Genomic DNA, 72,089 nt, shown 5'->3' on the forward strand with positions numbered 1-72,089 from the left:
CGAGTGGATCACACTCCTAAGGAATATGTATATACAACAAACTGGAGTAGGTCTGTAACCTCTTGCTCATGTGTGGGGAATGCGCGTCGTACGTTTTTATTCTCACACACAGAGATTGCCCTCGGGTTTGATCCGGTCCGTGTGGACACAGAACTCACGTCCCGACTTGATATGCTTGATGGCATAAATGACATCGCTCACCCTTCTGATTACTCTATAGGGGCCTTGGTATAATGGCTGCAGTTTCTTTGACACCCCCTGTCTAGGTTTTGTGGTTACGTACACTCTATCACCAAGGGCGAGCTGCTTTACTCTAGCCCTGGGCCGTTTCGTGTGCCTGTCAATAGTGGCAGCCTCTATGAACTTTTGGCACCTATCGAAACATGCATTTGCTAACGCCATTGTTTCGGCTGCAAGGTTTTCGGCGTTGTACCAAGGGGCACTTGGCCTGGTGAACTCAGTTATAGGTAGGACAGGGTCTCTGTGAAAAAGGAGGAAATGAGGGGAATCTCTGAGGACTCTATGGTACGCGGAATTGTACGCCAACACCGCCAGAGGAAGCATCTGGTCCCAGCCGGTTTGATTATCCTGTACTAGGGACCGTAAGATCTTTATAATTGTACCATTTACCCTTTCAACTATGCCATTACTCGAGGGATGCATAGGGGTGATTTTGTGGTGGCTGATGTTTGCCATCGCCATCACCTCTTTGAACGTCTCGTTCATGAATTCACCACCGCCATCTGAGATTACCTGCCTTGGAGCGCCATGTATGGCCAGAACGTGTTGTAAAAAGGCACGGGCTACTGTCCTCGCTTCCTTTGAATTAATAGGTACAGCGACCAGGAAGCGGGTTAGTACATCGACTACGGTCAGGATGTACTTCGCACCATTTAGCGTGGTGGTTAGTGGACCAACGAGATCAACGTGTACTCTCTCAAATGGAGCTTTCACGTCAGGAAACTGTCTAAGTGGAGCTGGGAGGTCATAGGAAGGTTTGCAAGTAATGCAGATTTTGCATTTTTTTTTATAAAATCCTTCACATCCTCCGACATCTTAGGCCAAAAGGCAAACTTCTGTAGGCGTTCCAGAGTAACTTGGATTCCGCCATGGCCCGCCATCGGAAGGCAATGGGCGATACGTAACGCTGCCGCCTTTGCTCCATCAGGGCATACCAGGCGAAGCTCTTCCAACTGGTATGCATTCCTACGCGCATGATATAGGAGTCCGTCGGGGAGGAGTCGGAACTCCCCGATTGGCACTCTTAGGCGCGGGATCTTTGGCACTTCTGACGTCACTCCTTTGAGGTACTGTTTCACTCGACCCCAATCAGGGTGTGCATCCTGATCCTTTCGGATCTCAACCTGGTTCCAAGTGATGGTATCCTCATCAGTATTTGTGCATGAGTTCCCTCGGCCACCCGTGGTTACGGCCGAAACTATGAAGTCATCTATAGGGTGGTCAGCCCCCCGTATCCGAGAGAGTGCGTCCGCAACAATGTTCAGCCTCCCGGGTATGTACTCGACCTGGATGTCGAAGTCGGCGATGGCCATTTGCCACCGGAGGATCCTAGTGTTCGTGCCCTTAACAGTGAAGAGCCAGACCAATGGCCTGTGATCACTCACCAACCGGACAGGGTAGCCCATGATTAGTGGGCGGTTAACCGTGAGACCGTACACTGCCGCTAACGCTTCTCTCTCCACGGTGCTGTACCGTCTCTCATGCGTGTTCAGCGTGCGACTGAAGTACGAGAGTGGACGTCTCACACCTCTTTCGCCCTCTTGCTGAACTCGTAATGCCCTTCGGGAGTCGAGAATGCCGTTTTCTCGCAGCTGCTTTCCATCAGTGGGATCTGGAGATAGCCCTGCTTTAAGTCAAGCAGAGAGAAGATGACGCTGGAGCCGAGACCGCGCAGCAGGGAATTTATGTGGGGGAGAGGGAACCTATCATCAACCACGTGTCTATTTAGAGCACGAAAATCAAGACAAAGACGAAGGGTTTTGTCCTTCTTCACAACCGGAACAATAGGAGCATTGTAAGGAGAACGAGATGGGCGAATGATCCCCTTACTGAGCATATCCCCAATGAGGTCTCTAATCTCACCTCTATACTTCTCAGGGAAGGGATAAGATTTGCGGTAGACTGGCGGTCCAAATGTCCGAATCTCGTGTAGGAAGTGAGGCGTCACGGTAAGTGGATCCCCCGGTAAGGCAAAAACATCGGCATATTTGACCACTAAAGAGGTCAGAGCCATACTTTCCCTGCCATGCCTATTAGGGAAAATTTTCCCTACTTCCAATCGTAACTTGTGTTCGCGAGAGCCATCCACTACGTTAGACGCCTGGACCATTCCCACCGAGACGTTAGTTCCACCGTCTATCAGCGCAATCTCCCCTAAGAGGGAAATGTCTCCGACCACCTGGTCTTTACGAACCTCATGGGTGTCCGGGCCCAAGTTCAGGAATGGAACTTTACACCATGCCTTGCCATCTTCCATCCTGATCAGCTCTACTACTCCCTGGCCTAGCAGGCTGGCGCCTTCGGCATATGGGCGTGCTGTAAACAGCGCCGAGAAAGCCTGACCTGCGGGAGCGAGCTCGTTTGCCCTCTCGAGCATCAATCCTACGGTTCCCCCTGAGAACCCAGGCACCCACTGATGTTCGATTGACTTAACCGGGAAAGTGGGAGTTTCACTTTCCCGCTGGAAACTATGACGCTCCTCGCACACGGCGATGAATGGCGGTGAGTGCTGAGCCGTCCCCGCAAGGATTACGGGAATATCCTTGCCCTTAACTTGGAATGTTAAAGGACTGAACGTCAACGTCACTTTGTGCGCCGTGAGGAAATCAAACCCTAAGATAATGTTGGCCGGCAAACCTTCAGCAGGGAACGAAAAACCAGCTAGATCAAAAGGAACATCTACCTTGCCAAGATTTGGCATCTCCGAGCCGTCGGCCACTATGATTCTAGTGGTACCGACCTGGGAGCCTTCCATGGCGGTAGGCAAAATGCTCTTATGGATAAGAGACCAAGACTTGCAACACGTGGTAGGTCGACCGCGTGTACCTATAATAACACACATCAGTCGCGTGTCCTGCTTTCTTGCAATGGGTGCAGTATGGACGCCACCTATTGCGATTACCACGGCCCCGGGGACGCTTCCACGTGTTCCTTTGTCCCCCATGTCTGTGAGTCGAGTGCATGGCTTCCTCGTGAGGGCGCGTTGCGATCTCTCGCTCATGGCGAGGGCGCACCTCCACCTCTTGCGAATAGCGAGAGGGTGTCTCTGACTCTCGCAGATTGCGAGGAGAGGAAGAGCCTGGGACTCTGTGTACAGTGGAAATGTTATGTGATTTGAAGTTGAGTGGGAAAAGACGTCTGTGGCCGGGTATCGTATAGCAAAAAGTATCGGAACGCGAGGTTGAAAACATGCGTCCGCGGCCGTGTATCGTATAGCAGAAAGTATCGTATAGAAAAAAAAATGCCGACCCTATACCAGGCGAGCAGCGATCGCAGCATCGCCGGCTGTTTTCTGCTGAGTTACAGCAATCTTGGCCGCCACAGGGATCTCTGGGGACCACCTTTCAACTAACAGACATGGCTATGAAATAACCGGCCTAGCTCTAGCTAGCACTCCTGTATGTGCACTGAGTATTTGGAGAGTGTGGACTTTGTAATTTGTATGTATGTTCACTGAGTAATAGGAATGGGTACGTGTACACGAGTTAGTCAAACTCTAACCACCGCTTGCCACCACTATGGTAAGGTGTCCGAATGGTTAGGCTAAATGACTAAAACACGTAGAATGTGTTGGCTCTTTTATTATGTAGCACAGAATATGAAATGTGTATCGGAGGCTTAATGGGGGAGAGAACTAATCGGCACTGTGAATAGAATACCACACTTACTCTTTGTGTCCTGTAACCAGCACCCCGCTAGGCTCACGTCTGTCTAGTAGCGTAGTCAGAGAGAGTCTGACTATGTCCGGCCGCGGGCTAGTCGCCCTGCGGGTCAGCCTAGCGCGTCATCCAATCAGTTGCTAGCATCTGGGTCACGTGATGACGCGCCGCAGAACAATAGTCACTCTAGGTCGCGTCCCACGCCAACCTAACGCGGGAGCGCTACGAGCACACGTGACCTAGCGTGACGCTTGACAAAATAGTAACGCCACTCTCGGCGTTGCCTTACTCATGCCACAATATAAACATATATATATATAAACATATATATATATATATATATATATATATATTAGCCAAATTACCCGCGCGTTCCTGCGGGCAAATGATGATCATTTTAATTTTGATAGGATTTGTGGAGAAAAGTTACATGAATCAATATAACTCATTGGAAAATGTAACACATAAAATGTTAAGTAAAAAAAAAAAAAAAAAAAATCCATTCGAGGAGGGAGACGCCCTTTGGAAATAAACTATATTCGGCCGTAAGAGAAGAATATAACTATTTTATTATCTTTTAACTCTTTTTTTTTTTTAGGCTATCGACATATAAGGTATGAAGTTGTTCAGTTTCTACATTTTTTCGTTTGATATCTATATGTGTAAACTCATGTGTAATATCGCCCACAAAAAAGTAAAATAAAAATTACCAATATTTGAACATTTGGTAAAATTATACAATCATTTTACATTTATATGCTTTCTCCATACAAAGGCTATCACAGTTTGTGGCAACATTAATTTCACAAATATATATATTTATGAACACATACAATGGTTTGTTTAATAATAGTAATTTCTGTCACAAAATGTCTATCGTGTAAGGTGAAACTACAGTAGTGGCATGTTACCCCACCATACCCCTTTAACCCTTAACCCTAGCCAAAATATTTTTTCTTTAAATGAAATATAGTTATCAAAGTACCTGGAGTGATAGGGTATCAGAATATATATGGTTATGGGGGTCTATCTCCCAAACCCTAGGAGGAATTCGTGAACAAACAAACGAACAGAAAGACAGAAGCTACTACTTTATGTATATAAATATATATATATATATATACATCAATATACATATATATATATAAATATATATATATATATATACAGTATATATATATATACATATATATATATACATCAATATACATATATATATATAAATATATATATATATATATACAGTATATATATATATACATATATATATATACACATCAATATACATATATATATACATATATACACATACATATACATATATATATACATTTATATACATACATGCATATACCAGTATATACATATATACATATATATATAAATATACATATATATATATATAAATACATATATATATATATACATATATATATATATACATATATATATATATATATACATATATATATATATACATATATATATACATATTCTGTTAAAAACAACAGCAAAAGAATGATAAACCTTTTCCGTGAGCTCTCAAGCTTGCGAAAAGTAGATTTTTGGTAGGGGGAAAGGGAGTATGATAGGGGTTACTAGGCTAGAGTGACAAATGAAGAGGTGAGGAGGAGAACAGGGGTGGAAAGGGGGTTGGGAGATAGGGTTGATGAAAGGGTATTGGGATGGTTTGGACACATGGAAAGAATGAGTAAAGAAAGATTAGTAAAAGAGGTGTGGAAGGCAGAGGTGGAAGGAGTGAACATGAAGGGTGACCTAGGATGAGATGGATGGATTGGCTAAAAGGGTCATTGGGAAAGAGGGGAGTCTCTGTTGAGGAAGGATGGGAGAGGACAGAAGATAGGGGTGAATGGAAAAAGGTTGTGTATGGATGATGCTGTAATGCATGATGGGAGTGTGGGGGGGATGGGGGGTGAGGGAGTATGTATGAGAAATAAATTGATGCAGCCTGAAGGGATTTCTCCCCATCTTCTCCTTTTCTACATGATGGGATGGAGAGGGGAGGTCGCCGAATTAATGAAGCGGCCTTGCTGTGGATGTGCTGTCTTGTGACACTACTTCTGATCCAGATGAGTGGACAAGATGCAGGGATGACCCATCATCCAGGAGGTGCCAAGATAAGAGGGAGGCAAGAAGATAGAGGGGAGTGGAGTATGTAGGGGATGGAATGGGTGGGAATGGTTTCTATGCTTTTGGCTTTTGGCTACCTCCCGCATAAGGCTCTACATTTGTAAAAACTCAGCTACTCTTAACAGCCTTCCTCCAATCCTATATATCTGTAATACCTCCCACAGTGTCTTCCTTGCTACCCTGTCATAAGCCTTCTCCAAATCTATAAAGGCCCCTAAAAACATTCTTACCTTTTTCCAAAGCCTTCTCACAAATCCACCTTACCTAAACCCATACTGTTCCTCATCAATTACCCCATGAATCTACAACTATCATTATTCTTGTCCTGTGTGGCAGCTAGTATCAACGATGAACACAATCCCTGCCAAACAAGTGATAAGTATATGTGGAAGAAGACTGATTAGATGAATGAATAATGCAGCTCAAAAAGATATATTCTATGTCAGCTCTGTAGATGAAAGGATGAGGGGGAGGGGGATTGCCATGGAAGTAAACCAGTTTTGGCTGTCATGAGTTTTTCTGATGTGGATGTGAGGTTTGACTTGGCTATCCCACTTATGAGGGGGAGAAAGCCTTTGGTACATCCTTACATCATACATGATAATGATTGTTACTTCAAGTTTCACTAACTGGAAACCTGCAGCCTTGCAGTGGCTGGCAACATTCCTATAGTCCTAAAAAGATCTCCCTGGGAAGAAACAATGTAATATTATCTGTGTTGTATTTGTGTGGGAAGGATCACTGATGGCTATCTGCAAGTTGTGATACTGTGGGATCTACAATAGAGAGAATCCTCTCCCTACTGGAGGTCTTCAAAATCTATATACACCCTCAATTCCATCTAATGGTGCAGTACTAAGGAGTTGGCACTTGGTCTCAAAAAAGGGTGCAGGATTTCTCTCTAGTAAATTATTGTATTTCCTTTACCTTTTTACATTGGAGGAGCTGACACTCAACAACTACTCTCCTCCTCTACTACTATAAAAGGGTGACAGAAACAGTCCCACATTAATATATGATACCCAATGGTCCAACATTTCTGCCTCAGTCCCTCCTCCAACCCAGACAAAAGGTAAGGGGCCAAAAACTATTGCTAAGTGTTGTGGGGTTGATCTGTGAAATCTGTGTGGGACTCTGTTACCAGCTTATAGCAGAAGTCGGGGATAAGTTGCCAACTGCCAATTCCCCTTAGGTTAATATGGCTTTTTTCCCTTTACAAGGAAGGTAGCCAAAAAACAAAGGCATAAAATCCACTCCCACCCATCCCCACATACTCCACAACCATTCACCCCCTCCCTCCCTCTTATTTTGGCTCCTCCTGGATGATGGGTCATCCCTACATCTTGACCACTCCCCTGGGTCATAAGCAATGTAGCAAGACACAGCACATGCACAGCAAGACCACTTCATTTAATTGGCAACCCCCCTCTCCATCCCCTCATGCAGAAAAAGAAAGACATGGAGAAATCCCTTCAGACTGTGTCAAGAATCATTCAAACAGCCTCCCTTCCCTTCCATGCATCACAACATCATCCATACACAACTATTCTCCATTCACCCCTATCTTGTCTACTTCCTTCCATCCTCATCAGACATTCCCCTCTTTCCCAATGCCCCTTTTACCCTATCCATCCTTGGTCATCCCCTCATGTTCACTCCTTCCACACCTTTTACTAATCTTTCTTCACTCATTCTTTCCATGTGTCCAAACCATCCCAATACTCTTTCATCAACCCTATCTCCCAACTGCCTTTCCACCCCTGCTCTCCTCCTTGCCCCCACTCTCCTTCCCTACCATATTTCTCAGGCATTTCATCTCAAACACATTCATATTTCTCCTCTCTCATGTTCCATGTTTCTGCCCCATACAGTGCTGTCTTTTATAATCACTTCTTCATACAATCTCCTCTTAGCATCCATTCCTAAATGTCTATTTCTCATTACACTTTTTAATCCCCCAAGGTGGAGTAAATACAGATGGAGTTCATATAGAGATTTTAGAGAACTGTCAGCTCCAAGAGGAAAGTGAGGGTGTTGATACATTTTGAAGCTGGGCAACAAGGTGATTCTCTTCTATGCCAGCTTCACAGGACCACCACTTGGTCCCTATATCACTCATTTCTATATAACCTGGATTTGTAAATCAGCTTTGAGTTTCCCTGACTGGAAACCTGCTGCCTCACAGTGGATAGCAATAGTCCTCAGGCTGTTCCACTGGTCTTTGTTCTTTTTAACTCATCTCCAACTCACTGCCACCCTCTCCCCTTGTACATCTCATCACCTTTTGCCTAGATTTACTCTCAGCTTTCTCCTCTCACATAGCCTCCCAAACTCTGTCATCATCTGCCTCAGTCCCTCCTCCAACCTAGCCACAAGCACAGTATCATCCATTCACAATAATTTACAAAGGATTACAAAGGCAGAGCTTGCCGACAGGAGACCTTTTGGTCCATATCTAGGTCGGATGAAAAAAAAAAGAAAAAAAAAGAATAAATAAAAACTATAATAATGTATATAACAAATAAAATACATAAATAAATGCATAGGTATAGTTAAATAATAAACAAACAAGTAAATAGTAAATAATATATATATATATATAGATATGTATGTATGCATAGATGTACATACATACATATACAAAGGCTTTTTCCCCCTTCCAAGGGAGGTAGCCAAAAAGGGAAAGGCATAAAAACACTCCCACCCATTTCATCCCTAAATACACTCCACACCCCTCCCACTCATCTGAGCACCTCCTGGATGACGGGTCATCCCTGCACCCTGCCCACCGCCCTGGGTCAGAAGCAGTGTCGCAAGACACAGTACATCCACAGCAAGGCCGCTTCATTTAATCGGCGACCCCCCCTCTCCGTCCCCCTTTGCATATAAGGCGAGGACGGGGAGAAATCCCTTCGGGCTGCGTCAAAATTTACTCACACATACTACCCCACCCCCCCAATCAATGAGAATCAAACTGATAAATGATAACAAAACAAAAACAAATAATATAAAATAAATGATAATCATTACAGCATCTTCCTTAGGTGTTTATCTAAATGATTCTTAAAGCTTTGAACTGAATTACATTGCACTGCCTCTGCAGGAAGTTTATTCCATTCATTAACTACACGGTTGGCCAAGTTGTTTCTACCCACTTCCAAATTGAATCTATTTCAAGACAGTTTGAGACCTTTGTTTCTTGTCTGATTCTCATTCGGTGTGAAAATTTTGTCACTTTTGATGTTGTCAATTCCCTTTAGAATTTTAGAGACCTGTATCAAGTCACCTCTGAGTCCTTCCAATCTTACCAGCTCCAAACTTTATTTTTTTTTCTTTGCATACAATAGAGAAGATGAGAAGTCCCTTCAGGCTGCATCAATTTATCATCCATTATCCACTCACACTACTGTTTTGCTCTCTCCCTTCCTTGCTCAACAGGCATTCCCCTTTTACCCAAGGCCCCCTTCACCTCATCCATTCATCCTGTTCTTGGTCTTCTCAAGTTCACTCTATCCATCTCTCTTTTAACCCAAATAAGACAAACAAATCAGGTTTATAATGAATATGATTTAATTGTTGGCATAAATAATACACAAAATAAAATGTCATATTATATAATAAAACATATCTAACATCATTTACCCTTAGCCATGTCAATCATTCCTCTTTTCATCTGTCACATGGTTTTTGTCATTTTGTTCTTGTTATTTACTATCACTATGTGGTTTTCTTTTATTCTCTTTCTTCCTCTTTTCTTTCTTTTTCCTCCTTTCTTCTTCTTCGTCTTCTTCTTCTTCTTCAGACTCAGATGACGATTCACTACTGCCAGTGCTAATTTCTACTTCACTATCATCCTTGTCCAGGTCTTGATAATTGTCAGGAAGACTGTCCTGTACATTCTGTTTAATTGAAAAACAAAATTAGTCTTTAATCCTGAAATATTTGTATAAATGAAAATTAATCAAATTAATTAGAAGTTGTCTTGAGTTTCTGTCAGTGGAGAGTAGTGGAGATGTGTTTAGAAAGAGAGTTGATGATAGCTAACACAGTATTTTGGAAGAAAGTAAAACATAAGTACTTATGGGAGAGGGTGGAAGGAAGGGTAGTTGACAGGACTTTGATGGACTTTAAAGTGGTGTCCTGGAGAAGCAAATGTAGGTAAATGCAAGGGGATGAGATGTACAAGGAGACAGGGTGGCAGTGACTTGGAAGTAAATCTTAAAGGAAAGAGGTTGGAGGAAGTGGGTAGTTTTAGGTTTTTGGGGTTCCATGTAGCACGAGAGAAGGGAATACGGGTGATGAACTGTAGAACTAGGACATACATACATACATATACCAAAGGCTTTTTCCCCCTTACACGGTGGGTAGCCAAAAAGAAAAAGGCATAGAAATCACTCCCACCCATTTCATTTCCCATATATTCCACTCCCCTCCACCCTATCTTGGCACCTCCTGGATGACGGGTCATCCCTGCATCCTGTTCACTGCCCTGGGTCTGAAGCAGTGCCGCAAGACACAGCACATCCACAGCAAGGCCGCTTCATAAATTCAGCGAAACCCCCCATTGGCCCCCCCCTCCCCCCCCATAGAGAAAATGAGAAGACGGGGAGAAATCCCTTCGGGCTGCGTCAAAAATTTTTCATACATACTTCCTCACCCCCCATCCCCCATCCACTCCCCCTCATGCATCACAGCCTAATCTATACACAACCCTTCTCCATTCACCCCTATCTTCTGTCCTCTCCCATCTTTCCTCTACAGACATTCCTCTCTGGGGTATTGGCTGCATGTTATTGTGGCAGAGTAGCATGCAGTTGATACTTTAGGGTCTATATGAGGTGCCCCTACAGACCAGAGCCACACATCATTTTGTCTGTGATAGAGGAAAACTCTGTACATAGAGAAATGATGACACTTTTATACTATGACTGTCCCTCCATTATGCTGTGTCCCCCAACCCCTTGTTACTGTCCTGTACCATTTCTCTGAATATTCGCTTCCTTTTTTTGCCTACCTACCCTGTGGTGGGGACAAAAGAATACTGCCACCAAGTATTTCCACTTGAGTCATAAAAGGCGACAAAAAAGGGACAGGGGATGGGATTAGGAGTCCTACTATCTGTAGCCCCAAAAGGGGATATTCCTAAAAAAGAAAGAACTAGGAAAGCAAGTAAATATCTTGGGGATGGAAAAATGTTATGATAAATAGGTATTTGGGAATGAATGTAAAGAAAAGATTATATGAAAGGGTGATTGTGCCTACAACACTGTATGAGGTGGAGACTTGGAATTTAAGAGGACCAGAAAGGAAATGTGTCTGAGATAAAGTGTCTGAAATGTATGATGGGGGTTATAAGGTTGGATAAAGTAAGAAATGAGGAAGTGAGGAGAGCTGGGTTAGAGAGCTGGTAGATAGGGATGATGAAATATGACTGGGATGGTTTGGGCACATGGAAAAAATGAATGAAGAAAGATTAGCAAAAATAATGTGGAAAGCAGGAGTGGATGGAGCAAATTTTAGGGGATAACCAAAAAGGAGATGAATGGATGTGGGTATAAAGGGTTTTGAGAAAGATGGAAATGTCTGTTGACCAGGGGAAAAGAAAAGGGCTAGACGTGAGTGGAAAAAGGTTATGTATGGGTAATTTTTTTTTTTTTTTTTTTTTTTTTTTTACACAGTCTGAAGGGAGTTCTCCCTATCTTCTCTATTTTCCACATGAGAGGACAAGGAGGTAGGGTTGCTGTTTGAATGAAGATGCTCTACTGTCTTGATACACTGCTTCTGACACAGGCAATGGGCAAGAGACAGGGATTACCCTGCATCCATGAGCTATGATGAGAGGGAGGCAATTGGTGGTGGATGGGAGTAGAATGGATGAGAGTGGGTGCATTCCTTAGCTGACTACCTTCCTTATATGGGGGGAAGAGGCATTTGGCATACATATATGATATATATATGTATGTGTGTGTGTGTGTGTGTATAGATCTTTGCCACATTTACTTTTTTGTAGTTAATGAATGTTTGTAAGAAGAAAGATATGTTTGTGTTAAGTGAATTTAAGTTGAAAGGGAGAGGTGATTTTGAGTTTGAGGGTGTGGTGGGGAGAGTGATGAAGGGGTGAGGGAAAGCAGCAGATCTGCTGGTAAGTGATGAGATAGGAAAGCACATGGTAGAGTGAAGTATCTTCAAGGTTAATGTGGGTGAAGGTGAAACTGGGATGGGAGATGTGGGGTTTTGTAAGCACATATGGAACTGTTAGTGAGAAGACTTAAGAGGAAAGGGAGACTATTTGTATAGATTTAAATGGATGCTGGGGTGCTGACTACATGTTATCATGCAGTATTAATTGCAAAGTAGCATGCAATCAATATTTTAGGAACTACTTTGAGGCACCCCTATGGACTAGAGCCACACATCATTTGCGGTTAGAGTAAAATCTCTACTCCTAGATGAATGATGCCACTTTTATACTATGACTATTCCATTTTTGTTGTTTCCATGAAAATATCCTTTACCACTTCTTAAGTGTGACTTTTCTCTTCTCCTGTGTCCCCTATGGTATGGGAAAAAATTCTGCCACTGTAAGTCCAATGATAATCATAAAAGGTGACAAAGTGGGATGGAGTGATCTGACTTGGTATTTTGCTCTCTGTAAACTCATCCTATGACAAGCTAGGGCATAGAAGAGTCTGGGAGATTTCCAACCAGAATCCTAAGCTTTTGGTCATTTAATATGCATGGTTGTGGTATATGTGAGAGTAAATAGACAGAGGTACTATGTTTGTGAGTAGAGTAAGCAAAACTAAATTGAAAGGGAACTGTGATTTTGAGTTTGGGAGAGTGGTGAGAAGAGTCGTGGGAGTGAAGAGGGGGCAACAGGGGGAAGGAGTAGCTCTGCTGATAAGTGATAAAAAAGAAAACATGTGGTGGAATGGAAGTATCTTTAAGATTAATGTGGGCGAGGGTGAAACTGGGATGGAAGATGTGGGTTTTTATAAGCAGTAAGAAGACTGAAGAGGAAAGGGAGGATTTTGGATAGATTTGAATGAGTGCTTAAAGAATTTTATGAGGAATTTCAATGTAGTAGTGTTGGGATGTGTAAATGCTAGAGTAGGTGATGAACTAATAAAAGGAGTGCCAAGTAAAAATTATAGAGGAGACTTGATATTGGAAATGTGTCTAAAAAGGGAATTCATAATAACAATATACATACATACATACATGCACAAATGGCTTTTTCCCCCTTTTGTGACTCAATTGGGAACACCTGGTGGCATTATTCTTCTCCCCCACAACAGGGTTTGGCAAAAAAAGGAAATGAACATTCAGAGAAGTGGTACAGAACAGTATTATGAGTGGGGGGACACCATAATGGAGGGGCAGTTGCATTATAATAAAGTGTCATCATTTCTCTATAAATAGCGATTTTCTCTATCATGGACAAAATGATGTGTGGCTCTGGTCCACAGGGGCACCCCATATATACCCTAAAGTATCAGCTGCATGCTACTGAGCAGCTTTTAACCCTTAAACAACATGAAGCCAATACCCCAGACGGGGGTATATATATATATATATATATATATATATATATATATATATATATATATATATATATATATGTATATATGTATAAATATATATATATACATACACATTTATACATATGTGTATTAGTGCACTACTGTTTTTTTTTTATTATTAATATATTTCTTCTGTCTTTTCTCATCCACTAGCTTATCTCTGTAACTTCATACCTCTCATCTTTTCCTTTAGCCCTCTCATCACTACCACCCTTCTCATACTCCCTTTTACCTTTCTAACCTGTTTTGTTCATAAAAAAAAACCTTAGTTTATCTCTGCCACTAAAGTTCAATATCCCTTCCATAACCCCCCTAGTACATTTATGTCCAGCAGTTTTCCTTAAATTCTTCTGTCTAGTATATTGTATTCAAGCAACAATATAGAACTCAAGAAATTATTACTACAAACCTGAGCCTCTTCCCTAACTTCTGTTTCTTCATCATCCTGGTTCTGTTGTTGCTTCATCCATTCCTTTGCCCTCGCCATCAATTTCAGCGTTGGTTTTGCAGCCTCATCATCAGGGAAGATGTAGTCAATATATTCTTCCCAGCGAGCTTGTGTTCCATCATCTGAAGTCACTTGCTTCCTTCTTGTCACTGAGCGTGGTATAAGACCCTTTATCTGTACAAGTGATAGAGAAATAGAAATAAAAATATTAATGAAGATATTAACACTTTGAAAGAAGAAAAAGAATGCAAAGATAAATAGAAAAGACCTGTAGAACTCAAGGATGTTAAAAATTCATCACCTAGTATTCTAGTCAATAACAAACCCTAAACAAGAGAGAGAGCAAGCACAACCTACATAAAAACATGTCTATTATCACCTGTCATCCCCATCCATAAAGTTGGCTAACCATTTCTTAAAACAACTGATAGTCTCAGCACTCACTACATGGTTACTCTGTTCCATTCATTGACCACCCTATTATTAACCAATTCTTGCCTATTTCCTTCTTAAATCTGAATTTGTCCAATTTAAATCCTTTACTACGAGTCCTGCCCTGTTGTCTTAATATGATGACCTTGTTTGCATCAACCTTGTCAAAGCCTTTGTTCCTCTTAAACACCTCTATTAGATCACACCGCACTCTGCATCTATCCAAAGTGTGTAAGTTAAGGTGCCTAAGCCTCTCTTTGTAAGGTAAATTTCTGAGTCCATGTATCATTTTGGTAATTCTCCTCTAAACTGATTCTAGTGAATTGATGTCCATTCTATAAGACGGAGACCAAAACTGTACCACACAGTCAAGAATGGGTGTAACTAATGCTAGAGCTTGATAATTACTTCTGCACTTCTATTCATAACCATCCTAGCAATGAAACCTAATGCTCTGTTTGCTTTATTCCTGGCACTAATGCATTGTTTCCTGGATTTAACCTCTTCACTCCGGGGCACATCGCACGTCTGGCAGCATTAGCTGTCCGACGTGCGATGTTGCGTCATAATAATCACATTATAAAAAATAAAGTCAGTGCTCAATCGTTCGTTCTCTTTCACCCGTGTATTTTGATAGCCATAGAAAATATGATGAAGCCAGTTTGGAGAGAATGAAAGTTACGTAGGTATGACTACAATAAATATAATCAAGATGGCGACGTCAGCATCATCGAGTACCCACTTGCTCCTCATGCCGCCTACGTAGGCATCACCGTATGGAAGTGGTTGGTCAGGATTCACTATAACCCCCAAGTCTGTCACTCAGTTTTCTCTAAAAACTTGTTATCTAAGCTATATCTATTTTCGGGTTCTGTAGCCCAACGTTTAACATGCTACACTTGGAGATGTTGAAGTTCATTTGCCATTTCATCGACTATGGGAACAATTTGTTAAAATTGTCGACAGAACAAGAAAGCAAAAAATACAGTTAAACAAAAATAGCATAAAACTAACAACAGCCAGAAAGAAAATAGGGAAAACAAATACATATTATGGAGCAGTAAAAAAAAAAAAAAAATAAAAAAAAAATAAATAAAAAAAATAAACTGTTGGATATGGCAAAAATTTAAGAATAGGAGATGGGACCCAACAAGTGTCATTCCTGTATACTACAATTAGGTATACACATGAAGCAATTAGTGCAGTCCCAAGTAAAATATTAAAAACAAAACCAGTTTCAAACCTACTACTTTGAAAAATTATATACATACATACATACCAAGGGCTTTTCCCCCTTCCAAGGGAGGTAGCCTTAGTCAAAGGCATAAATCCATTCCCACCCATTTCATCACCACATACTCCAGTCCCATTTACTATCCCTCCTTCCCTGTTTTCTTGGCTCCTCCTGGATGACAGGTCATCCCTGCATCCTGCTCGCTGCCAGCAAGACACAGCACATTCACAGTAAGGCTGCTTCATTTAATTGGCGACTCCCTTCTCTGTCCCCTCATGCAGAAAAGAGAAGACAGGGAGAAATCCCTTTGGGCTGCACCAAAATATCATTCTCACATACTCCCTCAGTCCCCATCCTCCACTCACTCCCTTCCATGCATCACAGCATTGTATCATGCATACATAACCATTCTCCACTCACTCCTATCTTCTGTTTTCTCCCTTCCTTCCTCAACAGATATTCCCCTCTTTCCCAATGCCCCTTTTACTAATTTTTTTCACTCATTCTTTCCATGTGTCCAAACCATCCCAATACTCTTTCATCCACCCTATCTCCCAACTCCCTTTCCATCCCAACTCTCCTCACTCTATCCAGCCTAGTAACCCCTAGTAATATTTCTCAGGTATTTAATCTCAAACACATTCAAATTCCTTCTCTCTTCCTCTTATGTTCCATGTTTCTGCCCTGTACAGTGCTGTCAGCACAATCGCTCCTTCATATAATCTCCTCTTAGCATCCATTCCCAAATGTCTATTTCTCATTGCACTTCTTAATCCACCAAGGCATTTAATCGCTTCTCTCAATCTACATTCTACCTCCACCCCCCCTCCTCCCTTTCCTGCCACATTTGCACATAAGTATCTAAAACTATCCACTTCCTCCAGTCTCTCTCCCTATATGCTCACTTCCAGCCTGCTGTCACTCTCTCCACCTTGTACATCTCATCACCTTACTTTTGCCCACATTTATCTTCAGCTTCATTCTTTCACACACCTTCTCAGACTCCGTCAATAACTTCCTCAATCCCTCCTCTAATCCTGCTACAAGCACATTGTCATCAGCAAACAACAACTGGCTTATTTCACACTTTTCTCTCCATTTTCTTTAACCATCTCCAATACCTGACCCACTACCCTTCCATTCACCTCTCGTACCACCCCATCCATGTATAAATTGAACAGCCAGGGCGACATAACACATCCCTGACGAAGTCCCACCTTTACCTCAAACCATTCACTCTCTCCATTTCTAATTGTGACACAAGTTCTACTACTCTCGTAAAAACTCTTGACTGCTCTTAACAGCTTTCCTCCTATCCAATATATCTGCAATACCTCCAACAGTGCCTTCCTGTCTACCCTGTCGTAAGCCTTTTCTTGATCCATAAAAACCAAAAAAACATCCTTACCTTTCCCTATAGCTTTCTCACATACCTGTTTTACCACAAAAATCTGATCTACGCAACCTCTACCTGTCCTAAACCCACACTGTTCCTCACCAATTACTCCCTCTGTTCCTCTCCTAATTCTCTCAATCAAGACCCTCCCATAAGCCTTCCCAACTAAACTCAACAAGCTGATCCCTCTGAAACTACTACACTCACACTTGTCCCCCTTTCCCTTGTAAAGTGGAATGATACAGGCACTCCTCCAGCACTCTACCCTCTCTTAAACATTAAATAACCTCACCAGCCAGTCCACCATAACTGTACCTCCTTCAGACATTCTGCATGGCATCCATCCAACCCAGGTGCCTTATGTGCTCTCATCATCTTAACAGCTGCTTTCACTTCATCTTTCCCTATTTCTCCTCCATTTTTCTCACTCATCACTCTCATTTTCTTAGTGCTTCCCACTGCAACTACCTTTCCCTCCCTATCCTCCTTCACATTTAGCAACTCCCTAAAAGATCACACAGAAGACACTGAACACCTCATCCTACAATGGATCACAGTAACAATCCCTACATAGCAACAAAACATTTCTTCCTTGAGTGATTCATGTTTAGTAGCTGTATGTTTCTTCCAAATGAGACCTTGGCTAACAAAATGATTGACTGATGACTTCACCTCTTCAGTGTGATATTGTTCCCAAGGATAGAATCTGTAATTGATGGAATATTACAATTCTGCATTGCCTGCCCTCCTAAATTTTTTTTAAATATATCTTGCTATTGTGAGGTAAGTACTGTTATAAGACTTTCTGGTACAGTATATGTCTTGGGACTGTATCAAATGCTTTAATTATGTCTATTGCCACCATTACAGATCTGCTTTATGTCTAGGGCCACTATTACTATTTTGTTTGTTTAGTCAACAAGGGTGGGGCCCTACTCAACATTTGTTAATTTTTTTGAGTGAAATATGAATGGACTGCACTTTTCTTCAGCTGTAAAATAGTGGTATGTGTGTTTTGATTCTATTTAGAATTAATTTTGAGGCCACTGCCTTGGATAGAGGTGATGCGAGTGAAAATTTGGTAGCTGGAATGCTGCAATAATAAAAGGCCTGCACTGGAATGCATTCCAGGTCTCACCTCTACATTGTTCCCTGGGTGCTCTCTGCATAGATGTCTATACTTACATTTACTAAAGGCTTTTTCCCCCTTACACGAGGGGGGGTAGCCAAAAAGAAAAATGCATAGAAATCACTCCCACCCATTTCATTTCCCATATGTTCCACTCCCCTCCACCCTCCTCCCTCCCTCCTATCTTGGCACCTTCTGGATGTCCATCACTAAACATTTACCCAGACTAAAATTTAACAAGCCATGTCACAATTTATAAGAGGATGAGTTATAGACAAGTGTAGTGAAACTTTAGTCTTACCTTTTCCAAGGACTTCTCATCTCCAAATTCATTTTCAAAGTCCCTCCAAGCTTCCAGTAACATCAACCGCTGCTCCTTCTCTTCACACATGCGCAAGACCTTGTTTGCCTGATGGAAAATCCCACGAGCACAAACAATATTGTCTTCTGAGGGTACATCCTTCTCAAATTTGGCATAGCTTATCCAAACCTTAACATGCTGAGTTCTCTCCAGCAGACGTTGGTAGAGCAACCGCACATTGTCCCACTCCTCCTGCTCTACCTGTGAACCATGAGAACAGAGTAAATTCTTAGTAACATGCAAGATTTACAGTTATATAGTTTCAGATAGGGAAATTGTTGTTCAAGGACTAGCCAATTTCAGAGTTATGTATCTCATCACTACGAGTACTTTATGTGAAAGTTTATTTTTCTATCAGGTAACTGCTTGTGGTGGTTTTACAAAATAGCCAGTGGAAAGAACCATCCTCTTACTATCCATTTTCAAGAACTTATCAACTCCCACACCTTCAGCTGGAGGTACAGCTCTTAGGATATGACAGTCTCTAGACTAGGCCAAGATCTCTATTTCTTTTAATGTTTTTCTTCCCCTTTTTCACATATGAGCTGACAAGTAGCAACTGCTCACCTCCTAATACTATAAGCCAATGGCACAAAAACATTTTCACACTAATACTCTAATGTTACTTTTTGTACTGTGACTATCTCTCTGTTATGCTGTTCATTCTTAAGACTGTCCTGTACCACTTCTTTGAGTATAGTTTTCCTTTTTTGTTTCTATCCCCTGTGGTATGGGGAGGAAAGAATTATGCCATTGTGTAAAAGGCAGCAAATGGGATATCGTGACGGGACTAAACCCTGTAAAATTATCCTAAGAGAAGTCAAGGCATAGAAGGGTCTTAGAGATTTCCAACCAGGATCCTAAGATTTCAGTCATTAGATATGCGTGGCTGTGGTTCAGATGAGGGTAAAAGGGAAGAGATAAACAGTATATTCATAAGATGGAAGATGGATATGTTATCATTAAATTAAACTAACTTGAAAGGGTGGGGTGATCTTGAGTTTGGGAGTGTATTGGAGATGGTATCATGGGTGAGGAGGGGGTGAGGGAGGGAAGGGGTATCTATGTTGTTAAGTAATGTGATAGGAAAGCATGTGGGTGGAAGGAAGCATCTTCAAGGTTAATGTAGAAAAAGGTGAAAAGGGGATGGGAGATTTTGTAAGCCCCAGATGGAGTGGTTGGGAAGTTTGTAGTAGGTAAAAATCATATTGAACTGATGGTGGTGTGTTTAGAATGAGAACTGAAGATAACTAATACAGTGTTTAAGAAGAAAAGTCAAGCATAAATACACATGGTATAGGGTGTTGGATGAAAAGATGGTGTATAAGGTATTAATAGACTATGTAATGGTATCCAAAGGAAGGCTAGGAAGAATTCTGGATGTCTATGTTCTTTGGGGAGAGAGTGGGCTTTTTTCCCTCTTACAAGGAAGGTAGCCAAAAAAAACAAAGGCATAAAAACCACTCCCACGCATTCCAACCCTATCACACTCCACTCCCTTTCCTCCCTCTTATCTTGGCACCTCCTGGATGATGGGTCATCCCTGTATCTTGTCCACTGCCCTGGGTCAGAAGAAGTGTCGCAAGACACAGCACATCCACAGCAAGGCCACTTCATCAAATCGGTGACCCACCCTCTGTCACCTCATGCAGAAAAAGAGAAGATGGGAAGAAATCCCTTTAGGGTGCGTCACATTTTTCTCGCACATAATCCCTCTCCCCCCACACCCCACCCATTCCACCTCATGGACCACATCATCCATACACAACTGTTCTCCATTCACTCCTGTCTTCTTTCCTCTCCCTTCCTTCCTCACAGACATTCCCCTCTTCCCCAAAGCCCCTTTTACCCCATCCATCCATCTAATCCTAGGTCGCCCCCTCATGTTCACTCCCTCCACATCTACCTTCCACACCTCTTTTACTACCCGGTAGTCTTTCTTCACTCATTCTTTCCATGTGTCCAAACCATCCCAATACTCTTTCATCCACCCTATCTCCCAATTTCCTTTCCACCCCCATTCTCCTCACCTCCTCATTTCTCACTCTATTTAGCCGAGTAGCCCCTATCCTATTTCTCAGACACTTCATCTCAAACACATTCAAACTCCTTCTCTCTTCCTCTCTTATGTTCCATGTTTCTGCCCCATACAGTGCTGTCGGCACAATCACTCCTTCATATAATCTCCTCTTAGCATCCATTCCCAAATGTCTATTTCTCATTACACTTTTTAATCCACCAAGGCATTTACTTGCTTATCTCAATCTACATTCTACCTCCACCTCCACTCCTCCCTTTCCTGCCACATTTGCACACAAGTAGCTAAAACTATCCACTTCCTCCAGTCTCTCTCCCTTGATACTCACTTACAGTCTGCTGTCACTTTCACCCCTTGTACATCTCATCACCTTACTTTGGCCCACACTTATCTTCAACTTCCTTCTTTCACACACTTTCCCAAACTCTGTCACTAACTTCCTCAATCCCTCCTCTGATATTGTCACAAGCGCAGTGTTGTCTGCAAACAACAGCTGGTTTACCTCCCACTTTTCTCCATTTTCTTTAACAATCTCCAATCCCTGACCCACTACCCTTGCATTTACCTCTTGCACCACCCCATCCATGTATAAATTGAACAGCCAGGGTGACATAACACATCCCTAATGAAGTCCCACCTTTACCTCAAACCACTCACTCTCTCCATTTCTAAACCTGATACAAGCTCTACTACTCTCGTAAAAATATCTGCAATACCTCCAACAGTGCGTTCTTGTCTACACTATCATAAGCCTTTTCCAAATCCATAAAAGCCCAAAAAACATCCTTACCTTTTCCTATAGCTTTCTCACATCTGTCTTACCACAAAAATCTGATCTATGCCACCTCTACCTGTCCTAAACCCAATGTTCCTCACTGATTACTCCCTCTGTTCCTCTCCTAATCCTCTCAATCAAGACCCTCCCATAAGCCTTCCCAACTACATTTAACAAACTAATCCCTCTAAAACTACTACACTCACACTTGTTCCCTTTTCCCTTGTAAAGTGGAACTATACTGGCACTCCTCCAGTCCTCTGATACTCCACCCTCTCTAAACATAAAATAACCTCACCAACCAGTCCACCATCACTGTACCTCCTTTTTTCAGACATTCTGCATGACATCCATCGAGACCAGGTGCCTTACCTGCTTTCATCATCTTAACAACTGCCTTCACTTCATCCTTCCTTATTTCTCCTCCATTTTCCTCACTCATCACTCTCATTTTCTTAGCATTTCCCACTGCAACTACCTTTCCCTCCCTATCCTCTTTCACATTTAGCAACTCCCTAAAATACTCTGCCCATCTTCCTCTTACTGCCTTCTCTTCCATTATCATCTCTCCATCTTCACCTTTTACCTTTTTTCTCTACTTGATTCACCTCCTCTTCCTCTCTTAATTTCTTTTCAAAACATCTTTTTATTACTTTCAAAAATTTCTGTCATACTCTTACCCCATTTCACATCTGCTCTCCTGCAATCTGTGAAAGCTCGATTCTGCTCTGGTCCATAGGGGCACCCCATATAGACCCTAAAGCATCAACTGCATGCTACTTTACCACAATAACATGCAGCCAATACCCCAGGATTAGTATTGGCTCCAATAATGTTTGCTATCTGAATGACATGAAGGTAATGTTACATGAGTTTCTTTGCAGATGATGCAAAATTGTTAAAGAAAGTGCGTACTGAAACGGACTGTGACTCACTGTAGAGATCTGAACAAGGTCTGGGAATGGAGTCAAAAGTGGGAAGTGGACTTCAACATTAAGAAATGTAGTATAATGGAATTTGGAAAAAGTAAAAAAAGGATATCAGTACATTATAAATTTGGTGAAAAGGAAGTAACAAAAGTGGGATCTGAAAAAGATCTGGGGGTGATCATCACAAAAGATATGTCCCCTGGCAAACATATGAACAAAATTGTTAGCAAAACCTATAACTTGCTAGGATCAATAAGTGGCTTTTACTTGAATGAAGAAATGGTAAAGAAAATACTAGTCACACTGATTGGCCTAAACTGGAGTACGCAACAACACTATGGTCACCCAGTACTAAAAAGAAGATAAGGAATATTGAGTGAATCCAGAGAGCAACTTTGAAGATGGCCTCAACACTATCAAAAATGTCATATAAAGATTGTCAAAACTAGAATTACTGACTCTGGAACAAAGAAGAGAAAGAGGTGACTTGTTGACCATCTACAGAATTATGAGAGGTGTGAAAGTCCTTGATAAAGAAGACTTACTAAATTGGGATAAGACAAACACAAGAGGGCATGGAAACTCAAAAAAGGACAGTTATAGAAGAGACCTGAAAAAGAACAGCTTTCCCCAGAGAGTGGTGGATGTATGGAACATACTAGACGAAACAATAGTGTGTGCAAAAACAATACAAGAATTTAAGAGCAAATTAGATATGGCAAGATACAGAGATGGGACACCACAAGTGTAGCTCCCCTTCCCATAAGATACAACTAGCTAGGTGAATACTACAATACCCCATACTAACAATCCTTAGACAACAACACAATCTATCTTCCCTGAGTGATTCATGAACCCACCTAGATGCTGTTATCATTTACCTGAAGGCCACAGGTGTACTACATGAGAGACTAGGGGCAATAAATTGATTAAGTTGACATGTGCTTTGACTTGGCCACTACCCCTCATAAGGGGTTAAGGCCCCCCCCCTTTTTTTTTTTTTTCTGAACTGCAAAATGGTCAAGGGCTGCAAATTCTTGCAGTTATAAGGAGTACATAAACTTTTATTATTTTTAACTTATCAAACATTACCTCAAAATCAATGTATGACTTCCACATATATTCTGGCATGTCTAGTCTAGGTTGTGCAATGGCCAGTTCATATATTCCTCTTGCACGTTCAACATCATTCAACATTGCTTCTAATGTTGCAAACTGAATCCATGTCTTGCAGCTCTCAGGGTCAAATTCAATCCATTTCTCATACAGCTTTCGACAACGATCGAACTCCCTTAGTTTAATTTCCAGGTCGATGTAACCACGGAAAAGCTTGTGTTTTGGGCACATCCCAATGGCCATACCCTAGAAAAAATAACTCCATTTAATACACAACTGAGATAATAACAGTAATTTATTTGTGCCTTTATTCCCATGATACCTTTTACAGATTTTGTTCCGAGTAATGCCAATTAATTTTATTCAGCTGAAGGGTGGAGTTTGGACAAAATGAGGTCTCAATCTAGCAAAATTAATTTTTTTCTAAATCTAGTCCTTAGCTGAATAAAATCATTTAGCATTACTAAGAACAATATCTAGAAAGGGTCAAAAGGAGCCGACACTTTCACCATCAGAATTTGAGGTGCAAAACCACAGGAAATCTGGACTAAAGCTTTAAAAAGTTGTTGAGTGTATTACTGCAGTTCCCTTTATATATAAATATATACATGTATGTAACACACGCATACATATGGAAATATAGGATCAAGGAAACACCTATGTTTATATTTACAGAGAAGTTATGGCTTTCAAGTGACCGCTATGGTGATAAAGTGTATTAATGTACAGAATGGAGGAACTAAAAGGAGAAAGAAAGAATAATGAATCAACAAAAAGAGGACTAGACATGAGTAGAGTAGAATTGCCACCTGGAGTGATACCAAAGAGGAATTGTTTAAATGACACCCCAAAATCAACTCAAAGGTGGGAATATAATGTTTTTCAGGTTTCCAATGATATAGAGCAATATTAGGTAAAGAGTTTGATGCAGAGGGAATCTAGATATAGCAGTATACTAAGAAAATGAGACATTAACGTGATGAAGGAATTAATAGATTTAAGAATAGATTATAGAGCAATGCACAGAAAAATTACCAATCTACGAAAAGCTAACACAGAAATGAACAGAGAGCTTAATGAACTAAAAAGTGAACTAAGCATGTTCAGAAGTGATAAAGAAAGAAAAATGAAGACAAACAAAAATGAGGAACTGAAAAAAAAGTCAAAAAACAAATACAAGTGACCAAAAAAATGGGAAAATCAATTAAGGAGACTGATCTCCAAGAAATAAAAAATCAGTGGAAACAAGAACAAGAAAATCAGAAAATAACAGTAAGAAAATGAGACATTAATGTGATGAAGGAATTAATAGATTTAAGAATAGATTATAGAGCAATGCACATAAAAATTACCAATCTACGAAAAGCTAACACAGAAATGAACAGAGCTTAATGAACTAAAAAGTGAACTAAGCATGTTCAGAAGTGATAAAGAAAGAAAAATGAAGACAAACAAAAATGAGGAACTGAAAAAAAAGTAAAAAAACAAATACAAGTGACCAAAAAAATGGGAAAATCAATTAAGGGGGTACGCGACACCTGGAGGTCATTTTCTAAAATATTTAGAGTAAAGAGCTGAAACTTCTCAGGTAAATAGGTATCCATATTGCCTACATTTTAGGTGAAGCAGAATGATGTATGTACACATGTACACATGTACACATGTACGTATACCAGTAGCGACATTTAAAAGTGCACAGCACCATAATACGTGGACCAATTTGTTTTATATTTTGGCTATGATTAGTCAGTAGGCACACCTAGGGCTGGTCATTGAGTAATTGAACAATTTCCTTTATACTTTTGTATACAGGCATTTCAATTTTAATGTCTGGCAAAAATCGTGAAAAATACAATTTTTTTGCTCGTTTCCATTATTACTCCGAACTCTTTCATTCTATTCAAAATATTCGAACGATCGGCCCTAGCAGTTACTAAAAGTAATATTCCCTGTAAGTTTCATCTAAATCTAATGTATATTAGATTTTTTATGATTAAAAAAAAGTAGAAAAATATCGAACGGAGATATGGCAACTTGAAATATGAATATATCTGTAACTTGCTTATAGTTTCACCAATTTGACTGATTTTTTCATGGCTTAATTCTTATTATATAATAAGTAAGTACAGTAAAAATTATCAACATATTTTAATTATAAGTACTTTAAATACTGAAAAACTAAAGTATAAGTATGTCACAGTAGTGACGACGCACAGACGACAACATCATATAATTTGCTTTTTTGCACCTTTGGCAGTTTCTTCATATGAAACCTCTCTGCTGGGGGTCTTCAGGGTATCTAAATCATTGGAAAGAGGTTTATTTTCCAGTAGTGGGCGCCTTCTCTTTCCTCATCAGATTCCCCTCGCCAATCTATGTTGGTAGGGCACCCCCTCCAGCATCATATGATGTCCCTTCTTCTTTCTTCTTCCTGTATAGCCTTGATCTTTTTCCTCTTGCTTTCTTCTTTGGATTTAATCTTCCTCTTTGAATTGTTTAGTCTAATGTTGTCCTTTACCTCTGTCACCGTCACAGAGGTGCAGGTGAGGGCGGTGGTGGAGTGAGAGGTGGTGAGATCTTTAGTTGTCTTTAACTGCTTGCCATCTTTAACTGCTGTTTTTTGTCATTGTGATGTTCTTTTGTTCTTTTTGCTACCCATGATGACTGTACTAAAGAGTAATATGTACTAGCTAAAGTAATAGATTGCAACGAGAGCTCATGAGACATGCGTAGTTCCCTTTTCAGAGCTAGCCGGTAACTAACGCTTAGTTTCGCACAAAGTTGGCGAAATATTCTCCCTCCACCTTCCTCCCTTCCCCTCCACAATCGTATTGGCCGTTGATACACTGGGCGAGTGTAAATTCAATCAAATTTCAACGTTATTCGCTGCGCCTGAAGGTCCTAAGTGGCACGCCTCCTTCTAGTGTGGGTTGCGCCTTTAAATCTGTCCCTTTAATCCTCACCCAGGACCTTTAAATTGCGCGCGGCTGAAAAATTATTTGTCGGGATTTGTTTCTAAGTGGTATACGAACATTTTGAACACAGTTTTGAAAAATGCCATATCTTGACCAAATTCACCCCCCCAGGTGTCGCGTACCCCCTTAAGGAGACAGATCTCCTAGAAATAAAAAATCAGTGGAAACAAGAACAAGAAAATCAGAAAATAACATTTAAAGAAATAGTACAACAGCAGGTAGAGGAAAATGCTAAAGAAATGGTAATTAAAGTAATTAAAGAAAAGGAAAATTGGGTAAGAGACACAGTAGATAAAAAAAGTGCATTGTAGTTTATGGTATTAAAGAAAAACATAATGTATACAAATATCAAAGAGAAAAAGAGAAAGAAATTGCAAAGGAAATTCTGAAAGTGGTTCAGGAAGAAGGTCAAGAGTTCGACGAAGACATTGATGAGATGCATAGGATGGGACAATAATCTAGAGAAAAACACTATAGGCCACTAAAAATCAAACTAAGGACTCAAATGATAACTGAGGTACTATCAAAAGCAGCAAAGCTAGCAAATAGTGAAAATTATAAAAATGTATAAATAAAAAAGGAAATGAGTGATGAGGAAATAGAAAAAGAAAAGGCACTTAGAAAAAAAAAAAAAAAAAAAAAAAAAAAAAAAAAAAGAGAGAGTATTGAACCTGAGGCTGAGAAAATTGTATTAAAAATAAATAAATAAATAAAAATAACATATACAAACATAGAATGATTTCTGGATTAAATGTATTGAATGAGTATCTGTTAATAGAGAAACCTGACATAATGGGAATTGTGGAGACAAAATTAAAAGGTCCACTATCAAATACTGTGGGACAAGGTCTATATAACCAATGGACAAAAAATAGAATGGAGAAACAGGATGGAGGAATAATGTTTTTGACTAAAAAAAAGTTTAAATGTGACAAAGATAACTGAAGGAGAAATAATGTAGAATTGATTATAACTAATGTTGAAAACATAAATATGAAAAGTAGAAAATTTATAGTAGTATACATGCCCCCAAAAACACAGGCTTGTACTAATAGTGATCATTCCAAATTACTGGAAGACACAGCGAATACATTAATTGAATTAATGAAAGGAGGAAACATAGTACATTATGGGTGACTTTAACTCAAAGGAAATATGTTGGTAAGAAATGACGGTAAAAGGTGTAGAGGAACTTTGGGGAAATATTCTACTGGATATGACCATTGAATACACATTTACTCAATGGGTGAAGGAAAACACCAGATATAGAAACAATGAAGAGCCATCAAGACTAAATATTCACATCAGAGCCTGAAATAGTGGACAAAATGGAATACAAGATACGTTGGGAAGAGTGACCACATACTATTAGAGTTCGAACTAAAAGAACAAGTTGATGTGAGAAGAAATGAGAAACAGAAAAGGAGGACTAATGTACAACAAAACAGACTTTGAAAAACTTAGAACATTTTTTCAAAATGCAAACTGGGAAAAAAAATTAAATGAAGAAACAAAGATGGAAGAGAAGTGGAACATATTAAAAGAAAAATACAAGGAGTGAACAGATATGTACCAAAGAAGAAACAAAAAAGGGTATACATAGAAAGTTGGTATAACATAAAGTGTAGTGAAGCTAAAGATAGAAGAAACAAAGCCTGGAAAAGATGGAAAAAAAAAAGCAAACATACATTAAACTAAGAAATGAATATGTAAAAATACAGGGAAGAAAAAAGAAACTATGAAAAAGACATAATAGAAAAATGCAAGGACCAACCTCCAACTATTCTACAGACAAACTAAAAGACAAACCTGAAATAGTGAAACTGCGCAAAGGAAATAAAGAATATTTAGATGTAGAAATGGCTGAAATTATGATCATTTTAAATCTGTATTCAGAATTGAAATATCACAAAATTGGGAGGAAGGACAGAGAGAAATATCCCCCTCAATGAAAGAAATAACGGTGACAAAGAAATAAGGGAACAAATAAAATACCTTAACGTCAGAAAGTCACACGGGCTAGATGGAATTGCAAATTGGATATTGAAAGAATGTATACATGAACTAATGCACAAAATACACAAGGTTTCTCACTCAAAGAAGGAAAAGTTCCACAAGATTGGAAAAATGCAAATATTGTACCAATATACAAAGCAGGGGACAAAGAAAATCCAACCAAATTTAGACCAGTCTCCCTTACAAGTACTAAAGCAGAAATATGCAAAAAAGTTATCAAAAGTAAATGGATTAAACACTTGGAGAACAAAATACTAAATCCAAAACAATTTGGATTTAGACGTGGAAGATCATGTGCCACAAACTTAATATGCTTTTACTTGAGGCTAATAGAAATAATTCAAGAAAGGGATGGATGGGCAGATTGTGCCTTCTTAGATTTACAAAAGGCATTTGACAAAGTACCACACAAAAAACTACTAAGAAAAATTGAAACAATAGTTGGAATACAAGGAAAGTTATTGAAAAGGATGAAAGATTTCTTGAACAGGAAAAAAATGAGGGTGGTACTTAGAGACAAGAACTCAAATTGGGAAGAAGTGATAAGTGGAGTCCCACAAGGCTCTGTATTGGCTCCGACAATGTTTGCCATATATATAAATGACATGGATAAATGTGTGGAATGTTACATGAACTTCTTTGCAGATGATATGAAACTACTAATGAGAGTAAGTACAGAGAAAGATTGCAAATCATTACAAGAAGATCTGGACAAAATTTGGAAATGGAGTCAGAAGAGTGAAGTGAATTTCAACATCAAGAAATGTAGTATAATGGAATTTGGAAAAAGCAAAAACAGAATATTGGGACAATACAAAATTGGTACAAAGGAAATTAAAAAAGTCAACTCGGAAAGGGACCTAGGAGTAACTATCACCAATGACATGGCACCAGACAAACATATCAACAAATTAGTCAGAGAAACTTTCAATTTATTAAGATCAATGAAAGTGGCCTTTGATTACATGGATGAAGAAATGGTAAAGAAAATATTAGTTACATTGATAAGACTAAATTGGAGTACGCTGCAACACTATGGACACCTAGTACTAAAAAGAACATAAAGAAATTAGAAAGAATTCAAAGTGCAATAACAAAGATGGCACCAACACTTTCCAAATTGACATACGAACAAAGGTTGGACAAACTCGAATTACCAACCCTGGAGCAAAGAAGAGAAAGAGGAGACCTGCTAACCATCTACAGAATTATGAAAGGGATGGAAGTCCTTGATAAAGATGACTTACCAAAATGGGATAGAAGAAAAACAAGAAAACACAAAAAGAAACTTAAAAATTATAGTTACAGAGGAGATCTGAAAAAGAATAGCTTCCAACACAAAATGACAGATACCTGGAACAAACTGAATGAGGAAACAGTGAGTGCAAAAACTACACAAGAATTTTAAATCAAACTGGATGCTGAAAGATACAAAAGTGGGTCACTATGAGCATATCTCTCTCCCCATAAAATACAACTAGGTAAATACACACACACACATACATATATGATAAATACAAAATGAAAAAAGGGCAGGATTAGGGAGTAACCAATGCATGCATTATTAGCATATCCAATTTAATTTCTTATATATAGCCAATCCATACTACTCATAAAGCAAATTTGTATATAATATTTTACATACCAACATTTTCCTTGCTGTGCTCAAATCCTTTTGTCGAACTTCAAACTTGGAGTAGAGAAGCCAGATTTCAGCAAATGTGAAGGCTTTGTGCGGAATCAGCTGAAGACACATTTTATACACCGCTCTTGCCCTCTCTATGTCCTTGGCTGTCAACTCCTCATAAACTGCATAATATATCCATAAATATATGTACCGTCTCCAGTGTCTCTTTTCCTGTTTATTCATTGAATACAGAAAGCAGTTGTAATATATCCATATAAAAGATAAGAATTTAGTACTGTTAAACATAATATGGGTCTACATAAATTAATCTTGAGTGTGCCTTTGCTTCAGAACATCATGAGTTAACTAATTCAAAACTGAATATTAAATTCTGAATATGTCTGAGCCTGTTTGTAACTTATATTTTACTTTGAGGTTGATGATGATTCCATTCATGCATCATACATCTGGCAAGACTGAATATGCTGCTTATGTATTCAGTATTTGGTTACTCTGGTAGAAAGCTATTACTACAATAATTTACTTTCTACACTTTTTGTTGTGTTTTTCTCATTTATTGACTTCTGAATTATACTACACAAGTTGTGAAGGAAACTGTAGTAATGTGAGTGATGTTGCCTATCAGGGAATGATCTTAATATCAATCAATTGGGGGCATACACCTGGGAGCACACTGCTTCATTCAAATGCTGACGCCAGTTCCCATGGTCTCTCAGAGCAAGCTCCCATAGAGACACCTTTCCCACTCCATGCAACACTTGACAGGTTTGATCAACTTGCCCAAGCATGAATTCTGTGAGTGTCCTTTTCACCTCCTTCATTGAGGGTTGTCTCTTGTGGAGGCAACCCTGTGAGTAGGATCAACATAAGGGAAATGTGCTGCTTGTTCATATAGCTGGAGTTGATATACACAAATTATGCTGGTAATTGGACTTGACTGAGTCTCACAGAACAGTCTCTGGTTTGACATGAAGTCATTCCAGCGATACACCATGATTCTACAAAGGCACTTACCCTCTTAAATAGGAGTTAAATTCTCACTCACAGCATTACATTACTCACATTATAAGATATAAAGTCACTGTTGTATTACTCATTCTCTTTCAGTCTGAGTAATAATAAACACAGAAAACATGATTGAACCAGTTCACAGAATTTGGGGGTCACTCAGCTACAACTTCAACATACATACATATACCAAAGGCCTTTTCCCCCTTACACAGAGGGTAGCCAAAAAAGAAAAAGGCATAGAAAACACTCCCACCCATTCCATTTCCTATATATTCCACTCCTCTCCACCCTCCTCCCTCCCTCTTATCTTGGCACCTCCTGGATGATGGGTCATCCCTGCATCCTGTCCACTCCCTGGGTCAGAAGCAGTGTCGCAAGACACAGCACATCCACAGTAAGGCCGCTACATAAATTCGGCGACCCCCCCTCTCTGTCCCCCCATGCAGAAAAGGAGAAGACGGGGAGAAATCCCTTCGGGCTGTGTCAACTTCAACATACCGTGTAAATATAATCAAGATGCCAATACCAGCATCCTCGTATACCCACTCACAGCTCATGATGCCTAAGTAGGCATCATCGTATCGAAGAAGTTAATACCAAAGATATCAAGATGCCTCTTCAAGTCAGCATTCAATGTCTATATCTCATAGCCATACAGCAAGACAGGGAGCACAAGCGACTTGAAGGTTTGAATCTTAATCCTCCTGCATAAATACAGTCGAACCTTGAAAGCCCGGACCCTCGTATGACCAGTCGAAATGAACAAAGGGCGGACTTTTCAAGCAAAGTTCCCTATTTGTCCGGTAGGTGGCAGCGACGGCCATACACATGTACTCAAACCCGACCCAGTCAAGCCGCCACCAGGGCTGCCATTTCGTAGAATTTTGTACCAAAACGTAGTAAAATAGTGGCATGTGGCAACTGCACAAGGACATGAGGAATTTTTTTCTACATATCAGCGGGCTGTTAAAAACATTCAAAAACTCAAACTTTTGTTTAAAAATCATAGAACTAATTATCAAATAATAAATGGTACATCAAAATATGACTTTTATTGGTAATTGTGTTACTTATAAAATATTATACCCCAAAAGATACATTTTTACAGTGTAGAAAAAATTCTACGCTAAAGTTTCAGCTTTCTTTTAGCACCAGGGCTGCCGTTTCATAGAATTTTGTACCAAAACATAGTAAAATAGCGGCATGTGGCAACTGTACAAAGACATGAGGAATTTTTTTCTACATATCAGCGGGCTGTGAAAAACATTCAAAAACTCAAACTTTTGTTTAAAAATCATAGAACAAGTTATCAAATAATAAATGGTACACCAAAATATGACTTTTATTGGTAATTGTGTTACTTATAAAATATTATACCACAAAAGATACGTTTTTACGGTGCAGAAAAAATTCTACGCTAAAGTTTCAGCTTTCTTTTAGCGATAATAATATAAAACAATTTTTTTTTATATCTTACTGAATATGTTAGGGCATGGGGGCCTTATATACATTCAAGAATAAAAAACTAGAACCAACATTTTGTCAAAGTTTGACAAGTATATTTTGCTATGAAAGTCTGCACACGCCCGAGAAAAATGTATACCCCGGTATGGCAACACTACCATTCTACACGGCTGTGGATGTGCTGTGTCTTGCGACACTGCTTCTCACCCAGGGCAGTGGACAAGGTGCAGGGATGACCCGTCATCCAGGAGGTGCTAAGATGAGAGGGAGGGTGATGGGGTGTGGAGTGTATTCAGGGATGGAATGGGTGGGAATGATTTTATGCCTTTTCCTTTTTGGCTACCTCCCTTGTAAGGGGAAAAAAGCCTTGGTATATGTATGTACATACATACATATATATATATATATATATATAAACACACACATACATATATATATATATATATATATATATATATATATATATATAAACACACACATACATATATATATATATATATATATATATACCGTATATTTCCGTGTATAAGACGAGGTACAAAATTAGAGCAAATTTTTATGAATATATCTCATATTGGTAGTATAAGATGACTGCTAAATTACAAAAGCATCAATGTATCAAACCTACAGTACAAAAAGAATTGTTTTGATTACGTTTATCAGCTGTTTTTTCCGCTTTATCTCTTTTCTTTCTCATTACTTAAATGTATCCTTATACCAGATAAATTACTTACTGTATCCTTATAAATTCAAAATAAATGAAATAAAGATACCGTTAGGTATCAATGGAACGAGTGGATGACGAATGGGGAGAAGTCATTTACAAAAGGTGGAGGTATGCGTAGTGCATCACTTGATGTTCTCTGCGAGTTTGTTATTAAAGCTTGGGAAAGTGTTAAGGTCGAAAGTATCGTAAAATCTTTGAAAAAATGTGGAATCTCTAATGCCATGGATGGCACTGAAGATGATTTATTGTATGAAAGTGATGACGAAGCCGAAGTCGACTCACCGAAACCGGACTGGGATCCCTACGATGGCATATTTGAGGAATCTTGTGATATGTTCGAACAACTTTTCGAAACAGAGTGATGATTGTGACGAGTTTGAAGGGTTTTATATAAATAAATAAATAAAGTTTTATAATGTCTTAAGTTTTAAATGTAATGTAATGTAGTTTTATTGAAAATAAAGGTTTTAGAAATATGTTTGATGTGTAATATTGATGATGATTAGAAAATAAGTTTTATAATTTTATAATCTTTAAATTTTGTGTTTTAAATGCAACTACTGTAATATATTTTTTTATTGATAAACGTTTTATGTACTGCAATCCAAAATTGTTATTTTCAGTCTTAAAAATTACTGAAAAGTTAGCGAAAGAAAAAGTTTGCTATGAACGCAACCAGTGCTCGATGTTTACATTTTTTTCAGCTGTGTTAAATGTGTTTACATAGGGTAGTTAAAAGTACCGTAATTTCATTAATATAGAATTATTCCTCGAATTTATTAACAATTGCCATTTCCTATAAAGATATGCCAATAATATATAAGGTAAATATGGTTTAATTACCTTTATTACCAGTTCTTATCATAATGTGAATCATTTCCTGTGTATCGGTGGTTTTCGGCAGGCTAGCCTACCAAGTCATCTCACGTAGAATTCAAGGTCTGATTTTTATAATGGTAGTATAAGACGACCCCCAATTTTAAGGGGTGAATTTTTGGATTTTGGGGTCGTCTTATGCATGGAAATATACGGTATATATATATATATATATATATACAGATACTTCTCTACTTACGTTCATTTGTTTTACGTTTTTTCGATTTTACGTTTGAACTAAAAGAAAATTGTAAAAAAAAAAAAAAAAAAAAAATTGAGTGAATTCTTTAGTTTAGCGCGCTCTCCGTAGTTCAAACGATACTTACTCATGACGCTGCGTCCATTGTTTACATGGCACAAACAACAGACTGAACGTACCTTGCCTCCTCCTCCTCCTCCACCATCTCAATTTATGTTGCTTGAATTTAATTTATTTGAAATTAATGTTATTATTTTACAATGTTATGTTTATAATTAATGATTTAGGGGTGTTTTATAAGATACGGTAATAGAATTTATGGATGTATAGTACAGTAACAACTTACGTTCATTTTCACGTTACGTTCGGCCGTTCAGAACCTAACTAAAACGTAAGTTGAGGAGCGTCTGCACATATATATATATATATATATATACATACATATATATACAGACGCTCCTCTACTTACGTTCATTTGTTTTACGTTTTTTCGATTTTACGTTTGAACTGACTGTAAAAAAAAAAAAAAAAAAAAAAAATGTGAATTTTTTAGTTTAGCGCGCTCTCTGTAGTTCAAATGATACTTAGACATGACGCTGCGTCCATTGTTTACATTGCACAAACGACAGACTGAAAGTGCCTTGCCTCCTCCTCCTCCTCCACCATCTCAATTTATGTTGCTTGAATTTAATTTATTTGAAATTAATGTTATTATTTTACAATGTTATGTGTATAATTAATGATTTAGGGGTGTTTTGTAAGATACGGTAATAGAATTTACGGATGTATAGTACAGTAACAACTTACGTTCATTTTCAACTTACGTTCAGCCGTTTGGAACGTAACTAAAACGTAAGTTGAGGAGCGTCTGTATATATACACTCATACCTCAATTTAACGGACCTCGCTTTAATGGATTTCGGATGCAACGGACAAAGTCTGTAGCTTCCGGATCGTCCGGAGCGACCGGACGCAGTCCGATGTTTCCGCAGTTGACCACCAGATGACCTATGGTCGCTTTGTTTACAACTGTGCCGGAACACGTGGAGCTGTTTGGTCCGTGTTTTTCGACCTTTTTGGCCCTGTTTTGTGTGTTGTTTGTGAAATAATTCAACAGTTTTTTTAACCATGGCACCTGCACATCCTGTAGAAAAGAGGAAAAGAGTCAATTTAATAGTATCACAGAAGCTTGTGTTGATTAAAAAGTTGGAAAGTGGAGTGTCGGTGAAGCAGGTGTGTGATGAATATCCACTTCACTCTGGGCCAAAATCTCGCGGGCAGCATTAGCTGCCAGACGTACGATGTTGCGTAATAATACTCGCATCATAAAAAATAGTCACCGCTTATATCGATCGTTCTCTCTTTCACCCGTGAATTTTGATAACCATAGAAAATGTGATGAAGACAGTTTAGAGAGTATGTCATTACACAGGGGCAACTACAATAAATATAATCAAGACATATGGCAGCCTTGCGTATCCACTTGCTCCTCATGCCGCCTACGTAGGCGGCACCGTCTGGAAGAGGATATGGAGTAAACAAACTGTCTGATATTCATAAACAAAAGGAACAACTTACCCAATATTCGCTGAAGTATTCGGTTGATGAAAATTTTGGACTTGGTACTCTTGGGGTGAAAATTTTGGGCGAGATCCCAGGTATTTACACTAACAGATTGGATAGTGGGCTTAAGTAAAAGTACCGTACTGTATTCATTCCTTATTTTTTCGTAACGTAATCGTTGAAATACAGTAGTATCGGAAACTTCGGACAATCGGGTATATCGGACCGGTGTTCCCCCCTTTTAGTTCATTAAATCGAGGCATGAGTGTATATATATATATATATATATATTGCAAAAATAATCACAATAACGCGTGACGAAAAGATATTGCAGAAACCACAGGGAAATTAAAGTCGGAATACTGAACGTTTTCGTCTATTACGACATCCTCAGAGTACAAGAAAGAAAAAATAGAACACAATATTTATACAGAAGTAAGAAAACTGGGAGAGGTTATAGCCACATAAAACTTCGGACATTATACTGTACATACATACACATTCAATTACGCATGGAAATGTTAATGGTAATAATAAGATAAAAATACACATTCATACATGAAAATAAGAATGGTAATAGAGAAAAAAAAAAAAAAAAAAAAAAAAAAAAAAAAAAAAAAAAAAAAAAAAAAAAAAAAAAAAAAAAAAAAAAAAAAAAAAAGAACAAAACCATGGACCTTTCGGCCACATGGTTTTGCTCTTTTGATTTTTGTTTTTTATTTTTGTTTTGTGTTACTATTACCATTCTTATTTCCATGTGTATATGAATGTGTATTCTTATTTTATTATTACCATTAACATTTCCATGTGTAATTGAATGTGTATGTATGTATAATGTCTGAAGTTTTATGTGGCTATAACCTCTCCCAGTTTTCTTACTTCTGTATAAATATTGTGTTCTATTTATTCTTTCTTGTACTCTGAGGATGTCGTAATAGACGAAAACGTTCAGTATTCCGACTTTAATTTCCCTGTGGTTTCTGCAATATTATATATATATATATATATATATATATATATATATATATATATACATACATATATATATATACAGACGCTCCTCAACTTACATTTTAGTTACGTTCCGAACGGCCGAACGTAAGTTGTCACTGTACTATACATCCATAAATTCTATTACCGTATCTTATAAAACGCCTCTAAATCATTAATTATACACATAACATTGTAAAATAATAACATTAATTTCAAATAAATTAAATTCAAGCAACATAAATTGAGATGGTGGAGGAGGAGGGGGAGGATGAGGATGAGGCAAGGCATGTTCAGTTTGTCGTTTGTGCAATGTAAACAATGGACGCAGCGTCGTGCGCAAGTATTGTTTGAACTACGGAGAGCGAGCTAAACTAAAAAATTCACTCAATTTTTTTTTTTACAGTCAGTTCAAACATAAAACGAATGAACGTAAGTAGAGGAGCGCCTGTATACATACATATATATATATATATATATATATATATATATATATATATATACCAATGGCTTTTTCCCCCTTACAAGGGAGGTAGTCAAAGTCAAAGGCATAAATCCACTCCCAACCATTTCATCCCCACACACTCCACTCTCTTTCACCACCCCTCCCTCCCTCTTTTCTTGAATCATCATGGATGACAGGTCATCCCTGCACCTTGCCTGCTGCCCTGGGTCAGAGGCAATGTAGCATGACACAGCACATTCACAGTAAGTCTGCTTCATTTAAATGGCAACCCCACTCTCTGTCCCCTCTAAAATTACATTCATAGTTGTTTTCCTTCCCCTTGTTTAGTGAAATGATACATGTATCTCTCTAACCTATCTCAAGACATTTCTGTCCCTTAGACAGTGTTAACAAAAAGTAATAAATACTGAATGTAAAGCAATATTAATTCTAAAAAAAATACTGAATTTACCTTAACTGGTGGCACATTGGCAATTGCTCTTTCATATGTTTCTCTGATGAGATCCAGATTTCCATCTGCCTCTAGCATGCGAACATAATCAAACCATATGTCATAATCCAATGGATTCTGTTTTAGTGCCTCTTCATACTGGAATTTTCTTTTGCTTGTTATGACATCATCAATGGAGGTCTTGTCACCATATTTTTTCTCATGGCGTGTATACTCATTGTAAAGCGTGAGACATTTTTCTTTTGGCATGTGATCAAGAGCATATTTGTAGATCACCCTTGCTCTTTCATGTTCCTTTTGTCTTTCCTCAAATTTTGAAAATCCAACAAAAAGACTCTCTTCCATGTGTTCATCCCCAAAAAATTCAATTGCTCGTTCGTACACACGTCTTCCACTGTTGATATAACCATGATTTTCCTCAAAACGAGCATATTTGATCCAGTTCTTACAATCTGGATGAATGTACACAAATCTCTCATAAATTTGGCGTGCACGATCAAGTTCCTTGTAACGTAACTCAAACTTGATATATGTCAACCATGCTTGCTCATCTGGTTCCCAGTCCATCCAGCGTTCAAATACCTGTGAAACAGTAACTTGTAAGTTCACTATTACCTCAGTTACAAAAGCTGTAGTGAAAACCTAGTTAAGATCTTATTTCATGGTGATAAACAAAATCTAGTTTATAATATACAGTAAACAATATGAAACAACTTACCTGACTTCTTTAAAATATGTTCTAACCTTAATTAGTATATGACAAAATTTATAAAAGCAATATAATCTACATGCAAGATGATTAAAACCTGAGCTAATTTTTGTCTAATAGTGCAAATATATTTCACCACCCTATACATTTTCAATGTGTGTGTGTATATATATATATATATATATATATATAAAGTATCCACAAAAAGTATAGAGCATTCCCCATTGAAATCAAGGCTACAAAGGGCTCTGGACTTTTTGCGTTTCCCGCTGCTGTCAGGCATCTTGTCATTATCATTTTACAGCTAGCAACTCAGCCAGCTCTCTGGCAGCTTAGCCAGCTTGTGTTTCCCCGCCTCAGTGCTCTTCGAGCTCTTGTAGAGAGGGGTTGTGTTATTTTTTGCTCCAGCCTCCTACCCCCTATTTTCATTGTTTCACTTTGTGGTGCTGCAATTTTAGGAGACATTCATCCTGAAGGCACCTACTAACCTTAGTGGTGAGGAAAAGGCTCGTATTTTGGCCTGGAAGACTACAAATGTGTCGACGAAAGAGATTTCGAGACGTACAGGGTGAGGTGAGAGCACCATTTGATGTCTGGTCGCTACAGCTTGTGGCCTCCCACCCAACGTCGTACCACCTCGAAAACCTGTCCCTGGAAGGCCTACCAAGACCTCTAAATCTACTGACAACCTTCTATGAGAATGATTCATGTCATAGGAGATTGTCAGTAGACTTAGAGGTCTTTCTAGGCCTTCCAGGGACAGGTTTTTGATGTGGTATGACGTTGGGTGGGAGGCCACGAGCTGTAGTAACCAGATGTCAAATGGTGCTCTCACCTCACCCTGTATGTCTCGAAACTTCTTTCGTCAACCCATTTTCAGTCTTCCAGGCCAAAATATGAGTCTTTTCCTCACCACTAAGGTTAGTAGGAGCCATCAGGATGAATGTCTCCTAAAACTGTATTGTCACAATGTGAAATAACAAAAATAAGGGGTAGGAGGCTGGAGCAAAAAATAACACAACCCCTCGCCACAAGAGTTCGAAGAGCACCGAGGCAGGAAAATGCAAGTTGGATGAGCTGCCAGAGAGCTGGCTGAGTTGCTTGATGTAAAATAATAATGACAAGATGCCTGACAGCGGAGGGAAAAGCAAAAAGTTCAGAGCACTTTTTAGCCTTGATTTCAATGAGGAGCGCTCTATACTTTTTGTGGATATTATATATATATATATAAACACATATATAAGTATATACATATATATACACACACACATACACACCAATGGTTTTTCCTCCCTTATAAGGGAGGTAGCCAAAGTCAAAGTCATAAATCCACTCCCACCCATCTCATCCACACATACTCCACTCCCTTTCACCACCCCTCTGTCCCTCTTTTCTTGGCTCCTCCAGGATGATAGGAGTTTCAATGTAAATGCCCTTTAATCTAACAAAATATCTAAGTGGTATAAGTTTATATATAAATCAAATTCTATCATCCATTCTTTCTATAGCTGTCAATCAATCTCTTGCCCCTGGTCTCTCTTGTAGATGACCTGCTGCTGCCAGAAGGCTGTCAACAGCCTCTGAGTGGGAAAATAAACCATTGTCTGGAGATAGGCAATATGGGACACTGCAGTACAAGCTGTTTTGTGTCTTTTGTGTAGTGGTTGCATCTGGGGTAGTTTGAATCTGTGGCCAGCTCTGTTCTGTGCTGGTATTGTCTCAGTGATAAATGTTAACCTGAGTGCAGGCATGCTAATGTGGTTCTTGTCTAGCGTGGAAGGGTTTTCTCTGTGGGACTTGTATCTGGGGTTGTTGTTGGAGTATTGAAGTAGGTGGTCTTTCTTGAAGGGCTTGTTTAGTTATCTGGGTGTGAATGTATTTCTGTGTGATTTGGGTGGTAGGTTATGGTAGATGTTTGAGCAGTATGCTGCTGGTGTAGTATTTTTTGTTGCATTCTGTTGGTGGTGCTTGTGTTCCTGTCATTTTCATGTGATTCTACTGGGAGGATTTTGGTTTTTGTAGGCAGTGTCCTATAGGCGTGGTCTTGGTGCATCCTGTAATTATTCTTAGTGCTCCAGATTCTGCAGCTGTGAAAACATCAAATACAACCTCTGAGAATGTACTACTTGTTAACCAATTCTGAGAAGTACCTGTCTTGATCCAGCAACATTTTTCAGCATCTCTTCCATGTAAGTGTATTTGTACCAGAACTGATTGGCTCTTGGTAGGATGGTAACAGCACGGTCCCAAACATTTCTTGCATGGTTCACTTGCCGAGCCCTCATTTCCATTTCTGCATACTTTAGCCATAATGTAATGTTTCGATGGTCTACATCTAGTGCACGTTCGTACACAGATCTGTAAATATGAGACATTTTGTTGTCAGTGTCAGAAAGCCCAAGAAAAAAAGGATGTTAAAAAGTACATTTTCCTAAATGCAACAAACATATACCTAACCATTTCATAAGCAGAAACAAGCACACACAGTCACAAACTGGTGTAAACCTGCACTGAGATAATAACACCTTGAGTGTTTGGAGGGTTCAAAGCAACCAATGGTGGTTGTTGTTGTTGTCATTCCCTTGACTGTTGATTGCTGTTGCTCTGCAACCAATGATTATGTTCTGAACTAATGAAATATGTGATACAACATGGGTGATTTTCCAGTAAAACTTATTTAAGTCTACATAATAACAGCTGTTGCCTTGAGTTTCACTGCCTGAAAACCCACAGCCCTACATTAAAATAATCAGCAATGGTCTTACTTTCATCACCTCTATGGAGGAGGAGGAGAAAAAGAAAAGAAAAAAGGACTGCACTGTCTTGGTGTGGGTCTGTTTCTGTCACCTGCTGACAAAAGGAAGAAGAGGAGAGGAACAGTTACTGGTTGTCACCTCTCCTTGCATGAAAATGTGGGGGGTGAAAATACCCTGCACCCTGTCCAGGGGGGAAGTGTCAGGCCCTGCAGATGTACGGGTGTTAGTGGATTTTGAAGATGAGCAGTGGAAAGATGATTCTTGCATGTGCATCTTGCAATACCATTTGCAAATAACCAATATTGCTCCCTAGGTCTAAGTAAATGTATGGTGATGAATCATTTCCTACCATAGTGGTAGGTTATTGTTGGTATTTCAAGACTTTAACCACATGATCACATTATTCCTTGATAATAAATGCTGCCTTGAGTTTCATTACCAGAAGTCCTGCCTCATCCACACAGTGGCTGGAAACAATTCTTGGGCTCTCCTACAGATCTTCCTAGGAAGAAAAACTGCACTATCATTTGTGTTGTATTAATGTAGGATTGTTCTTATATCATTAGTTTATTGTAGTAGGAAGAAAGCAGTCATCGGTTGATAGGTCTCATATGATAAAGTGGAGATAATAGTCAAACTAAATTGAAATACTGGCTCTGATCTGGAGATTGAATACCAGCCCTTTGGGACTGCACATCCTGATGTAGGAGAGGGTGTTGATGGGTTTTGTAAGCAGATGGCAGGAAATGATTCTCTCTGATGTCTGTCTATAGTCCTTGCACTCTAAGTTGACTACCAATTATTGGATCATCACTGCCACCTGTCACCCAATGAGACCTCAGTGTGACAACATGGGCAAAAAGTGCTGCCACATGTCATAGAATTTATTCAAATCATTGTTATAATCCTTAAAAAGTGATACTTATTGCACTACATAGCTTCCTTTACTTCATGCAGAAAAAAGCACATGATATGAAAGAGAGAGAGAGAGAGAGAGAGAGAGAGAGAGAGATAGAGAGAGAGGGGGCAGGTGCTGAGGTTGATTTGGCAAAATGGCTCACAATGTATGCAACACCCTGAACAGACTCCTTAGAGTGTAAGGATTACAGCAGGACCACCACATGGAGGTACTTATATCTGGTAACCCATTATTGCTTTGTATGATAAATATACAACTTCACTGCTCACCCAGCAATGCTCCTATTCAGTGCATCCTCAATCAATCATTTGTTTCCTTGAGTTTCACTATTACTAGGGACTTTTAACAGGAAATTCCATGAGATGGTCTTGGGAGTTGGATTTTGGAAAGAAACATATCACTCCTGCTCATCTTCAAATCCCCTCAATACATTCACCTCTACCACTGGGTTCTGCCACGAGAGGCTGGCACTCATTTCTAGGCCAGGTCCAAAGTATCTATTGACTTCAACTATATTTCTTCCACTTTTTCATATAAAGACAGTTGGCAACTGGTGAATTCTGCCATTCTTTTCCTCCTACCACCCAATAAGCCAATAGCATTGAAATAAATCCACACTAGTAAAGACAACATTCCAGTATTTCTTCCTGGAAAGCTCTATAAGAAAGTCTCAGGGCCACTGCTGAGTACTGTTGGGCTGAAGGTTTTCAGTCCAGGAAAGTCAGTCACAATTATAGGAAAAATATTCTAAAGTTGAGAGAGAGAGAGAGAGAGAGAGAGAGAGAGAGAGAGAGAGAGAGAGAGATGAGAGAGAGAGATGAGAGAGAGAGAGGGAAGAGAGAGAGAGGAGAGAGAGAGAGGAGAGAGAGGAGAGAAAGAGAAAGGAAGGAGAGAGAGAGAGAGAGAGAGAGAGAGAGAGAGAGAGAGAGAGAGAGAGAGAGAGAGAGAGAGAGAGGGAGAGAGAGGAGGAGAGACAGGAAAGAGAGGAGAGACAGGAGAGACAGGAAAGAGAGGAGAGAGAGGAGAGAGAAAAGAGGAGAGAGGAGAGAGAGGAGAGAGAAAAGAGGAGAGAGGGGAGAGAGGGGAGAGTGTGTGAGAGACAGAGAGAGGACAGAAAGAGGGTAGAGAAAGGTAAAAAAAGAGAGAGGTCAAAGAGAGAGAGAGGGACAACAGAAGAGAGAAGAGAGAGGAGAGAGAGAGAGAGAGATGGGGACTTAAGTCACAATTATAAGGAACACCTTTTACAGTACTATAAAAAAGAATGTAAGGTTCACCATAACTCCAGTCAACAGAGAGAGAAAAGTGATGAGAGAGGAGAGAGGAAAGAGAAAGGGAGGAGAGAGGAGAGAGAGAGAGGGAGAGTAGAGAAAGAGAGAGAAAGGTGGGAGAGGAGAGAAAGGGGGGAGAAAGGAGGGAGAGAGGGGAAGGTGGAGTGAGAGGGGAGAGAGAGAATGGAAGAGAGGGACGAGAGGAGAGGGAGGAGAGGGAGGAGAGAGAGAGAGAGAGAGAGAGAGAGAGAGAGAGAGAGAGAGAGAAAGAGAGGAGAGAGAGGGAGAGGAGAGAGAGAGAGACAGAAAGAGGACAAAGAGAGAGATGAGGGAGGAGAGGGAGAGAGAAGAGAAAGGGATAGAAAATAGAAAGAGAGGGAAGAGAAGAGAAGAGAGGTGTGAGAGAGAAGGTGAGTGGAGGAGGGGAGGACTTAAGTCACAATTATAAGGAGCACCTTTTACAGTACTATGAAAAAGAACATATGGTCCACCATAATTCCTGTCAACAGAGAGAGAAAAGTGAAGAACATGTAAACTACTAAACATGTAACAAATAAAAAACACTAGTTAAATGATAGACCTGTATAAGTGTTAGTCAAGACCTATACGATACATGGGGTAAATAAGTATACTTATATACAAAGAAAAACTGTCATCACTTTCTACTTGCCTGGCTCTCCGTATCTCTTTTTGCTCCTCTTCCCATTTTGCATACTTTAGCCAGTTTGAGATATTCCCCCTGTTTTTGCGGATGTTGTCTTCAAATGCTTTCCTTTTCTTTAAGCGATATTCCTGAAGCTCTTCTGGATCTGAGATTTTCTGCTTTGGTGGTGGGGGTACAATCTCAAGTTCTCTTTCTTTAGCCTCTCGTAGCAGCTGTTCAGCTGTAATCTGAACCTCAGCAGGCGATTTGTCTTTCACCTATTGATAGAAAGTAAAATTGCAAAGTCTATAAAAAGTTCTAATTAGTTTAACATGAAATTTTTAGGTTGCTATTGAAATACTTTGGCTACCTCCCTTATATGGGGAAAGAAGCCCTTGGTATAGAGATACTGAAATTCTGTGGATTAACATTTATGTCATAATTGAATTAATTAATAAATTCTCTATAAATATGATTTTAATGAAATTCAACATCTGGGAAAAATTCAACAATGTTAACTGCATGTTACTGAACAATACATAACAGTTAAAGATTACTAAGACCCCTGTCTAAACCCTGTACAAATAATTATAATCCATTAAAAGTGCACTGCTATAAAATGGTGCCTGCTCCTGTGATAACACAGCATGATTAAATAGTGCAGATCAACTGATAGTGCATAGGATAAATGTGCTATGATGATGGTGCAGGTCAACATTCAAAAATCTGGCACCCTTCGGAACTAAGGGGTGCTATATTTTTTATGTTATATATGCTGTATATATTAAACAGAAAATGACTATCTGTACAGTCCTTTTTAAAGAAAGAAAATTTAATACTTAAATGAAAATAAAATGAAATTCTAATGTTCACCAACTAAATAAAACTTCAACAGAATTTTAGTTCAACTGATTAAAATAGTTCTACAGAATTTTAATTCACCTAAATAAAGGAGTTCCTCAGAATTTTAATTAAATAAAAAGAGCCTCGGTATTCTATTTCAACTAAATAAAACAGTACCTCCGAATTTTAATTCAACTAAGTAAAATGGTTCCTCAGAATGTTAATTATTACCCTGTACTGTAACCTCAAAAAGAAGCTAAATTGTAGGTGGGCTGAATCCATAAGGGGGCTATACAAGAGCAAATAAATGGTAAAATGAGAGGGAATGAGCAGAAATGCCTGTTAACAGGTGCATCAAAGACACAACAGCTGGTTCTGGAGTACTGTGCCATCAAAACAAAACAGCACCTCCAAAAAACAGTGGTGCACTAACATGATGAACTTGAAAATGGGTTCCGAAATCCATGCTGGAAATATGAAGGAACTTGATTATCGATGGCTGCATTTCTAAAGGTCAACCTGTACTGCCACTATGTAAATAATAGCCATATTTGATCACTATTGATGCTAATACAGTATATAAATTTCTGAAGAGTATTTGCCATAGAAAAAAAAATATATATATATATATATATATATATATATAAATGGAACAAGAATGTATCATAACTAGAAAATAAACAACCACAGCAACTAAATAATGATATTACGGAGCACAGAAAAAAAAAAAAAAAGGAAACTATTTTTTTTTTCTACTAAGTCAACCAGTACCATTTCCTCTGATTGGAAAAAAGGGGCTGGTCATGGTCTAGGGGAAGTGACAGGGGACTTGATAGGACTGCAACAATTACCACAGTATTACTCTGCTAGTTTCAGAGGTCTGAGCAGTCTGGATTTATGCTAGGTAAGTCAACAACTGACTGGATCTTAGTTCTTTGTATTCTTGTGGAGCACTGACGGTTTTAACAAGGGTTTCTTGCAGGTTATGTTGATCTCAAGAGGGCATTTGACTTGGTGTATCATGGAGTGCTCTGGAAACTTCTACTGATCCGCAGGATTCTTGCAAGGATTGTTAAATTGATATCTGGCTTATACTCTTGGACAGAGAGTGCTGGTATGGAGATGGCATGCCTAGCTTCTTTCCTGTGGTAAGGGTGCATCCTTGCCCCAACACTTTTCAATACCTGCATGGACTGGGTTGTCAATCAATGTTGCAGCCCTAGAGTCACTACACAAAGAGGAGAGACTGCTTGGACTTCGGGCCTCCTGGACCAAGAACAAGTTCCGGGAGTTCAGGGGTATATTGAATAATACAGTTCAGTCTGTCCATGTACGTGGTGAGGACTCTGAGGTCTTGAAAATCTTCACATACCTTGGTAGTGTTGTGCATAACAGTGGTGGGTCATGCTTTGAAGGATTGGCATTGCCCATGGTGTTATGGACTCCCTCAACCAGAATATATGGCATTGTTGATATTTATGTAGGACTAAGATCATAATCTTCAAAAAACCACTTGTGCTCCCTGTCTTTCTGTACATTCTGTGAGACAATGACATTGAATGCTAACTTTTAGAGTTGACTTGATGTCTTGGGTACCAAGCACCTCCGGAGAATCATGGGGCATTGCTGGAATGACTTTTCATCAAACCAGTGGCTGTACTGTAAGACCCAGTCTAGGCCAGTTACTAGCATAATTTGTGAGTGCCAATTCTGGCTATATAGGCAAGTGGAACACTGCCAACATTGACCCCACTCACAAGGTTTTCTCCACAAGAGACAACCCTCAATGGAGGAGCTGAAGGGGACACCCACTGAATTCATGGTTGGGGCAAGTTGACTGAACTTATTGAGAGTTGTTTGGCGTAGGAAAGCCGGCTACATGGGACTTGCTCAGAGAGATAGTGGGTACTGTGAGTGAAGCAAGGTGTTCCCTGGTGTATGCCCCCAACTGATGATGATAAACCTTTCTATGGTAGGGCTAATACAGAGAAGTGATAAAAACAGGTTGCCAGCCTCATTTGCTGTTTTCCTGGTTGCTATAGATACAAATTTTGGGTTTAACATTTGATACTTGTATGGTCTTCAGCCCACATGCCATGGACAACAGCAGATTTCACAATCAAAATAAACCTATTGAAAACCATCAATAGCATTGATTTTGGAAAACTAAAAAAAGAAACCCTAATAACCATCTATAAACAGTTCATAAGAATCACCCTTATGAGGGAGGTTGCTAGCCAAGACATGCACCTTTACCCATCCCACACCCATTAGTTTTTCCTTGCCCATGTCAGAAGCAGTGCAGTAAGACACAACACCTCTACAGCAGGGCCTGACAGTTGAAGATGGCTTAACACCCCCTTCCCCCAACACACATTCACTATATGGCAACCCTCTCCCCTCATCTAATCATGAGAAAATACCTTTGGGGTGTGCTAAAACAGACATTCCTTTTTAACCTAAGGTCTTCCCCTCAAGTTCACTCCCTCCATCTCTGCCTTCCACTCTTTTTGCTAATCTTTCTTCACTCATTATTTCCATATGCCTTCATCATTCTAGTCTGACCATTCTGGTCTAAAATTTAGAGCATTCTGGTCTAAATTTATTTAGACCAGATCTATTTGACATTTCCTTTTCCACCCCCTTCTCTGCCTCACCTCTTCATTTCTCACTCTATACATCCTTGTAAACCCCCAACTATACTTCCTTAATTCATCTCACATTTAAATTCTGTGCCCTTTAAATTACAAGCCTCTGCTCCATACAGTATTGTAGGCGCAATTACCCTTTTGTACAGTTTCCTCTTTGTGTTCATCCCCAGATACCAATTTCTCATGACATGTTTCATCTCCCAAGACATTTACTTGCTTCCCTCACTCTACAGTTTGCTTCCAATCCCACTCCTCTATCACTTGCTACATGTGACCCTAAGTACTTAAAACTATCCACTTCCTCCATCATATGCAAAATATGGAAGTACAAATGTGATTGGCTGAAATGAAGGAGACAATGAATATCTAAAACATTGCTAGTTTAATCTAATGAGGCACCATTTGGCAAAATAACATCACCTCCTATCAGCCACTCAGCCTGCAGTAGGAATTATGGGTGGGATTAATGAATAAGTGTGCACATGGAATGTCTGATACATTTTGGTACTCAATTCAAATTAGTTACCTCCAAAATGGCTCATTAGCAATGTTGTGTATAGGGAAGAAATAATACTTGAGGATGAGATGGGTGAACACGTTCAGGATGGCACAGATCATTATTTCCCAAATTAATAGTGTTTTTCCAAACTTCTTTAGATTTGTTTTTTTGGGGGACTCAGCACTGCTAAAGACCCAATTGTAGGCTGTATTTATGTTTTGTGTTGTCTTTTCTATTAATAGAATAAGACCTGTTAGTTGTATCATAAATGTGAGTGTTTTGATTGTTTTGTCACAGATAAAACAAAATTAATTTTCTTAATGTCATCCAGGTTCATCACACATTAAGATTTACCCAAACAGCTGACCTACAGCTAATTTCATTACACTATCATGGCCGTAAACCAATCATATGCTATTAATTGGCCAATATCCAGTCAGTAGTCAATTGTAATTATTTTAGAATTCTGTTTCTAGTATTTCTGATGATAATTCTTGTGTTACAGAACTGTGATCAATACATAAAATTTGGCCGAATGATGCAAATTTATGACATGGTCAACCTTCAAGGATGGTGATTCCCACAATATACACGAGTGTTTAATATGTCAAAAACAATGGAAGTTTGTACTGCATACCTGCATGTAAACAACTGTCACTAGGTGCTGTCTCCTTGCATGACCCAACCTAACCAACTGCATTCCCCAGGCATGTCGATTTGTGATAAGACCAGATCAAAAAATCATGATGACGTCACCACCACATCATGGTGATGTCAATGCCCACGAGCAACACTTACACACACCATTGTATATTGGCTCACTAATACCAATACTCTCATTCTCTTCCCTTTTAATTCTTGTGGGCTAGATGACTGTCAAGCATGTATAAATATGTGGGGTTCATCTGGAAAAATACTTTTAGTTCCTGCTGACCACTGACTGCAGTTGCTTGGATGAAACATCTCTTTTCATCAAGCAGTCTGCCATCTGATGTGAGGCATCCATCCTGGAAACCTCATCAATTTCTCTCCTCTCTAACATAGCTTGCAACACTGCAATATAAATTTGTAATTGTCTGTCATCTACTTTTTTGCACAAGTGCAGAGTTTCTATGAGACTCTTGTTGTCCACATAACACCTGATTCTATAAATGCCACCTCTAGATATCTCACTTGAAGTACTGGCAAGGTAGTCAGCAACTTCAGCATATTCAATTAATGCCAGTATCTCAGCGGATGAAGTAGACTTGACTAGCTGCCTCATTTGTCTATTTTGCCAGAACAGAGGATATCTCCCTCCAATGGCATCTTTGAGAAATATCACAAATCCTCCCTGGGATCTGCCACCTGACAGGTTAAAAGAGGCCTCTGAAATACACTGTAGATGCCTGGTGTAAATTTTTCCCATTTTTGGAATATATAGTTTTATGGTATTAGTTTTCACTCTTTCCACAATTTTGTTAAGCCTCAGGACTTCTACCATGGTGACCTACTTTCTGGCCATACTTAATATACAAACCTCAAAAGCAATATTAGGTCTAGTGTGTGGCAATCCGGTTAAGTTCACCAACCAATGCTCAATATTTTGTATGCTGTGATTGTGAAAGATCTCCTGTCTTCAACATTGCCTGTTGTTTGCTGCCATGAGAAGTAACAAAGATGAGGCATACTGCAACTGATCAAGAGATATACTGCCATCATTGTTGGACACAGTATAAGACCAACATATTAAAAAAGGTTTGCAATCTGCACTGCCAAGGGAAACTAAATAACTGGTTCAATCACTTCTTGTTGAAACTCCTGAGTACCAGCCCATAAAAATTTGTTCCCATATACACACATGATATCTTCAACCTCCCCACAGTTATTCCAGTGAAATAATACTGGATCAAATGATGATATTTTCACTCCAAGGTGCAACAGCTGGTCCTTCACTCATAGATACCAGTGCTTAGCAGCATTGCATATTCCATAAACCATCTTCTTCAGCCTCCACAACTTACCCTTAGCATATTCTTGAGGAGGTCACAGGTATACCACTCTGTCGATATTGTTCCCTTGTAAGTAAGCTGCCTTCACATCCATCTGTGACAAATACTTGAGGAAGTATTTTACTAATAATGGTCACTCCTTTTGCAAAATCAGCCAACTTTATCACTTCTTTATTCTTGAGAATAGTGCAAATTGTAGACTTTGTCATACCATACTGAACAGCAAGATCAGATACACGAATGCCATTTTCTTGTTTTGCAATAATTTCTTTCTTCACTTCAATTGTTTTTCTCACAACTTTTCTTTTTCATCACTTTTTGCTTTCTTTGGAGTCATGACTGAGGACTAGTGTAGGAAAAATAAATGCTGAATGCAATAAAATTGATAACAAAAGCACAGCACAACTATTCAGCTCAGTGGTCAACAGAGAATTGTTTCTGTTTTGTCAGCAGCCATGTGTCAGCGTCGTTCAAGAACCGAAATTTTGTTCGAAAACAGAGGTATTTCCAGCTCGAATTTTTTGTTCAAAAACCAATTTGTTCAAGTTCAGAGATGTTTGAGAACCGAGGTTTGACTGTATTTATTTTTCTAATGCTATATCGCATAGGCATGCACTTCCAAATATTCACCCTGAATACTTTAAGGAATACTATACAACTTCTAGCAGAGGCCTGTAGACCAGCTTTAACCCCTTCCATACAATGATGCCTACACAGGCATAATGAGGCACAAGTGGGTTAATGAAGATGCCGGCGTCGGCACCTTGATTATATTCATTTTGTAGTTGGAGCTGAGTGACCTCCATATTCAGTGAACTGACCTGATCATATTTTGTTGTTATTAATATTCAGAGTGAAAGAGAATGAGTAATACAGCTGTAATTCAATATTTTATAATGCAAGTATTGTGATGCATCACTGTACATCAGGCAGCTGATGCTGCCCATGAGAATTTGACTCGTATTGAAGAGGTTAATTAACATCAGACTTGTCCCCACTATAATAGACTAGACTACCTCATAGGTGCTGAGGTCGAAGGAAAGAAAGGATGATAAATTAGTCTATTGTAACCTAACTATCCCACATAATCTAATCAATGTTTAGTATTTCAGTACCTCAAATTCTAAAGATCATCCGGGTTGTCATTGTCATTACGGATGCCGACATCCTGATTATTATTGTACCTTGGGTAATTAACAGTAATGGCAGAACCCCGTGTTCTCTCATAAAGTCCAAGGAAGCCCTTTTTTCTTTGTAACAGCGCTTATTAATGTAACCTGTAGTTGGAGAACATAATGTGAAAGCCATCATCTGATAGTGACTGGACTGGCATGGCATCTGGACCATATCATAGCAGCTTCATTTATTAGTAAATTTGCTTGTAGCATGTTTTTTTTGTTTGTTTTTATTTCCACCAAGAAAATTGGGTAAATTCTTAGTTGTGCACACCTACACAATGTAGCAATAGAAAAAAATTATTAATTTTGTAAATTATAATATAAATAATGCAATTTTCTTGGCAAAAATCAATAACAAAAAAGTTGCTACACCTATTTTCTAACAAACGAAGTTGCGGTAGATGAACGATACAGCATGTTTGTTTTGATAGATGCTGAGTTCGAATAAATGAAAGGATGATAAATTAGTCTATTCTAACCGAACCTAACCTATCTTCCTTATCTTACCTAACTTAACCTAACCTACATAACCTAACCAATGTTTAGTAATTCAGTATCTCAGATTCTAAAGATCATCCAGATCATCGTTGTTGTCATGGATGCAGACAGCCTAATTATTATTATACCTCGGGCAATTAACAGGCGACGGCAGAACCCCGCATTCTCTCATAAAGTCCAAGGAAGCACCCGGTCCACAATGTGAAAGCCATCGTCTGATAGTGACTGGACTGGCATGGTGTCCGTACCATATCTTAGCAGCTTTGTTCATTAGTAAATTTGCTTGTAGCAAAATCTTTTCTTTTTTATTAACGCAAAGAAAATCACATATTATCTTCATGTATTATAATTTACAAAATTAATATCTAATTTTCTGATGCTATATTCAATATATTATACTGCATAGCCTTAGGTGTGTACAACAAAAATAATACAGATTGCAGGAATTATTTTTTCACCATTCCTTAATAATAATTTCCGCAAGAAACGTTACTAAGAAAGGCTATTGGAGTTGCAACAAACAACAAAGATGCAAAAAATTAAAATATACAAATTGCAGTGCAAGCGGGTGGACCGTGGGATGATACTTCAAATTCCATTATCGCTAGGTACCAGTCTTTTCCCACATGCCCTATAGTGACCAAATCAATTAGTTGTTCCTACCATAATTAGAGACTATCCTAAGTCTAAGTCTAAGATTAAGGTTTTCACACCGCACTGCTATCATGATCATGAAGATTGAAGAATGTAGGTACCCCGGAATCCATGCGCGGCGCCACTGTCGACCATGTTATGTTTATGTCGCTATTTGTTGCAGACCACTAGCTTCTGTTTAGTTTAATTTGAATGCTTCCCGCGTTCAGCGGATGCGCAAGATATTAAAATTACCTTGTTGTTTTGCAAGTGTATGCCCAATTCTTTAAATAATTTTTTTTTAGCGATTTGAACGGAAATTTTGCTATCAAACTCGGCAACATAGTTTTCCGAGTAAAAATATTAAGGTAAGGTATCACTAAATATTATTTAAATATACATAAACATGTTTATCAACCTATTTTCTCCCGGATATGAGAAGCTTAAGAGCGTTGATCACTTGATGTTTGAGCTTAGGGTCATCACATATAGGCATATCACCCATGAATCTGATGTGTCCAGTTCGTGTTTGATTTTGTTTACACATCACCATTGACGACCAAAACCACACAATGATGGTTTTTGCTCAAATGCATAATTTATATATAAAAAAATAGCATATGGTTGCATTTTTTGACCTATTTTCTTCAAAATGTGTGATTTCCATGTAAAATGATCGAAGAGAAGTTACGTTTATATCCTCTGCAAAATTACCAGCCGGCAACCAACGCCGACCAAACCCAAACAATGATGGCTTTTGCTCAAATGTATAATTTTAAATAAAAATTAGCATATGGTTGTATTATCTGACCTATTTTCTTTAAAATGTGTGACTTCCATGTAAAATCATCAAAGAGAAGTTACGTTTTTATCCTCTGCAAAATTACCAACCGCCAACTGCCGACCAACGTCGACCAAAGCCGACCAAAACCACGCAATGACGGTTTTTGCCCAAATGCATAATTTATATATAAAAAATAGCATATGGTTGCATTATTTGACCTATTTTCTTTAAAATGTGTGATTTCCATGTAAAATCATCAAAGAGAAGTTACGTTTTTGTCATTTGAGCAAAAGCCGTCATTGTTTGGGTTTCATCGGTGTTAGTTGCCGGTTGGTCATTTTGCAGAGGATAAAAATGTAACTTTTCTTTGATCATTTTACATGGAAATCACCCATTTTAAAGAAAATAGGTCAAATAATGCAACCATATGCTATTTTTTATATATAAATTATGCATTTGAGCAAAAACCAACATTGTGTGGTTTTGGTCGACGTTGGTCGACTTTGGTCGGCGTTTAGTGAGACCCACCATTGACAGCTTCATGGTTGCCATGAAAAGGCAAATATGGTGTGATGGAGATGTCTCACATTGTTTTTGACATGCTCATGTGATTTGTTGATTCATAAAACCCAAGTATTCCGAATTTTAATTAAATTGGACCAGTGGTCTAGAGTTAATGTGTATTTCTTTACCGAAATCTTTTAAAATTATTTTTTTAGCCCGCATTTTTGGCTAGACTTTACCATAACAAAGTGTTAGAATTAAGGGTGGTAATTTGTAAAGACTTTACAAATTACCACCCTTAATTCTAACACTTTGTTATGGTAAACTCTAGCCAAAAATGCGGGCTAAAAAAATAATTTAAAAAAATCTTATCTCCCTTATTTTTTAAGCTATTTCAAAAAATTAAAAAGCATTTTGTTTCTAATAAAGTTGTCTTTCATATGCAACAATAATTCAAGGGTTATTTTTTCTTTTTTTTTAATTTTGTTGGGGTACCTAGAGAATGCACAAACAAAGCTAGGTTCTCATTATACTTCTGAAGCACTTTCTATAATTCAAACAGAACACATTGTCTAACTTACCTTTGCCACTTTGGGCATCTTCTGTGGTTTGCTAGTCATTGTAATTTGTTACCTGACGGGCGTTTAGCCCAGCCGTGTAAATATAAAACACCAACGTCTGTCACACATCAAACGATTTAACAATAACAAACACGAGGATCATAACTGTTGAGAACTGTCGTATATTTAATCAAAAGTATCGTATCACGTGCAAGGCTATATGACGAAATGGAAAAAAGGCACTTGAATGTAGGATCAATGACTGAGGAAGATAAATTGGTCTAGAATCACGTGCTGGACGTAATCTACAGCTATTATCTTCTGAGATTACATCCTAATACTGGCAATTTTTTTTAGAAGTACACAACTACGCGATAGGCAATAGCAATAGAAAATTAGATATTAATATTGTAAATTATAACACACCAATGTAATATATGTTTTCTTGGTGGAAATTAATTGCAGAAAAAGTTGCTAAAAGTGATACATAAACGTAGCCATTTAGACTGCTTGAGACGCCATGTAGGTTGTGGTACTCTACATTTGGAATTGGTGGTGAAAGAAACTCGGGTGGAGTTCTTAGCTTTAATTCTCCTAGTACAGATCTAACTACTACATACACGGCAAGCCCCTAGTGAGGCTTGGAGGGTTGCCAGAAACATATTGTACATATATTTACAAGGTTACCACATGAGGAATATTTGGAAGTTAGGTCGCCTCGGTTGAGGCGTCGCCGATGATGTGCAGGTGTTGACCCGAGACGCAGCTGCGGATATTGTTCAAGGTAAAGCTCTTGGCTTGAGACGCCGAGAATCTTTTGTTATCAAAGGGCGTCGTCATGAAAGGTCGGTGAGCTTGGTCACAGAACAATGGAAGTCCCTTGAGAGTCGCTAGTCTTGTCGTTGAAAGTACCACGCTACATCATATGTGTGCGTGCGCGGGTGTGCATCTAATTATTGCATATGCTAAATACATAGATGATGAGAGCCATCTTTGTTTTGATAGATGCGGAGGTCGAGGAAATTACATACATACATATACCAAAGGCTTTTTCCTCCTTACAAGGCAAGTACAATATATGTATATATATATATATATATATATATATATATATATATATATATATATGTATATATATAAACCCTCCCACACATTCCATCCCCACATGCTCCACTACCACCCACCCCCTTCCCTTTCTCTCATCTTCGCTTCTCCTGGATGACGGGTCATCCCAGCATATCAAGCACTGCCCTGAGTCAGAAGCAGTGTCGCAAGACGCAGTACATCCAAAGCAAGCCCACTTCATTAAATCGGCCATCCCCTCTCCGTCCCCTCATGCAGAAGAGGAGAAGACGGGGAGAAATCCCTTCGGGCTGCGTCAAATTATTTCTCATATATACTTTCTCACCCCCCCATCCCCCAGCCACCTCCCCCTCATGCATCACAGCATCATCCATACACAACCCTTCTCCATTCATCCATATCTTCTGTCCTCTCCCGTCCTTCCTCAACAGACATTCCTCTCTTTTGTAATGCCCCTTTTACCCCATCCATCCACCTCCTCCTAGGACGCCCCCTCATATTCACTCCTTCCACCTCTGCCTTCCATTCCCCTTTTACTAATATTTCTTCACTCATTCTTTCCATGTGTCCAAACCATCCTAATACTCTTTAATCAATCCTATCTCCCAACTCCCTTTCCACCCTTGTTCTCCTCCTCACCTCCTCATTTCTCACTCTATCTAGCCTAGTAACTCCTATCATACTTCTCAGACATTTCATCTCAAACACATTCAAACTCCTTCTCTCTTCCTCTCTTATGTTCCATGTTTCTGCCCCGTACAGTGCTGTTGGCACAATCACTCCTTCATATAACCTCCTCTTAGTATCCATTCCCAGATGTCTATTTCTCATTACACTTTTTAATCCACCAAGACATTTACTCGCTTCTCTCAATCTACATTCTTCCTCTACCCCCACTCCTCCCTTTCCTGCCACATTCGCACCCAAGTATCTAAAACTATTCACTTCCTCCAGTCTCTCTCCCTTAATGCTCACTTCCAGTCTACTGCCACTTTCACCCCTTGTACATCTCATCACCTTACTTTTGCCCACATTTATCTTCAGCTTCCTTCTTTCACACACCTTCTCAAACTCTGTCACTAACTTCCTCAATCCCTCCTCTGATCCTGCTACAAGCAGTGTCGCCAGCAAACAACAACTGGCTCATTTCCCACTTTTCTCCACTTTCTTTAACCATCTCCAATCCCTGACCCACTACCCTTGCATTCACCTCTCGCACCACCCCATCCATGTATAGATTGAACAGCCAGGGTGACATAACATCCCTGACGAAGTCCCACCTTTACCTCAAACCACTCACTCTCTCCATTTCTAATCCTGACACAAGCTCTACTACTCTCGTAAAAACTCTTGACTGCTCTTAACAGCTTTCCTCCTATCCCATATATCTGCATAACCTCCCACAGTCCCCTCCTGTCTATCCTGTCATAAGCCTTTTCCAAATCCACAAAAGCCCAAAAAATATTCTTACATTTTCCTATAGGTTTCTCATATATCTGTCTTACCACAAAAATCTGATCTACACAACCTCTACCTGTCCTAAACCCACACTGTTCCTCACCAATTACTCCCTCTGTTCCTCTCCTAATCCTCTAAATCCAAACCCTCCCATAAGCCTTCCCAACTACACTCAACAAGCTGATCCCTCTGAAACTACTACACTCACACTTGTCCCCCTTTCCTTTGTAAAGCGGAACTATGCAGGCACTCCTCCAGTCCGCCAGCACTCTACCCTCTCTTAAACAATCATTAAATAACCTCACCAGCCAGTCCACCATCACTGTACCTCCTTTCTTCAGACATTCTGTTTGACATCCATCCAACCCAGGTGCCTTCATCTTAACAGCTGCTTTAACTTCACCCTTCCCTATTTTCCTCCAGTCTCCTCACTCATCACTCTCAATTTCTTAGCACTTCCCACTGCAACTACCTTTCCCTCCCTATCCTCCTTCACATTTAGCAATTCCCTAAAATATTCTGCCCATCTTCCCCTTACTGCCTTTTCTTCCATTATCATCTCTCCATCTGCACCTTTTACCTTTTTTTCTCTACTTGATTCGCCTTCTCTTCCTCTTTTAATTTCTTTCCAAAACATCTTTTTATTACTTTCAAAAATTTCTGTAATAATCTTGCGCCATTTCACATCTGCTCTCCTCTTTGCTTCCTTTATCCTATGCTTAACTTCCCTTCTCTTTACTTTGTACCTCTCATACGATTCCCTCGTTCTAATTTGTAGCCAATCTATGAAAGCCTGATTCTTCTCTTCTACACCCTTCTTTGTTTCCTCATCCCACCATTCACTACCCTTCCTTCTATTTCCTCCCTCCCTCCTTGTTCCACACACCATGTTTGCACACCTTATGACTCCCTCCTTGAACCATCCCCATTCCTCCTCCACTCCTAGTTCTACTCTATCCTTCATTCCCTCCTACTCCTCTCTCAGCTTCTTATACTCCTTCACCTTTTCTTTCTTATTTAAGCAGTTCACTTTAAGCACCTACCTACCTTCTGCCCTTTTCCTCTTTCTCCACCTATTCTCCACTCTCAATTTATCTTCCAACAGAAAATTATCTGATATTCCCCCACTCTCTCCCCTTAGAACATGTACATCCTTAACTCTTCCTACCATACTCCTGGTCACCACTATATAGTCCATTAACGCTCTATCTGCCACCCTTCCATCCACCACCTTCTTCCATGTGTACTTATGCTTGATTTTCCTCCTAAACACTGTGTTTGCTATCATCAAGACACATCTCCACCATCAATTCTCCACTATGATTTTTACCTGGAACTCCATACTTCCCAATCACTCCGTCTATTGGTTCATTGACATTTCTTCCTAATCCCTCTATGCACTCATTTAAATCTACCCCAAAAGCCTCCCTTTCTTCTACGCTCTTCTCACTACCAGCCCATATGCACTTACAAAAATCTACATCTCCCTTCCCAGCCTCACCTTCATCCACATCAACCTTGAAGAAACCTCCTCCCACTCCACTACATGTTTACCTATCTCTTCACTTACTGATATAGCCACCCCTTCTCTCCCTCGTCCGCTCTTCACTCCTGAGAACCTCCCAACTACACTCCCAAACTCACACTCGTCCCTCCCTTTCATTTTAGCTTCACTCAAAGGCAGCACATCCATCTTTCTTCTCACAAACATACTGTCTATCTCTTCCCTTTTACTCTCATCTGTACCACATCCACGCACATCAAAAGACCCAAACCTTAGGGTACTGGTTGGAAAACTCTCAGACCCTCTTATGCCTTTATTTTTTTTTTATTTTATTATTATTTTTTTTTTTTAGGAATGTCCCCTGTGGGGCTACAGGTAGAAGGACTCCTAATCCTATCCCCCGTCCCGTTTTTTGTCGCCTCTTACGACTCCAGTGAAAAGACTTGGTTGTAGCATTCTTTTCTCCCACCCTTCTCTCTCTCGTCCCCTCTTCACTCCTGAGAACCTCCCAACTACACTCCCAAACTCACACTCGTCCCTCCCTTTCATTTTAGCTTCACTCAAAGGCAGCACATCCATCTTTCTTCTCACAAACATACTGCCTATCTCTTCCCTTTTACTCTCATCTGTACCACATCCACGCACATCAAAAGACCCAAACCTTAGGGTACTGGTTGGAAAATTCTCAGACCCTCTTATGCTTTTACTTTATTTTTTTTTTATTTTTTTTTAGGAATGTCCCCTGTGGGGCTACAGGTAGAAGGACTCCTAATCCTATCCCCCGTCCCGTTTTTTGTCGCCTCTTACGACTCCAGTGAAAAGACTTGGTGGTAGCATTCTTTTCCCTCACCACAGGGTAGGTGAAAAAAGGAAATGAATATTCAGAGAAATTGTACAGGATAGTAACAAGGGGTTGGGGGACAGCATAACGGAGGGACAGTCGTAGTATAAAAGTGTCATAATTTCTCTATGAGCAGAATTTTCCTCTATCACAGACAAAATGATGTGTGACTCTGGCCCGTAGGGGTGCCCCATATAGACCTTAAAGTATCAACTGCATGCTACTATGCCACAATAACATGCAGCCAATACCCCAGGAGTTAATAGATTTCCTAGTTTAGTGGATATATTAACTGTAACCAAAAATATAACAGATGAAAAAAGGAAAATAGAAATTTTAAAAGAGAATGTAGATCGTGAGAAGAGTAGAGCTAGGCTTATAATAAATTTCCAGCAAATGGAAGATATCAACAATTATAAAGCTTATAAGGAAGCCTTCATTAAACATTTTATGTCAAAGTGTGATAAGGATCCTATCAGGTCTTTGGTTAGAATGATGAAGGAAGTAAAAGCAAGTGAATCATACACAGAATACTTAGAAAGATTAGATAGGTGGTCAAAAGACAAGACTTCTGTCTTAAAAGATTCAGATTGGACAGAAAGATCTAGTGACAAAATGAAAGTTTCTCAGGTAATATAATTAATCACATTTAGTTTGTTAAAAAAAAAACAGGTGAATTTACGGCAGAAAATCTGTTTAAAGATCTCAAGGCAACTATGAATTTAGGGGAGGTAGATTGTCTTCTTCAAGGGTATAATTAATCAAGAATCATAAATCCATATGTGATGACAGTGGGGCAACAGAAAGAAACTAGGAGCTCTAGGAGTGATTATAGGAAAAATAATTTGAACATAGAGTTAGAAGTCCTTCAAAGGATACTAGAATTGTATGTTACAATTGTAATACTTGGCGGCATAAAGCACAAGACTGTTATTATGGTACTATTTGTAGAAATTGTAAATATGAGGGTCGTGATGAATATCACTGTAGAAACCCACCTTTCTGTATGTATCATCAAAGGATAGGACATAGAACACACGAATGTAGAGGGGATAAAACTTAAAGACAAGTACAACTTAAATAGTTTTGGTCAGGTATGAAGAAAGATATATATGATTATATAGAATATTTTTTTAAATGTGCTAAGGTGAAAGGAAATACACCAAAACCTGCGCCTATGTTAACATATCCCATTCCACAGAAACCTTGGGAAAGGGTTCACATAGATATTTTGGAGTTACCTATGTCTTAGAATGGGCATAAATATGTATTTGTTGCCATTGCTTATTTTTCAAGATTTTATATTTTACAACCCATTCCAAATAAGAAAGCTGAAACAATTGCTTCAGTAATCTATGATCAGGTAATCTGTAATTTCACTACACCTAAGATCTTAGTTCCAGATAATGGAACTAAATCTAATCACAAAATCTTGAAACAATTATGTAGATCAATTAAGATCCAGAAGATCAATATCTTAGTGAATCATCCTAAGAGTAATGGATTTGTAGAGAGGTTAACTAAGAAAATTATTACATGTCTTAGAGGTATGATAAGTCCTCATAGTATTGCTTGGGATACTTGGATTCCTTGTGTTAATTGTACGTAGCAACAGATGAAACACCTCATTTTATTATTTTTGGGGAGGACAAACTTCTTCCATATGAAATCTTGATTGCAGAACAGAAACCTGTGTATAATATAGATGATTATATCTCAAATATGATAAATGCATTTTAAACTATACACCAAAGAGTTAGAGAACATATGCAAGAGTATTGAAACGAACACCCCGGGCCCTTCGAACGGCTCCGGACAGTGTCGTTCAAACACAACTTCTAAGATTCGCCAAGCCCAGTAGCGACGACAAAGATGGTATGAGTGAACAAAAACACACGAGCCTCCTTGGTCACTTATATTGATGCAGGGCAAACAAACATGGTATTCGTCTATACAATGAGGATATACACATTTACATATATATAAAAAAAGAAGCACAGTTCGACTGTTCCAGTTTGTATGCAGGCAACGTAACTAAATGATCAATAATGGGCAAAGGGGGGGGGGCGCAAGATTTCACGGCTTGAGGCGATGTCTTCAGTCTTACGACACAGTTCATTCAGGCTACAAGCACAATCTGACCGTCCCAGTGTATTTTGGTTAGGACAACGCCTCTTCTCCACCTCCCCCTCCTCCTTGCCTGCCTGCCTAACTACCTCTGCTAATCGTAAACTACCCGAACGAGGTAGTTTACGAGAGGCACTTTACGTGTTCGTAACACTGCCCCCTCCTTTCAAATATGGACGACCCGTCCATCCCTAACTCACTTAATCACAAAGTCTTCCAGATAACGAGGGGGGTGTCGGGATCTCGTCGGCCTGGCTTCTCGCTCGATGTCCCGAGGATCTAGAGGCACGCCCAACTCCGCGTCGCTGTGTATACGACACCGTATCCATGGTGAACAATACCACACTCACCCGACTCCCTGGCGCCGACCACATCCTTTTGAAAGTGCTGAGTAGACAATTTAACAACTCAGCACTTTCACGTCCGTCCGACCACCACTGGCACGCTACGGACATACAAACACACACACATAGTGGATACCACCAGACATAACACACGGAAACATTACATATTAACAAGCCACCCCCCTGGATATATAATTAGTAATTATTGTACAAGAGACCAGTAGGTAATAAATGCAGTTGCCCCACCCATGTGAGACAACGGACTTTCATGAGATTATTGTGAACACCACGATAAAAGGCAACTCGAGAAGTGATGACCTTATCACTTCCGGAGATTAAAACTGGATCGCACCAGCCGAGGAGCGTCGGTCTGAGAGACGTGCCGTGGTGTAACAGTGTAGTAGAAACTCAACAAAAAAGGTGTGAGGTAGTCTGGAACTAAAGTTTTGAGAGATAGTCAGAAACTAGGTGAAGTGCTTAGAAGATAAAGTGTACGTGGTGACTTAGAAACTAAATGGTATTTTCTTGTGTATAAAGGAAATTGTGATGAAGTGCAACTTTTAATAAAGAAAAGGAAAAGGTGTGCTTTAGAGTTTATCTTGCCGCACTAAATCCTGCCTAATGTAGCCCCCAAATCAATAAAGGCTACATAAATGGCGACAGCGGTGCTCCCACGTCTGAATAGAAACAACCGTCCTCAGCCATACGACCAAGGTTACGCAACCACCCCAACTGACGAGCGGTAGTTTCATTTCATCTCCGAAGAGATAAGCCTGTCTCATACCAAGTACTACTGGTCACACTCGCTCCTACCACAGAAGGCCGAATAAAATCGTCAGCCATTCAAGCCACGCCTACCACTCCGAAAGAACAGATCACGATCAACGAAGAAGAAATCGTTTTACCTTCGACTTCTCATATCTCCAATCAAGCTCCCAGAAGAAAGGAATCAAGCCACTTGATTCCATTCAGCTCAACGCAGACCACCCGTACCCGCGGCTCAGGAGACCAAGGTCACTCACTACGAAGACCTCGTCAACTAGACGAAACTTCTATCCGCCCCCCTCCGCCTACCGTCCTCACCCGAGAACGACTCAGGCTGACCTCAGCAACTTCTACATTTACACACCACGACTTTAGTCAAGACGCAGTGGACCCAGGCCTATCATTGAGAAGCACGAACCTTGTCTACACTGTACACTATATGGGCATCGTCATCACCGACTCCAACTTCCTACTCACTTCCAGGAAAAAAGACAGGTAACGAACCTTTTCTCCACCCCTCACAAAACTTGATAATATTAATAATCCTCATCTACCCCTTAAATCACCCACCTGATACTCACCTTTCTCTCACTTTCCATGCGAGCATCATACAACTAGAATTCATACATCTAGATGTTCCAACCACAAGTAGCCTCAACTGGAGGTAATTGCACACCAATCAACACATATTTCATCAAAATACCCTACTACCAGTGAGACCTTCCCAATCATCGTACGTCAGGACAAACAAGTCTACGGACAGCGACAGCCCCACCTGGCGACCCCTACACAACTGTCTACACAGTGTCCTATCAACGAACTGAAATCTTCCAAGTAAGATTGCTATACGTGACTGCATATCAGAACCAAAATAAATAAAGTGCAACTACACCACTAACAGTGTTAAAAAATATATATAAAATGTGCCAATTTTAACATATTATATAAAATCAATTTTCTAGATTCAACTATTACCCAGTTTTACGTACATATTATCATGTTCATATGCATTTTCCCAGTTCACAACGTAAATCATAAGTAACTGTTAGATATAATTTCCCCAAATTATAACTTACGTTTATCTGTGCATGCAATAATTTTCTTAGATTTAACTATTAACAATTTATGTATATTTACTATTTTAATACCCATTGTGCCATTATTATCCATTTATATTTAATATAACTTATATATTTTTACCAATGTAACCTATTTGTTATAATTATACCATTGTATACCCATTGACACCCTATACCCCCCCTCTTATCTAACCATAACATACTACCCCTTAGATAATGTATACCAAATATTTCTAATTTAACTATTTCAACTTAGACCTCCTATCTCACCTAACTACTTTCTATACCTGAAGTGATACATGCATCTCTAGTTAGACACTAACATGGCTACAGGTACGAGAGCCAAGGTCAGAAATTTACTTCAAGGATTTCTTTCCGCATCTAAAGAAGATAAACCCTCTCAAGACTCAGACCATGCCACGACTAAGGCAGATTCTCAAATACTTCCTGAGGAATACTATGACGACATACCCCTTCACCATGACCACTCACGGGAAGACCCTTTTAACCCGATCCAACTACGACACTTGCCCAACCCCCTCCCCCACTCCACACCAAAACTTCAAGTTACTCATCAACTAGACCCTCAACAACGACCCCCCCACACCTCACCGCAACCCCAAATTCCCCCTCAACTAGACCCTCAACAACAACCCCCCACACTCCATCACAACCCCAAATTCCCCCTCACCTAGACCCTCAACAGCGACCCCCCCACACCTCACCGCAACCCCAAATTCCTCCTTATGTGAACCCCCAGCAACAATCACTGAACCCCACAACCCATGCATACGAAAACTTAGCCTTCCCTTCTCCCAACTTCCCGTCAAGTCAACCTGCCTTCACCTCACATCCCTACCCACCACCTAACCTTGCCCCAACCCCATCGCAACATCCTCAACCACAACTCCAACCTACAGTAATCAATAATTACCAAACCATTACCCCTCTAACCGAAATCCCAACCTTCTCTCAAGCTAGCGGACTCTCCATCACTGACTTCCTAACGGCATGTGACCTTTTCTTGTCTAAACTCCAAATTACTCTGACTTAGATAAGATAAATCTATGCCGCCAGAAAATAGAAGCATCAGATGAGCACCGATCTACCGCTCGGATGCTAGACAATCTGATAGCCACAGGGATCACATATAGCGATTATAAGCAACATCTGTTAAATGTCTTTCAGAGCAAACAAGCAAACAACATTAACTTTCTCCTCACATTTCTAAATAATACTAGAACTCAAAAACAGAATAACATAAAGGATAATGTGGCTAACGCAATTAAGGAAATTAGGGAAAATCTAGAAAATAACAGCCCTTGGATCCATACAACCACTACAGGAAAAAAGGCATTGACATTAGAAAACTTTTACACATTCATGGAGATAGGCCTTTATCTTTCCCAACTCCCACCAAAGTGTCAAAGAGAAGCCACAAAAAGGGATTTAAACACTAGAAACCCATTAGCTTACACATACATATTAAACATAACCAACGCTTGCAACATCTCCCTCTCTGACCAGCACCATTTTGCTAGACTAAATAACCTTCAGTCACACCACCCCCCTAGCTCCAATACAGCGCAACCATCTAACTGGTGTTCCTACCATCTTTCAACAAGTCACAACACCAGAGACTGCATACAGAAACAACAAATGCAAGCACAACACCACACTACCCCTTGCTCAGTTCATGGAACTACTTCCCACACGGATTCTCAGTGTAGAGCGCAACAATACCAACACCCACAGATACAATACCGCGCTACCCCTTGCTCAATTCATGGTACTACCTCCCACACAGATTCCCAATGTAGAGCTCAACAGCAAATCAAACAACTCCCACCCACCCCTAGACCCCCCAACATGTCAAAACCAACACGGCCAGGCAAATACTGCAACCTACACAAAACCACAACTCACTCCAACGAGGAATGTTCTCAACAAAAATCACAACCACAACCTCAACAGAGAACAAACAAACAAGTTACAGCACCTCGACAAACACCCTCCTCCCACACAACACATACAACTCAACACCGATTGGGGGAACGTGCACCAGCCTCACGCACCAGACCACCATAGGAACGTCCGACACACCACACAACTATATCACCCTAAAGGTGAAATTAGATCAAATTACTGTTGACATGATGGTTGATACAGGAACAAACCTGAACCTCATCCCCAGAGCTCTCTACGAAGCACTAAATGACCCACCCCGAATCCAGTATTCAAATACGGAAGGTCTATTGATAGAAGGATCTACCATATCACTTCACGATATGATTGATTTAAACATAGAGGTAAACAATTCCCAAGTAGGTCTCACATCCTTCCACTTAGCTGATGAATGGAGTCTCGATCAACAAGGTATAATAGGTTTAAAGTCACTACAGAACTGGAAGACAATAATTAATTTAGATACCAACAAAATCTCCTTCCAAGACATAAACGACATCTCCAAAACCCCTGAAGCACCCGACCTAGACACACAACCCCTTTCATGTCTGTCTGGCGTAAATAACCCAAATCCCACTAAGAGTTACTCTTTCCGCCCACCCCCTTATGTCACCTCAAAGGCACTGTTGTCTAACACAGTCATCATACCTCCTAGACATTCTATAACAGTCCCACTATATATACCCGGAGCAATCGGATATCAGGACGTCATAATTGACCCAGACACGTCCAGACTTAACAACATAACCTTGGAGTCCTCCTGGGATATAGTATCAGAAAATAAACACACCCTAGCTATGTTAACAAATCTCTCCGATCAACACCGCAAAATCAGGAAGAACACAAACATTTGTTCAGTCCATCTCCATAATTCCCCAATCCAGGAACCACTCCCACAACACATCAACACTGTAAGACCACCACAAACCCTCACCCCTATCCACCCCAACCAAATCACAACATCAGTAATCGGAGAGATGAATGACAAGCTACTGACCCTCCTACAAAGGAATAGATCGGCTATCGCCTTAGAAGGCGAACCCTTAGGCAAATGTGATATAATCAAACATCACATCCAAATTCCCCCCAACACCCCCCCCTCATACACCCCCGCTTACCGCATACCCCACAGTAGGAAAACACAATTCAACAACAGTGTGCACGAGATGTTACACCAAGGTGTCATTTCTCACTCAGACAGTCCGTGGAACAGTCCCCTCTTCCTAGTCCCAAAGAAAGACGGAACTTTACGCCCTGTTGTTGATTTTAGGAAAGTAAATCACCTAACTCAATCTGACCCACACCCCCTCCCCGCCATGCAAGATGTCTTACAGAATATAGGAATCGGGAACTCCATATTTTCCACAATAGACCTTAAGTCAGCCTTCTGGCAGGTCGAGCTCACGGATGAATCTAAACCCGTAACTGCATTCTCCACTGATAAGGGACATTTCCACTTCGAGCGTATGCCCTTTGGCCTTAAGAATGCCCCCTCAACCCAACAAAGGTTGATGACCCGCATTTTCAGCGACATGATAGGAATCTCATTATTCGTCTACTTAGACGACCTCATCATCTATATTCCCACACAAACTGACCACCTTCACACACTAGAGATTGTCCTAAAAAGACTCAAAAACACAGGATTGAAAATCCAACTAGGAAAGTGTAAATTCCTACAGACGGAACTCACCTTCCTAGGCCATAAGGTAGATAGCCAAGGCATCCATACCACCACAGATAAGATAGATACCATAAACAATTTCCCAACTCCCAGAAACACAGATGAAACTAGAAGTTTCGTAGGACTAGCATCATATTACAGACACTTCATTAGAAATTTTGCAGAAATTGCATCCCCTCTAACCAAATTCACAAGGAAAGGCGAAACATTTAAGTGGTCTGAAGCGGAACAGCAAAGTTTTGACACCCTTAAACATGCTCTTACCACAGCCCCTGTCCTAGCCTTCCCTGACATGAAGAAAGAATTCTTTCTTTACACCGACGCCTCCTCTAAAGGAATAGGCGCAGTCCTACAACAGAAGGATGAAAATGGCAAAGAGCACCCCATAGCCTACGCAAGTAGAGTACTAAATAAGCCTGAAAGTAACTATTCAACTACACACAAAGAAGGCCTGGCACTGATATGGGGTTTGAAGCATTTCAAATACCTCATATTAGGGTACAGGATCACAATCTATACTGACCACCAACCCCTAGTCTACCTCTTTAATTCTAAAGACTTACATGGCAGAATTGCTAGGTGGAAAACCACCTTACTGGACTACGATCCCAAGATCATATATCTAGCAGGAAAAGCTAACATAGTAGCTGACTCATTAAGCAGACAAACTCACATCTCAACACTAACACAAACAAAATGCATTCCTATACAAGAACTTAGAGATGAAACTGACAAAGACCCAACATGGTCTCCAATAAAACAACATCTTCTTTCAAGGACCCCCTTACAGTCCCGACCACCTGTCCCTATAGAGGAACTCAAACTGGTCGACGGAATCATAAGGAGAACCACTAACGACAAGGAAGTAACTGTCGTTCCGAGAGTCCTTTGTTCCCAAGGTCCTACACATATTGCACGACAGTGCAATGGGAGGCCACTCAGGCAGAGATAAGACACTGAACACTGCTAGGCACTCCTTTTACTGGGTCAACATAAAAAAAGATATAACCACACACATAGACTCATGTGTAACTTGCAACCAATTCAGAGGACCTGACCCAAAACAACTCAATATCAAAGACATACCACTCCCTGCTGAGCCATGGGAAACACTTGGCATTGACCTACTAAAAATGCCAACGAGCCATCAAGGTTCCAATTATGTACTCACGGCAGTCGACTATCTGTCAAAGTACACTATACTAGTTCCATTCCAAGACAAAACAGCAGAGACTGTAGCCAAAGCCTTAGTTAACAATATATTCTGCAGATACAACATTCCCAAAAGAATGTTATCTGACAATGGCTCAGAGTTAAAAAATGAGGTAATGCGCGAAATAGCACATCTTTACAATGTAGATCAAACTTTCGCCACTGCCTACCACCCTTAAGGGAATGGATTAACTGAACGCACAAACCGAAATGTGCTTGAAGTCCTCAGACCTTTGGTCAACGATTTTACGGACAGTTGGGAAGATTGGCTACCACAGGTACAAGCCAGTATCAACAGCACAGTCAACTCCGCAACAAAGATGTCCTCCCATGAGATCATTTTTGGCCAAAGAATGCGTCTTCCCTACCAAATCTTCAACCAACCACCGCCCCCCTTATACAATCTAGATAATCTCACCCAATGCCTAAAACGAGGTATGCAAACCATATACAAACAAGTCAGAGAAAACCTCAAAGTAGCCCAAGAAAGAACAAAAACAAAACAACACAAACGTTCATCTCCACTTGACATAACACTTGGAGACACAGTCATGGTCAAAGACTCAAATAGAACTAACAAACTCAAACCCAAGTTCTTAGTCCCCTTCACAGTCACAAGCTCACTCCCCAACAATGTTTTCCTACTAACAGATCCTTCCGATCACACAACCGTAACCATACATGGAGAGAAATTGAGAAAAGTTAAACTCAACCTCGACCCAACCCCACCTCCCACCTACAACCCACCTACCGCACTCACACATAACTCACCCAAGCGCAAGTCCCATCTCATGACTCTGCGTCGACGCAACTAAACATGCACTCTAGCTCTCGCCCCTGAAGATGCAGGACGTCATGCATCCCTCAGTGGAGGTTAAAATGGCCAATTTACAATAAGAACTCCCTTCCGCATATCTATCAAAACTTCTCCACTTCCTTCCGACCAATATAACCTTACCGAGAGTCAGATAGACATATCCTCATTCACTAAGACATAACCTTCATCCACAGGATGCCTACAATACTCCTACTACTTCACCTCGTCCACCTCTCTCTCTCCATCCCCATTTTGATACCAGGAACGATCACCGGAAACCATGGCAACTTGCAAGATAGCAAGACCCAACTTCCATATCTGTCCAATTAACCAAGTCCCAACCTTGCCTCTCAGAATTCACAACACCCAAAGTCAATTTTTCCGAGACGTGTGACTTTCGCTTTTCAGACAGCACTCTCAACATGACCTACGATCTAGGTCCCATAACCCAACTAACACTCCCACCCCTCCCCAAGATCCCCGATACCATCCTCCCAAGTAAGATAGACATGGTACGCCTCCTCAATAAATCAACTACTCTTGACATGGATTCCTTAGACCTACACTACAAAATACTACCCTATACCTCCACTGCCCTCTCAATCTTAATCATCCTCTTTATATTAGTGATACTAACGAAATTCTTTTGCATGAAATAAGACCTTCAAACAGTTTTAACCCTCCCTTTCCCAAATTATTGTAAACCTAGATTAAGTTGGATCTTGTGTCTCATCCAATATCTTGAATACCATAATAACTCGTGATAAGAATCTAAAGAAAATATATATTGTGAAATACCACATGAACTCTAGCACAATATTTGAAAATGTGAATAACTCCGGTGATATGTAACGTATCATATGAAAACAATATGACATTTGAAAAAGTGAACCCTGACGGTGATATGTGAAGTGTAGTATAAACTTTCATGTGATAGTTGAAAATATATGAAATGTTGGTGAGACACAACCTTACTTCCTATTCAGAGACACAACATCGCATACCCATCCTTCTAGTTCAAAGTGCCCTCTTGGCTCCTCACAATCACCTCAACATCACCCCCCCCTTCTCCACATATATCCACCCAAGATTTTGTGTCTCTGACTATATAACTATATAACCATATATATGTATCAATATTTTGTTAACCATGTAACATTAGGTGCCGGGAGCCACCTAACCCCAGGGGGAGGGCGATATGTATACGACACCGTATCCATGGTGAACAATACCACACTCACCCGACTCCCTGGCGCCGACCACATCCTTTTGAAAGTGCTGAGTAGACAATTTAACAACTCAGCACTTTCACGTCCGTCCGACCACCACTGGCACGCTACGGACATACAAACACACACACATAGTGGATACCACCAGACATAACACACGGAAACATTACATATTAACAAGCCACCCCCCTGGATATATAATTAGTAATTATTGTACAAGAGACCAGTAGGTAATAAATGCAGTTGCCCCACCCATGTGAGACAACGGACTTTCATGAGATTATTGTGAACACCACGATAAAAGGCAACTCGAGAAGTGATGACCTTATCACTTCCGGAGATTAAAACTGGATCGCACCAGCCGAGGAGCGTCGGTCTGAGAGACGTGCCGTGATGTAACAGTGTAGTAGAAACTCAACAAAAAAGGTGTGAGGTAGTCTGGAACTAAAGTTTTGAGAGATAGTCAGAAACTAGGTGAAGTGCTTAGAAGATAAAGTGTACGTGGTGACTTAGAAACTAAATGGTATTTTCTTGTGTATAAAGGAAATTGTGATGAAGTGCAACTTTTAATAAAGAAAAGGAAAAGGTGTGCTTTAGAGTTTATCTTGCCGCACTAAATCCTGCCTAATGTAGCCCACAAATCAATAAAGGCTACAGCTGCTCGCATCATTCGCCACGTCTTCTCCATCCCCGCTGGTATCCGGCAGTAGCCCCGGTTGCTCCGAAGAGTCATCCCATGGGGGGATAGCTGGGTTCATCTCTTCGTCCCAAGAAAAGTTCCCTCGTCCATGGTATTTCCACATCCTATCGCAGTGGACCACCTTAGGTCGGCTGTGGGCGTTCCGACGTATTCGAAAGGTGACGTCAGACATCCGTTCCTCCACCAGATAGGGACCTTCCCATGGGCTCTGCAGCTTGGGAGAGATACCTTTACGCCGTCGAGGGTTGTGCAACCAGACCTGCATGCCTTCCTTGAACTCTGGTTCCTTCGAGCTACGGTCGTAACGGCGCCTCATCGCTTCTCCAGCAAGTTTCAGGTGCCCTCTTACTTGGCGGTGGGCCTCGGTTAGGCGTTCCTGCAGCGCGATAGCATAGGATGTTGTAGCAGTGGGCAGCTCCTCGTCTGGTGGTCGTCCCGTGGCAAGATCGACGGGGAGATGAAGCTCTCTACCCTGCATCAGGCGTGCGGGGGTGTATTGGGTGGCCTCATGTTCAGCGGCCCGATAAGCCATCAGCAGCGCTGGCAGCTTCTGGTCCCAGCTGGTTTGGCTCTCCTGGCAGCACGTAGCCAATTCCTGCAGTAACGTCCGGTTGAAGCGCTCTACCATGCCATCACTTTGAGGGCGGAGCGGAGTGGTCCTCGTCTTCATCAATCCCAGGAGTCTGCAACTCTCTTGGAAGACCTCCGATTCGAACTCCCGTCCTTGGTCCGAATGCAATTCAATAGGTACTCCGAACCGGCTGAAGAATTCCGTCACCAGCACCTCTGCCACTGTAACTGCTTCGTGATTGGGGATAGCGTATGCCTCTGGCCACTTTGTGAAGTAGTCCATGGCTACGCAAATAAAACGGTTCCCCTTCTCCGTGATTGGGAGCGGACCTGCAATGTCAACTGCCACTCTTTCCATCGGCGCTCCCACTTGATACAGCTGCATTGGAGCGCGACCA

The 72,089-nt window shown here is 40.0% G+C and overlaps 1 protein-coding gene across 1 annotated transcript; it reads right to left on the reverse strand.

Moving 5' to 3' along the window:
* Positions 1-9,648: 9,648 nt before the first annotated feature.
* crn (pre-mRNA splicing factor crn) lies at positions 9,649-54,489 on the reverse strand. The gene is made up of 9 exons (XM_076198084.1): positions 54,335-54,489; positions 44,200-44,450; positions 40,737-40,944; positions 37,878-38,459; positions 30,128-30,340; positions 23,468-23,737; positions 18,574-18,834; positions 14,043-14,255; positions 9,649-9,949 (listed from the first exon to the last, which is right to left on the reverse strand). Exons 1-9 carry the CDS (start codon positions 54,371-54,373, stop codon positions 9,755-9,757), a joined length of 2,232 nt encoding a protein of 743 aa, XP_076054199.1. The 5' UTR covers positions 54,374-54,489; the 3' UTR covers positions 9,649-9,754.
* Positions 54,490-72,089: the final 17,600 nt, after the last annotated feature.

This window comes from Oratosquilla oratoria, chromosome 14 (genome assembly GCF_046742065.1).
Source record: "Oratosquilla oratoria isolate Oo_2021 chromosome 14, ASM4674206v1, whole genome shotgun sequence".
NCBI lineage: Eukaryota > Metazoa > Arthropoda > Malacostraca > Stomatopoda > Squillidae > Oratosquilla > Oratosquilla oratoria.

Coding starts and splice junctions, on each gene's coding strand:
- crn (XM_076198084.1), bottom strand. CDS start 54,373: ATGACTAGCAAACCACAGAAGATGCCCAAAGTGGCAAAG. Junction 14,256..18,573: donor ATGAGAAGTCCTTGGAAAAG/GTAAGACTAAAG, acceptor TCACTTGTACAG/ATAAAGGGTCTTATACCACG. Junction 9,950..14,042: donor AAGTTAGGGAAGAGGCTCAG/GTTTGTAGTAAT, acceptor TCAATTAAACAG/AATGTACAGGACAGTCTTCC.